Source organism: Mytilus galloprovincialis, chromosome 7 (genome assembly GCF_965363235.1).
Source record: "Mytilus galloprovincialis chromosome 7, xbMytGall1.hap1.1, whole genome shotgun sequence".
In the NCBI taxonomy this organism is placed as follows: Eukaryota; Metazoa; Mollusca; class Bivalvia; order Mytilida; family Mytilidae; genus Mytilus; species Mytilus galloprovincialis.
The window spans coordinates 46,758,147-46,830,235 of record NC_134844.1 but is presented as its reverse complement, the minus strand read 5'-3'; the positions used below and the strand labels follow the sequence as shown (position 1 = coordinate 46,830,235).

The window sequence follows — 72,089 nt, the reverse complement described above, 5'->3', positions numbered from 1 at the left end:
CATACATTTGTATTATATAAATCGTGATAAGACGTTAAAAAGGCTTTCGCTATCAATAATGCAAGTATTGATAAAGAACTACAATTCATGCTTTTTTCATGGAAGTTTGAAATAAAGGAAGCAAACACCATCTGGTGAAACGTGATGAAAATGACCGTATATACTTACACTAAGATCAGACATTTCCTGGCTGGACAGCCATCCCTTTCCCATTTGTCAGAACTTGAACTGCTAATCATTTGTTTTCTTCAATTATAATCGGGGATAGATTAAACCATTTGAAGACAAAAACATTAGCGTTGTTATAAGCACAATTATAATAAATAGACATGGTGCCATTTTATTTGACCTGTCCCATGAAGTACGGTTTTAGTTTCTATTTTATTTCTGTGTCTGCCTATGATAATATTGTTTTGTCCTATAATTGGACTAAACAATTATGAACTATCCTCTTCAGAATAAACATAGGAAGATAGGATATGATTGCCAATGAGACAACTCGCCAACCAAGACCTTGACGTTAAGTTAACAACTACAGTTCATCGTAAAGTTGTCCAAGCGACTTAGAGCTTGACATACAATAATGCTAAGTAATGTATCGACACATGCCTTTTGTTAAAGACCGTAAGACCATCTCTACACATCTATTCTGATTATATTGAGTTGCTCTCAAAGTTACGTGCATCCCAAATGTTTTAATCAAATCTATTTCCACATAATTCCAACATTACCATCAGTCTATTTTTTTTTTATAGAATTTCGAAAATATTTCTCAAAAATCAAGTAAACTCTTTTGCATGCTTTCCATGTAACAAATCTAAATATTTTCTTGAATGTAAACAATCACAAAATGCTTAGTCGGAATCACCATAAAAGTGTCTTCAAAACGGATTAATTGTCTGGACAATAGTTGCAGAGTTTAACACAGACTTCTCGGTTAAAAGAAATTAAAAACATAGACAACGAATGACTGTGATCAGTGACAACCAAAGGGCATCATTTGGTTTATATAGTGTTCTGAATAATGCCAAATCGCATATTGAGATACGTTGATTACTTTGGGAAAATGTTGGATGACACACAGCAGGCTTACTATCCGTTTAGAGTGTAACATTAGAACATGACACTGACATCTTCATGATTTGACCCAGGGACCTCTGATCATGATGCTAGCCGATTCAGCTTAAAAATAGTTCCCTAGCTCAACCGATTACGACTGGCTTGTATATACTACTCAATGGCAGGTTTTGTTACACGTCTACATTAATAGTATTATGACTCACTACAGCACACACACTGGCTAGATATCATATCATATAACTGCCGTGGGTTTTTAGTTTATATGGGGGACAAATGAGACGGGAGATTTTGGTTCTAAAGAGAAAATTACAATGTCTCTCAAGGATACGGAGTCGACCCAGTATCACCTAGTTTGGAGTCTGCGTTATAACTGACTGTGCCAAGGCTGTACTTCCCGAGTTTCAGCGATAACGACTGGCTAAGTAGCCACTGCACAAAATAATTAATCCTTTATAAATAAAAGCAACTGTAGTATACCGCTGTTAAAAAGTTATAAATCGACCGAAAGAAAACAAATCTGGGTTACAAACTAAAACCGAGGGAAACACATGAACTACATACATGTATTATAATCCATTGATAAAGAGCAAGAAAGAAAAATCCAAAACTTAATGTAGATTTTCTTTATTTCTCATATTCTGATAACAGTGCGTTTCTAAGAATACCAAATAAGCGTATTTAACTGTGATTGTTATATTTCACTAAAAATGTGAGATTGTTAAATAAAATTAAAAGGTGACAAGGGACCACTTGAAATCTTCACAAAAGTATATTGTTTTACGATCTGAGAAGAAAAATGCTGCAATTAATGCTAAAATATAATAGGCATTAGAGAGACATAAATGTGCAATAGAATAGATTAATTTTCTGATGAGCAAAAACTCAAACTGTAACACAGTGTCACAAAGCATCGAACAAACTGTCGATCGTTCAGTAGGTCAAAGGACACATTGAAGGTGTCTATTACAGAAGAGATTTTATTTGCAATTATATGGGCCCTAAAGGGCATACACATTACAAAGTTACGTCAATAATTTTCATAATACAATACAAACAATGAGATAAAAAAAAAAAAAGATTAATGAGAAATATCTAGGTTCTTAAAGAATATGTAGATAAAGAATCTAAAATACATTTTAGTTATCTAATGAAATTACAATTAACTGCTCTCAATTTTGACAACAATATTTTTTGTATCACCTACGAGTTTTAATTCTTGAATAATCTTCTCTCATTACTATCATTATTATAGTTCTTATATTTAAGTGTATGGATTATGATAGTTGATTCAAACATTGCAAGAGCTGTTACTAATATACAAATCTATGCTCACCAAACGTTTTGTTGAATTGTTTGTAAACTTTGTAAGATGTTTGCTAAAACGTTGTGATATAGATTGACATCTAAAGATAATGGAGTACCAGACTGTTCACAATATTCAACGATTTGATTTGACATTGTATATCAGATGTATCATGATGGGTCAAGTCAGGAACTTTGGCCTTGAAACAAGATACAACACATCCTATAAAACCGTAGGCTTACGATTATTGTACTGAATACGAAGAAGTGAAAGGTTGTGGAAATCAGACAATACAATAGTTTTTTTTAAATCTAAGATAATTTTGAAAAGTATGGAAAAGCCTATTTATTTGCAGTTTGGCATGTTCGTTCAGATGTTAGTTCGCTCAAAGAAATTAATTATAGAATCACATTTAAAGTATCAAACATAAGCCCTAAACAACTTTTTTTCTACAGACTTAAATCAATGGTTTATTCATAGACTAAAGGAAAGTAAAATGTCAAAGCTTAGTTTAAAATCTACTGATGGATATATTATTTGATTTCTTGTAAAAGAGGGACGAAAGATACCAGAGGGACAGTCAAACTTATTATCGAGAATAAACTGACAACGTCATGGCTAAAAATGAAAACGACAAACAGACAAACAATAGTACATATGACACAACATAGAAAACTAAAGAATAAGTAAAACGAACCCCACCAAAAACTAGGGGTGATATCAGGTGCTCCGGAAGGGTAAGCAGATCCTGCTTCACATGTGGCACCCGTCGTGTTGCTCATATTATTACAAATCCGGTAAATATTCTTATTCGGTAGGTCACATTCATGAAAGGGAAGGGGATTGTAGTTACGACGTAAGGAACATATCCGATATCATTTGTGAAACGGTTATTCCATAACGGTAAATTGTTTCTTTGTTATTCGTTCAGTTATAGCTATTATTTTAAGTGTTTGGGTTGTAATATTTAATTTCGACAACACCTGTTACTTCTATACAAATCCATGCTAACGAAAAGTTTGGTCGAATTGTTTATAAACTTTGTAGAATGTTTGCTCAAACTTTGCGGTAAAGATTGACATCTAAAGACAATAGACAGTGATAGAGTATCAAACTGTTAACAATATACAATGATTTGATTGGACATGTATCATGATGTGTCCAGTCAGAAACTTGACTTTGAAACCAGATATTTTTATAAATCCGTTCAAACTGTAGGCCTACCATCATTGTGGAGTAAACGATGAAGTATAAAGTTGTGTATATCAGACAATTAAATAGTGTGTTTAAAAATCTAAACCAACTTTGAACTTTTAATAAAAGTTATGTATATGCAGTTCGGCATGTTCGTTCACATGTGTGTTCGCTCAAAGAAATTAATTATAAAATCACATTTGGAATATCAATCATAAGCCCTTAACAACTTTTTTTACAGACTTAAATGGTTTATTAATAGATTAAAAGGAAATAAATGTCATAGTTTAAAACCTACTGATCAATATATTATTTGATTTCTTATAAACTGATTGTGTGAAATATTGCACTTTCAACAGCATGTGTTCTATAAGATATAATATTAACCACGAATTCTTCCTTGGAAACTGTTTGAGTTTTTATTATTTTAAAACAAGTAGCTCGCAATATTTTATGGCAATGAAGTATTTAGTTACAACTATTGTTTGCCTTATTTTGATATGTATGCAACTAAGAATGAAGATCATATCCGGCAAAATCATTATATATGCAACATCCCCCTTCTGAAAATCAAAACAAGATTCATAATTCCAATTTTATATGTTCTCAAGGATATACATCATTAAATATGTTGGTAACAAATGAAAGAGCTATTAGTGAAACGCGTTATAATGTCCAAATTTAACTTGTGTTTCGTCATTTTAGACAAAAATCTGCACAACACCTTGACAACCATTTTGCAATAATGTATGTGTTGCTTGTTAGTTAGTTTGTATATGAGAGTTTTATTTTATCTATTCAATTTAAAATTCATTTACTCATTCCTTCTCAGATGCTTGAGAGAATTAGATTATTCGTTTCTAAATCAGGATTTTTAAAATATATTAACAAATCACATTAGGACCAAAGCACTGACTACTGAGGTGACGACAGCCTCGGGAACTAACAATACACCAGGGGTGTTATCAATCTTGTGCCAGTAAATACAAATAACACTTTATATACTCCGTATGCAGGCGCTGCTGGAATGTTGCTGCATAGAAATGGAAAGTTCATATTTTGGAAGCTGACCTCATCTTTTTTGTCGTAAAGTTTTGTTTTTGACCGACCCTCATTGTCGCCTTTAATACTCGTCTGTTCGTTGCCTCCATGTGCTTATTTTGTACAAACGTCCTTACATAGACTGCAAGTGCTGGTGCTTTTATCTTTTGTAGACGAAATGCGCGTCTGGCGTAAATACAAAATTTGATACTTGTATCAATAATGAGTTTATTTATATGCTTAATTATTTGGCTTCAAAACCAAATTTGTTGAATTTTATGCCAGAAACACACCTTGTTAAGGGGTATAATGTTATACAGATGGATTTTTAATTTTTATACAGGTGATTTTGAGTTACTTTCTAATTTACTAGACTAAGCATACTTTTTGACTTAATGGCAGTTCCAAGCTTGTATATATACAAAACTTTTTATCAGTCTTTATACACTAGTTTTTGATACGTTGCTATCATGACTATAGATCAACAACCTGTCTTTTATAATCGAGGGATTTTATTGTGGGCGGTTCATGGATTTGAGTTCTCACGACATATGTACTTTAAGTTAAATATAGTTTTCAGTTTCCACTTTTACTTCATATGATAATTATATCTGCAAATTTATAAAGAATTTTGATAAATTGATTTTCGAAGAAAATAACACATTTTGCATAAAACTATTACCGAAAGATTACAAAAATCAAGTTAAAAAATTTAATTTGCTATGGTTTTACAATAAGTTAAGTATACAAATTTACTACTAGTATTAAAAATTGCCTATTCTAAGTATAGGTGAAAAAGTACATCGTTACGGAGAGATCATTCTGATATATATTGACAACGATTACACGAAACTTGCATTTACAAATACTCTTTAAAAAGAACAATTTCGTTAACATCATTGTATGTAAAAGAAAACTTTCATTGTTCAATAAATAAAACATAAAAATGCATGTCACGAACCGCTAGTTCCGTTTACAATTTTGTTCGATAGCAAAATTTATTGAATTCATAAGAAACTCATATTGATATACGGGAATTGAAATATAGAATTTAATACAATAAACATGGTTTTATTATATTAAGTAAGACTTGTGAACGGGATCACGAAACGTACATACTGAAAAACAAAAACTGTATAAATGTATTTTGATTTTTAAATCAAAAGGTATAACCTTAAAATAACCAATATCAAAACGTTTATGAAATTATGTTTACAGCAATATCAATTACAAAAATGTCAGGCTAAAGTGATTTCATATAATTCAAGTTCCAGGGAACTCTCGTTTTTAAGTAAAAAAGTGTGTCCATAATACGCTTTCATAGTGACAAGAAAGGGTTAAGGTTAAATCTTATTTGATTAAATGAAGCTGAACTGGGAAAAAAATACAATTGAGAAACTAGTTCACCCCGTTAACGACATTAAAGGTGTCTATCCTACATAGATATTTGCATCTATCCTATCGAACTTGAGATAATGGATACAAAAAAATGACAATTAATTCTGCCTCATATCTTGACTTACATCATTTTGAAAATCAGGGTCGGTTGAAAACAAAACTTAACAACAAAAAATATGAACTAGCAACATTCCAGCAGCGCCTGCATATGGAGTATATATTTCCCAGTTGAAACGATATTTCAGGGCTTGTCTTGTATATCATGATTTCCTGGATAGAAAGTTACTGCTCAAAAGGAAGCTTATTTACCAATATTTCCATGTGGTGGTGAAGTTGGTATGATCTCTGCGTACAGTTTACGGACGACATCACGAGTTTGATTACGGATATGTTCCAATTGTCGTAATTCCAATCCAATCTTCTTTTCCCCGAATACGACAAACCGAATAAGTCTTATCACGGGGTTTGTATACTAACATGAGCAACACGACAGTTGCCACATTGGGTACAAGATCTGCTTACCATTCCGATAGACACCTGAGATCAACACTAGTTTTGGAGGGGTTCATGTTGCTGTCTTTCGTTATCTATGAGGTGGTTTGTGAACTGTTGTTTGTCTGTTTGTCTGTTTTCGTTTTAGTCATTGTGTTGTCAGTTTATTTTCGACTAATACGTTTGAATGTTCCTTTAGTATCTTTCGCTTCTCTTTTTTAAACCCATACACTATTTAAACATGTGTTTGAGTGTACTAGCTTTTAGCATAAGCTGTATTCCTTCTAATGAGAAGAATAGTATACTGATGTACGGTAGTTGTCGTTTGTTTATGTAATTTATGCGTGTTTCTCGTTTCTCGTTTTTTTTTATTTTATATAGATTAGACCGTTGGTTTTCCCGTTTGAATGGTTTTACACTAGTAATTTTGGGGCCCTTTATAGCTTGTTGTTCGGTGTGAGCCAAGGCTCCGTGTTGAAGGCCGTACATTGACCTATAATGGTTTACATTTTTTAAATTGTTATTTGGTTGGAGAGTTGGCACTCACGTCACATCTTCCTATATTTAAGTTCTACTTTATTGTATTTCTCCGAGTGTCATCCTTAAAAAATAATGATATGTGATAGAAAAATATTTAGATACAATTTGTTTAAACCGGGTATTCAAAGCGGAGTCTAATGCTTTCATTTCCGTCTAGGATACATATCATAAATTTTGAGTATAAGATCCGGCATCGACTCGTGTATAATTGCAAAAAAACGTCAAATTAGTTTTGTATTTGCTCACATCACTGAACTAGCTAAAATGCCTAAAATTCAATTTTATCAAAACTAGCAATCTTTGAGTAGAATTCTCTTCACATTGACCAATTCTCAGTTTGACATTTGTAATATACTTTGGGTTTAAAAAGAAATAACGTTGACGGTCTTGTCTATTGGGACATCAAGGCACTTGCTTTGGAGGTAGCACTTATATAATTTTACATCGATTTTTTCTTTGAAGATGGAATAAGCATAATCGTTTACAACATCTTTGTCATGAAGATTTTACTTATAGGATAAAGCATTCTACGGTATCTTTGTTATATCATTTGAACTGAAGATAAACCGTTCTACAGCCTCTTTTTAAAAGAAGAATGAATCAGGATAAACTGTTTCTCGGCAACTTTGTCGTAGATTAGGAACTGGTGATAACTAAAGGCAACAGTAGTATACCGCTGTTCAAAAGTCATAAATGGATTGACAGAAACCAAATATTACTAACTTGAATATTCTCCACGATCATCTTTGTAATACAGATGAACTGAGGATAACACTTTCTATAAAATCTTCATAATGCAAGATGAACTGAGTATAGTCCGGGTTACACCCTCTCTGTAATAGAAGATGAACTGGGGTAAAACAAGCATACAGCCGGCATCTTTTTCATAGAAGATGAAGTGATGCTGAAGCTATCTACAGCATCTTTCTTATAGAAGATTGGTTGAGAGTGAAGCATTCTATAATAGCAATCTTTAACCGGATTTTTGTGACAAAAATGTCGGTTATTGATTTGGGAATGTACGGCGGGCGGTCGGGCGGGCGGGCGGGCGGGCAATCAAATGTTGTCCGTGCATTAACTCATGAACCGTTCAACTAAAGCTTTTAAAATCTTAATATGTTATTACTGACAACTATACGAAGGTCAAGTTCAATAATGGCGATTTTGACTTTTACCGTTCAGGAGTTATGGTTCTTGAAAGATTGAAAAATGGAGTTTCCAGTCGTGTCCGTGCATTTACGCATGAAATGTTCTACCAAAGCTTCCAAATTTTAATATGTTGTTACTGATGACAGAATGGAGGTCAAGTTCAATAATGATGATTTTGACTTTTACCGTTCAGGAGTCATGGTTCTTGAAAGATTGAAAAATGGAGTTTCCAGTCGTGTCCGTGCATTTATGCATGAACTGTTCTACCAAAGCTTCCGAAATTTTAATATGCTGTTACTGATGACAAAATGGAGGTCAAGTTCAATAATGACGATTTTGACCTTTACCGTTCAGGAGTTATGGTTCTTGAAAGATTGAAAAATGGTGTTTCCCGTCGTGTCCGTGCATTTTCTCATGAACCATTCAACCAAAGCTTTTGAAATTTTAATATGTTGTTACTGATGACAAAATAGAGGTCAAGTTCAATAATGACGATTTTGACTTTTACCGTTCAGGAGTTATGGTTCTTGAAAGATCGTAAAATGGCGTTTCCATTCACGTTGTTGCATTTACTCATGAACCATTCAAACTAATCTTTTCAAATTTTTATATGTTGATACTGATGACAAAATGGAGGTCAAATTTGATATTGACGATTTTCACTTTCACCATTCATCAGTAATGGTTCTTGTGATATTGCCAGGACACAAATAAATGTTAATAAATCCGGTTTGCTGTCGTTGTGACAGCCTCTTGTTTTTTTTTTATATAACAGAGTATACAAGTATATCTATCCTACCGTAGTCTAAAATCGTTCATCTTGTCAGTTCGTTAGGTATTTGTGTTTGAACTTAACACACGGGGAAACTCCGCATTGACGTCACTACGCTACTTCCGGCGTAGAAAAACAATGTATAATACGTTTTTTCTGCACTTTTGAATAAAAACACATTTCTGAAGGTAAGTTTTCATTGTTGTTCTCAATTATTGCTAAAAAAATGCCAAATTTCTAATGCACGTTTCAATCCCGACTTCCGAATGTCTAAAAACATTCTAGAACTTCACAAAATCCCACTTCCGGCCTCCATTGCTTTGTGTACATTCCATTCAGCGTCATCAATCTTGTGGCAGGCAATACAGGTCAAGCAAATCGTATTTTTAGGAATTTTAAAATGACATGCTCCTTACGTCTTTCGCGATTTTCCCGCGAAAAAAGCCCAACCAAAATGAAAGGAAAACTAATTGAAAAAACGATGCCCATGCCATAATTTTGTACAGGAATATAGAGTAGAATATTGAAAAATAATTTACATTTATTTTTCATAGAATTTTCTTTTTATTCATCATAAAAAGATCGATATTCTGACCATCATGACTGTAGATAAATATTCATACAGAATTCCACTGATGTCAAAAGGGATGGCAAAAAAAGAGTTTTCCTGTTGAATAAAACCCAAAATTATTGCAAACTATTTTGAAGCAATATCCCACAAAGAAATAATGTAATTGCCGTAGACTGGAAAATCCCCTAATTGACAGTAGAGCAATTTGATTGGGTAGAACGAATTGACACCACGTGATTTTGACGCCATTGAAATTTAAATGTAAACAAACAAGGTCAGAAGGTTCAGTATGGGACAGCATCGTACATTTAGTTACTGACAATTAATTATGAGTTACCAAGCTTGACAATGCATGGTAATAAAAAATGAAAGCTAAGTGTACAGAAAAAATAAGAAACAAATAGCCTTAGGATAACGACTTATCATTACACCTGGATACTGCAAATTATTATTGAAGATAATTTTAAGTTCAAAATTATCATTTGACCAATCAAGTAACTACACACAGTAAGTATACGTGGTCTGTAATGTTGCTGCCATTTTTGGTTTTAAATGGATGAGTGATTTAAGAAAAGATTGTTCTTCATATTTAATAGACTCTAAGGAAAAATAATGTAAACTATTAGAATTTATTTCGGTTACCCAAACAATATCAAAGTAATCATACACATTCTGCAAGTAGGCTGACAGGGTTTTAGTATGAACTTTACCAGGAAAAGAACAATTTTATCAGGTTGGGTTGATTGGTTCTCAAGACACAGTCATAATGGATTGTCGATTAACAACAGCATAATAACATGCAGTATGTTGCACACAAGGAATATTTCATCACGTTAACTGGTTCAAGGTTTTTTTTCTAAATGAAGATCTATATCAAATCAATATACATTGTTATACTAATCTCGCCAATGACTATACTAGTTGACCGATCAGGAGACCAAAATAACAATACTCATTCTTTGAAAATAACAATAAACCGTCCTGCATATTTGTTCCAATCGATCCAGCTTCATTCAACTCATGCAAATATTTTTCTATGTATTTCACTAACACTGAGTCCCTTAGCGATAACAATAGTATTTGACTAATCGTCACCAAAGTACAAAGTAACAAAACTCACTAAGTGTCATACAAGAACATTTACAGATGTATTTTTGTTTTCAATGTCGGCGTTTTACATTAAAACTTTCGTTGTTGATATCAATTACTTAAGTTCCTTACTTTTGTGCTGAGCATCACCTTCTTGATGGAAGTATTGGTTGGTAAATAAATACAAAATCGTATGATGAAATTTCTTGTAAATTTGATATCAAATTGACAATCAACTGTTTCAGCGATTCTCAAGATCAAGATTAAGATTTACCAGAAGTTTAACAACAAAAACAAAAAAGAGATCATCGAAGGCGACCTTATTTGTCGGCAGTTTGACATAATGTTAAACCAAATAGTAACTACCATACTTTCTAACATACTGGATTCAATTTCGGTTGTTCATAACGAAACTTCTATGATAGTATTGTGCTAGCAACGAGTTGGGAGGTCGAATAAAACAAAAACCTTTAAAATATGGCATTCTAAACACGAGGCATTTAGAATAATTTAGGAGTAAGAGTACGAGCAAAGACTGGTAGTTAAGCACGTTAAAGATCCAAAACTCCAAAAGCACTGTTTCTCGTCATATCACATTAGCATGATCTCGTCTTTTCAAGCTTGTAACATTTATTTTTGCACATGAGACACCAATTCGACATTTTCGTCATCATGTTTATATAACAGGCAAACGACATACTCCAAGGTAAGGCAAAAATGCCTATATATACGGTCTTTGGCCAATTGATCAAAATGGTCCCAGATTGCCTTGTGTTGGTTTTAAATAAGATTGGCACATAATTAAGTCAAGAGAATATTTGTTTGCAAAGTGAATTGTGTTTCATTCGTCTGAATGAATGATTCGTTATAACAAATAATGAATGGTTATTGTAAACAGAAATTAAGATCTTTTCATACATTAGGATTGTAAATTAAATCTAGAATGATTTATAATGTAATTAAACTTTTTTATATCCAAACAACACAAATGTGTTGGCTTGTTAACAGAATTCTGCGTTTCATTCTATTCACAACAAAAAAGTTTGTGAAGAGTTACAATTTACACTGAGAATGCATTGCATGTTGACATTATTTGTGTTAGTAACTTTGATTATTACGTGATGTTGATGTATTTTCACTTAAAAAATGGAATTTGAAAAGATTTTAAAGGCAGCATTTAATGTAGTATCGAGAAAAATGCTGAAATTTGAGTACACAAATATGTACTCCCCCCCCCCCCCCCCCCCCCCCCAAAGCAATTCTTTTCAATAGTGATTCTCATAATTCTTTGACATCAAACATTAAATTTCTGTTTTGTTTGGGCTGGATTTTCCACCACTTAAATTTATTTGCTTTTCTATGGAAGGATTGTGTTAGACAGTGAAACTGTTTGAAGATACCATGTGAGTCTATCAAACGCTGCTATACGGAGGTACAAAGTTACTGAATCCAGAGTAAAAAGAAATAAAGACTGATCAAAATCCAATTCTCACTAAGAAGGTGGCCTGAAATAAGTCCCTGCTCCTCATTTACAATGGTAATCCGTCATTTTTTAGTATATTATATATATATATATATATAACATCTCTCTTCGCCACATGGGGAGCAGGATCTGCTTACCCTTCCGAACACCTGAGAGCACCCCCAGTTTTTGGTGGGGTTCGTGTTGCTTAGTCTTTAGTTTTCTATGTTTTGTCTTCTGTATTATTATTTGTCTGTTTGTCTTTTTATTTTTAGCCATGCATGGTGTTGTCAGTTTATTTTCGATCTATGAGTTTGACTGTCCCTCTGGTATCTTTCGTCCCTCTTCAAACTGATCGCCGGTTGTAGCATATCACATTGTTGAAAAATTACTAATGTAATAAGACCTAAGGTTTTAATTTAAGTTAAAAGGAACATTTCTGGTACATGTCAGTGAGACAGCAACTAATAAAACACAAAACAAACAAAGGAAATTCCAATGTCCAAATAAAGCCGGTATTCTTCAATAGACCGGTGTATTCCGGACGAAATCATAAGAAAAAGGCAAACTGAATAACAGAAAGTAAGTTTGAATATTAATGATAATCATTATTTTCAAAAAATTAAAACATAAAAACAAATTCGGCATACCATTCCCCCAAACACCTGTTACATGAACAGGAAAACACAATTTTATAAGTGTTTTTTTTTTTTTTTTTTTTAAATTAAGGAATGTTTAACTGAAAATTTACTGAAATGTATCTTCGATAAAAACAGCAACAACAAAGGACATAAAAAAATAACGGATGAACACGGATTAACTTCTTCTTCTTCGGAAGTCCACCCTATTTGCAGGGTCACCGCATTAAAAATATCCTACATTTAGAAAAAAATTGAAAAATGTGTATTTTTTTTTAATAAAATATAAACAAATTGTTAGGTTTAAATATGTAACTTTGTTTTAGTAAAACAAAAATAATAAGGATAAAAGGATAAAAGGTAAAACTTGTATTTACACTGTACAGATCATACTGCCATAAGCTAAAATACTAATTTGATTTTAAAATTCAAAAAAATGGATAAAACTTAAAATTGATAAGTTTAAAGAAGTTCACTTGTTAAAAGATAAAAATATGTGATAAGAGTTATTTATGTCAGTGATGATAAAAAGTTAACATCAAACGAGGTTTTTCTTTAGATGTTTCATTAAAATCTAAAAAAAACTCTTAACTCAAGTTGTTTATTTATTTTAACATGTACTATTATTTATGTTAAAAGTAGAGGGTCATTTTAGATATTATTTATCCTCCAGCAACAGGTTTAATTCTCTATTTTAATGGAGTATTTAAGGGTGGAATGACAAATAAAATTATCATTAATGATCATGATGATATGTTCTTATTTATATCAATTCTCATGATCGACACTAGCTAGAATTTTAGATGATGGGATATTCACCAGCAAGGAGTCAAGTACAATTGTTCATTATCCTTCACTGAATTTCTGTTCTCTTACAGTTGGTATGCAGAGTATAAATGTTATGTATATTTCACTGTAATTCTGCTCTCTTGGTATGTAATGCATATACCCAGTCTTTGCAGACTCTTTCTATAGCTACCAGTTGATATTTTGGTATCCGACGGTTGGTGGAACTGTCAATTAATAATTGGAGTAGATCATTTTCAGATTCAATGATGTAGTCGTAGTTGATCTGATTTTCAATCATCAAATGCTTGAGTCTGATATGGTGATTTTTTTCAGGCAGGATTAAAACTTTTGCAGTTCATCAGAAAATGTTTACAGTCTTCTGTTTCTTCCATACATAGTATGCACTCTGCAGATTTTGTTGAATCAAAGCGGTTGTTTATGCTTTGAGTTTTGTACGTTCCAGTAAGTATTCTGGATTTAATTATGCCTTTAGCAACATCTCTCTTGTTGTCTCTGACACTGCTCCAACAAGTATTAGGACTTCGGAAATTCCATTTGCTTATTTCAATACGCTTTAATGTTGATTTTGTTTCAGCTATCCCAGACCATTTTGTGTTCCATGTTGAATCTATCATATCATGGGTCAATCTTTTCCAGTTTTTCTTTAGATTTAAGACTATCTCGTGCGCACAAGGCAATTCATATGACTTGAGAATATTATCCACTTTTATATACCAGCTGTTGGAGTTCTCACCTTTTGTCGCTAATTGTCTGATTCCTATTTTGTACTCTATTGAATGTCTATCTTTTGAAATTCTAAGGAATAGAGAAATCATTGCCTTCTGGATGAGTTGTTCAATGGATTCTGCTCCAAGCAAAATATATATTGCAGCATCTGCAGTTCGCTGTGGTAGAGATATCAGATGTTTAAATGTCTTTTTCTGGAAATTCTCCAATTTTAAAATACCAGTCTTAGTAAAATCAAGAATTTCAAAGCCGTATAGCATTCTTGGTGTGACAAATGTTCTCCACAGTTTATATGAAATCAATGGATTTACTCCATTTATTCCATGTAAGCCTGTTCCCATGAGAGAATACATGGTAGCTCTAGCAGTGGATATTCTGTTGACTACATTTGGGGTATTTCGGTGTTGTATTTCAATACCCAGATGCCTTATGATCTGTTTTTCGCTAATCTTCTCGTTCAAAAGTTCAAGGTTTGATTCTTTTTTCTTTTTATTGATCGATAATATTTCGGTCTTTTTACTATTGATTTTAACTCTATCATTGTTTTTACCTCTTCGCTAGGCAATAAATAAAGGCAACAGTAGTATACCGCTGTTACGATCCACTCCCGTTCTCTTCACCCTTGGCGAATTGAGATAACATTTTGTAGACACAAGGTAAGGATTTTTATTGGTTGCAGTAGAAACTCGCTGCATCCAATCAAAAAACGCCTATAACATGATCACGTGTACAACCTAAGTAATCGGTTCCGATCTTAAATCCAATATTTGTTGCTTCAGGAGTATCTAGGATATTCTGATTGTATGCTTTGTAGAAGTTGGCAGATAAAATACCTCCCTGTTTTACTCCTTGCTCGTTTGTGAAAGCTTGCGAGATACATCCTTGAGATTTTACTTGAGTTGATGTATTTTTATAAAACTCCCTGATCAGTAACCAGGTTGGGCCTGTAATTCCGTGGTGATAAAGTTTCCAAAATAGATGTATGTGATCTACCACATTTTTTTCTGCATCTAGGGTGATTAAGATTAATTTTTCATTATTATTCTTTGCTTCGTTTATTGCTTCAGTGACTAAAAGAGCAATGTTTATTGAAGAAGCACCTTTTGTGAAACCTTTCTGTAGTCTATTTTGTTGCTTATTTAAGGTACCTTCAATTCTAGCTCGTAAGCAGAGTTCTAAGACTTTGCATATGATAGAGATGACAGTTATTCCTCTATAATTTGATGGAATTGTTGGATCCTTGTCTTTTTTTTATGAACTGGAGTTAAAAGTCCCTTTTTTATAGCAGCAGGTACATGTTTTGTGTAAAATATGTTATTGATCAGAGTTGTCAGGTAGTCAATTAGAGCTATACCTCCGTATATAAGAAGCTCTGGTGTTAGACCGTCTACATCTCCAGATTTCCGCCTTTTTAATTGTGAGATAAGTTTTGTAATTTCAGAGGAGGTAACAGGTTTAACAGTTATGTCTTTATTTTCACATAATTTTACAATTGTTTCTGCTTCTAATTTGACCAAATTGTCATATTCTTTATTGAAAATGGATTCTCATTTGTTTTCGCTAAGTTTGCAAAATGTTCTTTTAAGAGTTCATTAATATCATCCGGCGTAGAAGCTTCTTTATCTGGAGTCTGCAGCGTATGAGTGAATTGGGAGGAAGAGGATCTTTGGGTTTTTATTAACCTAAAGAATAGTTCATTGTCTCTATCAGATGCTTTCATAATTTCTTCTTGTAGCTGATTTCTTTTGTCAGCACTTTGTTGTTTTGTATTGATCTTATTATCCGTTTAGAATCAAGCCTATGAATGTTATAGATGTTAACTTTAGAAAGAGGAGGTCCTGCTTTTTTCCAGAGGAAGAATGCTTTTTTTTATTTACTAACAGCATTGGCAAGTTTTTTTTTATCTTTTTCCTTCTATTAAATTTTGATTTTCTTCGAGGATAGCATGTATCGAAAGCGTTATTTAAACCAGTTAGTAATTGATTTGTAGCTTGATCAATTCCATATGGTGTTCTAATGTTAAGGTATTTTCTATCCTTTAGTACTGCCTGTACTTTTAGAGCATAGTTATCCTTATTCACTTTTCCCAGTTAATTTTGGTACGGATGTTTTTTTCTGTACTGTTTCTGACATGCACTTAGTTTTATACAGAGATCGGCAGACACAGGATAATGGTCAGAGGTGTTGTGACCTTCACGTAGGATTTTAACCTGAATAAGTTCTTTTAATCTCATATTGTTCTCTATAAATTTTACCCAATATGTAGTCAATCTGTGATTTAGATGTTCCTTGAAAATATGTGTGATCAGTTGGGTATTTTGCTGGAAATTCTATTCCATTCTCTTTACAAACTTGTTTGGAGAGTTCATCTTGGGAATCCTTGTAATGTCTAAGTGTGTTTCTTGATACTTGAGGATACTTTCTTTAAGAGTGTCTAAGGCTGCTCTATAAGCATCGTGTCCACTATCAGTACCTCTAGAAGGAAGATATACGTTAATAAGGCAAGTAGGATTTCCAGCTGTAGATATTTCAATAGCTTGAACTCTGTTGTTTCCGTCTGGAAGTTGAGAAAACATTGAAGACATGGATTTTCTGTATAAGATTGCGATACCACCATGTCCTCTCGGTCGACCAATTGGGACATTGGTTCTTCATCATCAATATGTCTTAAGAAGGTGAGAAAGTCTCAATGGTGTTGTTTCAGTTGTTCTTTTTCATAATTAAAAAGCCAATGTTCTTTCAAAAGTATGATGTCGTGTTTATCTAGGAGTTCATTAAAGTAATTTTTGTTGGAGTTGAAGCCTTTAATGTTGAAGGAGTCGATACGTAGTGGACTTGCTTTTTCCAAGGTTACATCATTTGATTCGCAGGAGGCGCTATATCTGTATCTAGGAAAATGATTTGTCCTTTGTCTGAAAAAGAAGTTCCATTTTTAGCTTACTGTGAACAGGATGATTTGGATTGCGGTTGAACAGCTTTGGGATAATTGTCTGAATTTTTTATTTCCTTCATATGTTTAACAGCAAAACAGTTTTTACTATTAGTAGTAGCAGATGAGATGAACTTTATGTTTTGATGAGAATCGTGCGGTAAGTTTGAAACTGTAGAATGACGATCCTGTATAGAACTATTTGGCGCTTTCTCCATAACATTTTCTATGCGGACAGCAAAACTGTTTTTACTATCTTTGTCCAATGTGTTATATTTATCTTCATGAACTTTAATTTTCCAGTCTTTTCTGACAGCAAAACTGTTTTTTTACTATCATTGCTCAGTGATTTACTTACATCTTCAGTAACTTTAAATTTCATATTTGATTCAACATTGCCTTTTCCTTGATTTCTGTATGATTGGTTAACCAAAATTTGTTGAGACGATGTTTGGTCGACAGCAATACAGTTATTACTACCAGAGGTCGGTAACTTAGTAACAAGTTCACTTGATAGACGATCGAACATTTGAGCCTGTTGAACTTGCTGATTTATATTTGGTCTCTGAGCTAATTTCATGTTTGATTCAACATTGCCTTGTCCTTGATTCCTGTATGATTGGTTAAATAAAAATTGTTGAGACGATATTTGGTCGACAGCAATACAGTTATTACTATCAGAGGTCGGTATCTGAGTTACAAGTTCACTTGGTAGAGGATTGAACATTTGAGCCTGTTGAACTTGATGATTAATATTAGGTCTCTGAGCTTGTCTTGAAGCTTCTGGTATTCTATCTGATTGTCTATACATATACGGTGGAGGAGCAGGTACACCATGATGGAAAAATGGGTGAGGTTGTGCTTGTTGCATCCATTGATTTGGTGGTATTGTCTTGGTAGCATGAAAAATAGGTTGTGGTGGTACCAAATGTACAGGAGCTTGTGAGTGGAAATTATTTTGACTTTGATTCCTGAGCGTGAACATTTGGTTTTCCAAGTTTATTAATCTGAGATTGGTAATTTCTCGTTCTAACCCTTTTATCCAGATGTGTACAATGGCAGTTTTGATAAGTAGAATTTGCTGTCAACACATTAGGGTTTGAGCTGAGATAGTCTACTCTATTCTGACTACTATCATTATGACCTAACTGGGCAAGTTTCAAGTTCCTTATTGTGTTATTGTTATCTAGAACGTTGTTTTCTAGAGCTGCAATGTGAGCTTCAGCCACAGCAAGCTTAGACTTTAGATCTTCTTGCTTTACGTTCTTCTGGTTCTTTGGTACCGCTTGTTTAGTATGCTTGTTGGTGGTGTCTGCTTGATCTATATGGGTCTGAGAGCTTGGTGTTATATTTTCAGGAGCTCTTGCATTTGTAGGCTGTTTGATACTATGCATATTTAAATGCAAGTGGTCTTGAGGATTGGAACTAAAGATGTGATCAGATGTACCAGTTTCAAGTGATAATTTAACAGGTTCATTGTTGTTAAGAACTGTTTTTACTATAGTATCAGGTGAGTTCAGAGAGTAAGCACTTTGTTCAGTGATTTGATTGATTGATTCCAGTTCACAAATTGATAGGTCTTTTAACGAGGCGTTACACTGCATACATTGAAAACGTTCTAATGTTTCGAAGCTCGTTGATTTGCAAAAGTCTGATGTGATGTTTTGGCATTAAAAATGAAATTTTTCGTCGCATACAACACAGATAATGAAATCATAGTCGACTATGTTTCCGGAACATGAAGCACAAGATTGAAAATTCTGAGAGAGGGTTGTTGTTGCTGTAGCGTCATCTGTAGCAGGATTCGAGATTGTGCTGAGTGCAACATCCATTTGCTCAGTAGCATCCACCATTTTTTGGGCAGCTTTAGTTGTATTGAGAGTGTACTTGGTAAAATTTGTCTTCCCTTGTTGTGTTCTATTTGGTGTGACGTTACTAGAGGGTTGTGCTAGTTCATTGCTCTTCAGTCGTGCCTTGTGTTTTGCAACGGCTAGATTTGGTTTATATCTGTATGGTGTTATCTTGTCTCTATGCGACCTCCTTAGTGAGGCCATAATGTTTATTCTAAGGACAGCAAAACAGTTTTTACTATCAACAGAATATTAAATGTTATTTTTTTTTTTACCTTGATGTTGATTCAATTTGGACAGCAAAACAGTATTTACTATCCTGAACCCTTTAAAAGATCAGTTGAAAAAAAAATAAAAATCTTCAAGACTATATCCTTATGAAGTATGTTGAAATTAAACCTATAAGCTGTAGATATTCCCTAGTGTTGTTCTCTAGACAGCAAAACTGTTTTTACTATCATATATTCAGGAGCAGTGTCAGAGATACTTATTTAGTGATATTTGAAGAACTTTGCATGTGATATGAATCCCTAATTCCTTATAACGTCTGGTGAATCAAATCCTATAAGCTGTAGATATTCCCTAGTGGAGTTCTCCAGACAGCAAAACTGTTTTACTATCATAAATACTGGAGCAGTGTCAAGAGATATTTTTATTTTTTTTATTTTTTAAGTTTCTATTTTGAAGTTGCATGTGATGTGAGACCCTAAATCCTTTAATATGATGTCTGGTCAAATTAACCCTATAAGTTGTAGAAATTCTCTAGTGTTGTTCTCTAGACAGCAAAACTGTTTTTACTATCATATATACTGGAGCAGTGTCAGAGTTATTGATTTGTTGCTATTTGAAATTGCATGTGATGTGACCCCTTAAATCCTTTTGTCGTCTGTTAAAATTAAACCTATAAGATGTAGATGTTCCCTAGTGGTGTTCTTTAGACAGCAAAAATGTTTTTACTGTCATAAATACTGTGTCAGAGATATTTATTTGTTGTTATTTTACAAACTCTGCATGTGATGTATAACATAAATTTGATGATCTTTAATATATATTCTACTATATTTTTTTGATTAATGATGGTTGAATTATTATATATTATAGTATACTTGTACTTGACAGCAAAAGTTTTTACTATCGTAACTATAAGATAAACTTTGTTGTTTTTTATATAAGATAATAAACTTGTGATCGAGTCCTAGACTTTAGCACATGGAGATCATTGGTCGATTTGACTTGGCAATTGACGAATTAAGAGTCAATAGATAGGCGTAACTAAATAGGCAGCAAAACTGTTTTTACTACGAATTTTCAGTTTCTTGATTTTTTTAGTAACGTCTATGTCTATGTCTGTGACGATTCTTCTTTGATTTTGTAAAGCAGTCAAATACAATTTGCCTACCATTACGCTGGTACCATAACTTGGCTAAAAGGGAGTTTGGGTGTTCCCCGTCCAGGTATACTCGTTTGTAGTTGTAGTGACTGTGCGCCTTTGCTTTGGTACCTTTGTGGCCTTTGTTGGTTGTGTCAAATCAAGTGAGAATCTGGGAGATCTGGCCTGTTCTGTATTATTTATTTGACGTATCAGGTTATTTATCGTGTCAATTTGTTTAGCTAACTTTAAATCGTCCTCGTAGAAGGAGTGAGGGTCTGGGTGACTTCTAGACGCGTTAAATTCAACAATTGTCAGAGTAATGAGGAATTTCAAGAAGGGTTACTCTAGGAGTATTCTTTTTTCGGGATACCTTTATTGCTAGGGTTAGATCTTCAAATTTATCCTTGATGTATTTCAGAATACTAGATGTGTTTTGAAATCTGAGCTTCAGGTACATGTATTTCCCTTCTTTGGTTTTAGCGTCACATATACCTAACCAAACATAAACGTGTATAAGTTTGAACCTTTTGGTGCGTTTATGTAGGTTGTTCCTTACCAATAAAATGGAATCCCTTAGTCTGGAACTAGACTGGTTTACAAATTGTATATTAAGTGCATCCAAATTTGTGACCTCTCTTTTGATGTAAGTCCCCTTACTGTCAGACAGAAGAACAGGAGTGTATTTCTGCTGCAGACCTGTAGTGTTGACTTTGATTTGTCTCTGACTTCTTATATAGCTATCGGTCATGAGAACAGACTTGCTTGGCAAGGAGTAATAATTTTATATATAAAAGGGGGTTGGGGTATTACAGTTATTAGGCGGAATAAAAATAAACGAATAAAATAAAAAAGGCAGTAAAAATGGAGGTCACCTACGATGTCCTGTGTGCCTACATGATGGATCTATAGTCAGCAGAGAAGAAATAAGGCAGCAACCATTTGATTTTCGGGGGGGGGGGGGGGGGGCTATGGTTTTTTTTGGAAAAAAAAGTTTGTTTCCAGTTTTTGGAGAAAAAAATAATTTGTTTTTGATTCTGGGAAAAAAAATTTGTTTGTTTCACCCTCAGCTGCCACTATATGTAATGCTAAAATTAAAAGAAAAAAATTGTTTTCGACTTGTCGCGAAAAAAATAGATTGTTTTTCGCCACAGGCGAAAAAAAAATTTGTCCAGAAAATCAAATGGTTGCTGCCTAAATTGTAATTATAATTAACTTGATTTTAAATTTGCAACTGGGTATTACAGTATTAATAAAGAGTTGTTTTTATTTTCAATATATTAATGAATAATAAAATACAATTAAGCAATTTACATGTTCACCTTTATTTAATGGCGGGAAATTCAAGCTCGTTCTGCACGGGCAGAATTCTAATTTTAAGTTTTTATTTTAAATTATTATTTGGCTGAACTTTGTGTAATCTATTACTAAATGTACATGAAATGTATTTTAAATGTTTTAGGAGATGCAAATAGGGGGTGTCAGTGTGGAATTCCTGAAAACTTTCAAAATTCTTCTCCGTGAAAAAATCCAACCAGTCTTTTACTCTTTTCAACAACCTCGCTTGGGATCGTTTGGGATCCTTCACTGTATATCCGGAATTATGACATTCCCGAAATTGTTTTCAATTTAGATAATCTGACAACAGAAAATTTTGCTAATAGGCCGGTTAGCTAGGAAGAACATTATGGCACTTGCACGAGGTAAAGCAAACACCTTCAACTTTTCAATATACTTTGAACAAGAAACTGTTTAGAATATAACACATTTGCATCCCTGTACTTATCAGTTACATACAAGAAAATTAATAAGTTTTAAAATTGGACTTTGCACTTTTTGAACATACCTGGCTGATCATGATGTTGCAATATTTTAATACCTTTTATATTTTTAATGAAAACATATATATCTTAAAAGAAAAGTATATACAGCATGTTCCATAAGCCTATAGTATGTCATCAAGGGGGTTGATACATGATACTTGTATTGGTCAACTGTTTAGAATTTTCAAAGGATATAGAATTGCCAATTGGATCTTGCCACTTGTTCTACTGTTCAAAATAATATGAACTACTGAAATAGACTTATCACCTGGATTTTACATACATTAGCTTCTGGACAATTGCCACACTTGGAGCATTATCAGCTCACCCATCAGAACCACATGAGATCAATACCCTTGGGCATATCTGCTAACTTTTCCAAAATTTCTATTGCAATTTTAAGCTCCTTTTATATTGTCATACCAAGTGTTTTAATTGACTTCTATATTGTTAGAATATAGGTTTTGAGGTCAATTTAGTTTATAATAAGCATTACTGAATTTTAAAATGCAGGTCAACTGGGATAGTTGGCAGGTTTGCCACTCCCCCTCCCTCCCCGTCCCTTGTTGTTGTGAGGTTCATGTTGCTCCAAGTTTTTGGTTTTCTGTGGTGTGTTTAGTATACTGTATATTGTTTATCTTTTGGTTGTTTTTCCTTTTTGCCTTTTGAAGTACAATAAAGATTTTTAAGTTTTAAAACAACCTAGATATTTGTAAAGTTTTTGGTTATCTCCCCTTATAGCAGGTGTGTGAATTAATCAAATGTATTTAATTCAAGTGTATTACAAAAAGAAAATGTAAAAAGAAATCTTTATACTAAGATAAAATGTTACAACTGTATCCATATCTTACTATTACAAATGATAGTGTTGATAATTCTTGTTGATTCATTCAATACAGAAAACCATACAATTGTTTATAGCGATATGTGATAAGAGGACAGATTTACAATTTACATTGATTAATATTAACCTATATATATATATAAATAATTTTTCAGTTAGCTCTTCACTTTAAAGTGAAGTTTATAAGTACATTGTACCTCTGTATTGTGCCCTTCAAGTAGCCTTCACCATGTTCACCATCCTAAGTAATAGCTCCAATTGCAACTTTCTCTATACAAAGATTTGAGATGTGAGAAGCCATAATTATAAGTTGAGAAAAAAAAAGATAATGCATAGGCTTTGTGTTATCATATTTGTTTTTTCAACTACAAACAAATGTAATATTAAAGTTTGAAGGTGCATTTGGTATCATTTGCCTTTCTTTTCAATTATTACATGTATAATGACTATATGTACAGATTCATATTATTTATACAAATGGTCTTGTCTATAGAAGTGACTTAGTAAATAGTATAAACTTGTCTGTTTTAAATGTTGATAAGGCATCAGAATAAACTGTAAGGTGTCATTGTGATTATTCTAAAGGTTCAATATTGGGGGTATCATGATCTACATGTATGACCAAAGACAATACTGTAAGTTACAGGGTTGCAGTGTTCTCCCCAGGCCGTTTTAGCGTCGCGGTACCGCGACGCTATATTTTTTCCCGTGACGCTATAAAAATTACCGCGACGCTATAATTATTTTCAGGATGTTATTTTTCTCGTTCCTAAATTTTGAACTTTCATCTAATTACCACTTATGATCATAAAAAAAAATAGATCACTTTTAATTGTAATCCCTTCAAGTCGGACAATAGAGGCAATTTAGAGTGGTTAAATAGGTGTTAATTGCCCTTTGGGTGATAACTGTTTGGATACGAATACCCCAAGCTGTCACTTTGACATGATTAATACCACGTGGTTTGCAATCGGCAAATTTCGACAAGGAGAAAACGTAATCAGAAAATCATAAAAAAAATCGAAATATATGTTTGCTAAATGAAATTTCAAAGAAACAAACAATTTTTCTCTTTTAAAATGAGGTTGAGTCTTAGCTTTTTACGACTTTTGATATATTAGTAGTACTTTCTTTCTCTTCCTATTAAGGAGGTAGACCTAAGTTAAGGGAAATAACTCTTAAAATCATCAGTACGTTTGTGTCAACCATTTTCAAAAACATATTCTAAGCTTCTAGGCTTCATAGATTATTTTCAATCTGTTTCAGGTAAATGCTTAAAAAACATTGATGAACTTGACTTTTACAAACGTTTAACTGATTTAAAGAGTTATCTCCCTGAACCAAGGTCTACCCCCTTAAATCGAGAGTGAAAATTTTGATTTTGGGCAAAATAATTTTTGTACTTTCTTTAGAAAGTGATCAAAATTTGCTTGTGCTTATGTTTCATCCATTTAATGCATTAAAAATGCCATATTCATTCCAAATCTCTTGTCAAACATTGTTTATTTTCGTATTTTTCATTGCTTTCGGCGGCCATTTAATATTTTAGTGTAAACTACTGATCGGAATCGGACCAGATATGACAAAAATCCGCATTTTACAATAATAACTACATATGCACAAATGGCACAGTAGACAGAAAACAATGATACATAAAAAGAAAACTAAGCATTAACAGACTACTTGTAGATAACTTTGTTAAAAATATATCATTTTGTAAAAGGAAACAACTGGGACCATGAACCAATATGTTTCAAAGACATGATAAAGAATTTTTTCTATTCAAATTTTTTATTAAGAACCCATGTTTTTTCCTACATATTTAGTGCAATTGTATCTATACAGGTTGCACTATAATAAACCATTCATTCATTTAGCTGGGTATAGGTAGGGTAACTGGAACCACACATATATTTTTATTTAGACTAAGAGGAAAAAAATAATTCTGGAACTATAAATGAATATAGAAAACATAAACTGAAAATACTGTTATCATGGTTATAGTTTAATTGTATTCTCAGTTATGAATTCAACAATATAAAAACAAAGAATAGGGTGGAATAGAATATTTTATTTACCAAATAAGGGCCTATAGCATACAAACAATATAATACATTTTGTAATAAACAATAATGTATATAACATAAAGGAAATTATAAAAGCGTTGCCACGACACGATAAATTACATTGAAAAAAAATACAATTTATTTTTTTACGCCAAATGTGATGCTATCCAAAATTTCTGGGGAGAACACTGGGTTGGCAAAGTATTGTCCAGCGTGGACTATTCATATTTGTGTGTATTTGCAAAATGATTTGTTGCTGAACCAATTTTTTCTCTAAATTTATATATACATTACATTGTAACTTAAAGATTAGAATTTAGAGTCTCAAACAAGTGAACTTATTAATATGGTATTAACTATGATAACATCTATTTGTCATTTTTACATAACATTTATGTTTTAGAAGATGGTTTTGATAACTGTTCTTAGAGTAGTACAAGTACTATTCAAAGACACTGGTGTTTACTTTACCAATTGTGCATTCACGTTTATTGCTGGAATTTTTTTATTAAGGAGCAAGTTCATTGAGAAAAAGAGTGAGAAAAATTTAAAACTAATTGAGCATTTATTATTAACTTTACAATAAATTTCAGCTGTAAAAGATGTGTTTATTGTATCTGCCAAGAGAACAGCCTTTGGTACATATGGCGGGAAGTTAACAGGAAAGACAGCCACCGATCTGATGGAAGTAGCTGCTAAGAGTGCATTAGCAGAAGGGAATGTTAATCCTGCAGCTGTTGGTGGTGTTGTTATAGGAAATGTGTTACATGTATGTTGACTTTTACAAATTTGTTGTTCGCTTTGTTATAACTTCACCCCAAATGTGAATGTGGTATATAGAAGTATTGGGACTTTGGTCTTCTTCCTAATGGTAGAAAAACCCTTGCTAAAGTAGGGCACTTCTTCAGCTGTGCTGGATGTATAAACTTGCAGTCATGTCAAATCGAAATTGGGACAATGAATCATATTCCTTGTATACAGAGAGTGTTATGTTCTTTGAGTGTAAAATTAATATTCTAATATGACGTGCTTCTTTCGCTTTGCGAATAAACCCATGCTCTAAATCCAATAAAATTTGTTTGCACATGCGTATATAGACTACTGAAGAATAATGAATTTTATCAAATTGGCATGCATTTGATATATTTCAAAAGTCAATTGTGAAGACTGATAATACAACAACTCTTTGAGGGGTCCAAAGATGGCCTGTTAAGATGGCCTGTTATGAGGCAAAATTTTGACCCCTATCCACCCTTCCTTCTTGTCATCCAACCTTGCATGATCAACTTATTGTATTAATTGACATTTTTTGTCAATAGTTCTTTGCTCTGAATATATATAAGATAATTGCAACTGGATGTTAAGAAAGCAACAATCAATGAATCGTTATAAGTCATGGTAGATGTAATACACTACATTTTGATCATTTTGTAGTAAACTTTAAATAGGATGGTATTGGCTGATAATAGATTTTACCAGGCCAATATTTCAGTTTGATTTTGTCACCAACAGCCACCAGAGAAGTTTTAATATAAATTGCCTGGTAGTTGTTCATATAGGTGTTGCATAACATGTTTACACATGATCTCATCTGAACTTCAGACAGGATAAAAATAGAAGATGTGGTATGATTGCCAATGAGACAACTATCCACAAAAGACCAAAATGACACACTAGACATTAACAACTATAGGTCACCGTACGGCCTTCAACAATGAGCAAAGCCCATACCGCATAGTCAGGGTATGGATATTGATACTCATATATGATTATTTTATTTTTGAAATCTTAAAAGTTCTATTTAAGCTATAATTTTACCTCTTTCATTCTTTGTTCCAGTCTGCAGTAGATACCATTTACATTGCTCGTCATGTTGGATTGAGATGTGGTGTGCCTGTTGGTGTACCTGCCTTAACAGTCAACAGATTATGTGGATCAGGTTTCCAAGCAATAGTTAATGGAGCTCAGGTAAGAATATATAAATATATTTAGAAATGCCTCTTTTGTTGAAGTCACCTCTATATTGCAACTTAAAATTTGAGAAAAGTTCAGGATAAACTCATTTCCTTTTATAATAATAAATTTGTATTCACTGAAATTTTTATATCCCTATTTTATGCAGTGCTTAAACACTTAACACACTGACATTTCTGATATTTCTCATATGTGGTATACAATTGTTTTGGTAGTATTTATTTTGTCTGTCCAATCAACTGCTTATTAATTAGTAGCTGGATTTCAATGAAACTTTATCATCTTATAGTATATTGACCTCGAATTATGTTTTGTTTCCCGCTGTTATCATAGTAAAGCGTGGGCTTTGTCCTATATATATACAAGTAGGGATAAGGAATGAATAAGAAAACTGTTCAGGGTTTAATTTATTTGAATTTGTTAAATGTTAAATGTTTAATTCAGTGTAAGTAATTGTCCTGTTACATATTTAGGGTTTATTTTTACAAGTTTTATATTTATCTCTTTACCTTATTAAAAGTTTCTACTATTTTAGGAAATCATGCTAGGAGATTGTAACATTGTATTAGTTGGAGGATCAGATAACATGAGCCAGTCCCCATTCGCTGTCAGGAATATCAGATTCGGTACAAAGCTTGGACAGGATCTTAAGGTAAACAAACTTAATTCAAAGGGAAGTAATTGATAAAAGGTGGAAAAACTTTCACCAGTTGAAATTACAGATACACTGTTAAAATTATGTGATGTGGGCATTCATGTGGTATGATTGCATATGATACAACTATCCTTCAAAAACCAAAGGATGTGGATATATATACAACTATAGGTTACTGTTCAGCCTTCAATAAAGAGCAAAACCTATATCTTACACAACATGTATATCCTATTAAAGACATGACAAAATTTAGAAATATTTAAAAAAAAAAAAGGTGATAAAATTTGGAAAAATAAAAAAAAAGAAAGAAGAAAATCAATGGGATGACTATTTTACCAACCTGGCAATAGTACTTACAATGTATACAAGTCCTGACTATAATTAATTGTAGAGTTGAAATTTGAGACATTTTAGAATTATAATGAATCACTGTAAACTGGAACCCTTGACACTGTTTACTTTTACAATATAATTACCTGGCGGGGATCTGACGCAAATTGCCATCCATTACATCAATATGAAGTCTTGTTTACATCAATCTAGTTAAAATTAAATCTCCTCACTCGCTCATTTTTTATGCTTGGTCGCCACGCAGCGACCAAGCATAAAAAAATGAGCAAGTGAGGAGATTTACTTTTAATTCGATTGTGCTTACATGATAAACAATGATTGATAGAATTGAAATAATACTTTACTGTTTTCAATTTATCTTATATTAGTTAGAAGACCTAATGTGGGCTGCTCTAACAGATTCACACACAGGCCTTCCTATGGCCATCACAGCAGAAAACTTAGCAGAACAATATAATATATCTAGAGAGGACTGTGATAAATATGCCCTCCAAACACAGCAAAGGTGGAAACAAGGTACATAACTCTGTAAGGTTGAAAAAGTACACCACCAATAGAATGGCTTCAAAACTAAGTCAAGATATAAACAAGGTATATTACTCTTTAAGGTTAGAACAGTATACCACCACTAAAGTGGCTCCAAAATTCAGTCAAGGTGTAAACAAGGTACATAACTTTTTAATGTCAGAACAGTATACCACCACTAGAGTGGCTTCAAAAATTAGTCAATGTGGAAACAAGGTCAAAACTCTGTAATAAGGTCAGACAGAACAATATAGCACCACTGGAGTGGATTGAAAAATTAGTCAATGTGGAAACAAGGTACATAACTCTTTAATAAGGTCAGACAGAACATTATAGCATCACTAGAGTTGATTCAAAAATTAGTCAATGTGGAAACAAGGTACATAACTCTTTAATTAGGTCAGACAGAACATTATAGCACCACTAGAGTGGATTCAAAAATAAGTCAATGTGGAAACAAGGTACATAACTCTTTAAATAGGTCAGACAGAACATTATAGCACCACTAGAGTGGATTCCAAAATTAGTCAAGGTGGAAACAAGGTCAAAACTCTATAATAAGGTCAGACAGAACAATATAGCACCACTGGAGTGGATTGAAAAATTAGTCAATGTGGAAACAAGGTACATAACTCTTTAATTAGGTCAGACAGAACATTATAGCACCACTAGAGTGGCTTCAAAAATTAGTCAATGTGGAAACAAGGTCAAAACTCTATAATAAGGTCAGATAGAACAATATAGCACCACTGGAGTGGATTGAAAAATTAGTCAATGTGGAAACAAGGTACATAACTCTTTAATAAGGTCAGACAGAACATTATAGCATCACTAGAGTTGATTCAAAAATTAGTCAATGTGGAAACAAGGTACATAACTCTTTAATTAGGTCAGACAGAACATTATAGCACCACTAGAGTGGATTCAAAAATAAGTCAATGTGGAAACAAGGTACATAACTCTTTAATTAGGTCAGACAGAACATTATAGCACCACTAGAGTGGATTCCAAAATTAGTCAAGGTGGAAACAAGGTACATAACTTTTTAATAAGGTCAGACAGAACATTATATCACCACTAGAGTGGATTCAAAAATTAGTCAATGTGGAAACAAGGTACATAACTCTTTAATAAGGTCAGACAGAACATTATAGCACCACAAGAGTGGATTCAAAAATTAGTCAATGTGGAAACAAGGTACATAACTCTTTGATAAGGTCAGACAGAACATTATAGCACCACTAGAGTGGATTCAAAAAATTAGTCAATGTGGAAACAAGGTACATAACTCTTTAATAAGGTCAGACAGAACATTATAGCACCACTAGAGTGGATTCAAAAATAAGTCAATGTGGAAACAAGGTACATAACTCTTTAAGATCAGAACAGTATACCACCACTAGAGTGGCTTCCGAGCTCAGTCAAGGTGGGAGCAAGGTCAAAACTCTGCAAGTTCAGTTAAATATTACAACATTAAATGTTTATTTCTTATTCAAATTATATTCTGCCAGTAAGGGAAATATCAAGCATACTGTAGGCGGGATGAATTTTTAATTTCACATACATATGTTTTTTGCATTGATTAACAATTAATTGTTTTGCTTTCAATATAAGGTGATTTAACTGAAATATAAACATTATAAAACATGCTAAATTACTCAACAAAGACTCCACATGTATAGTGATTTTTGTGTATTTTATACTTCAGCACAAGACAGTGGTGTTTTTAAAGCAGAAATTACACCAATGACTCTAAAGGGCAGAAAAGGTAGGTTGATATGTTAAGAGTTTTTGTCTAACTGTAGTTCTGGAATCAAGAGAAATGTTAACTTAAAACAGCCATTTAACAGTAGAGACTTGTAAAGTAGAAAGTTATATCTCCCCCAGCAAAAAATAGAACTGTTGATGTATGAGTCTTAAACTTTTTTATTTTATTTCTGGGTTTTTTAAGTGCACACACTACCAAAAAAAACGGTCCCGAAATGTTTTCAATCTACTAAAGTAAGAAATATTTTCTGAAATTTCCTCTGTACCAATATAAGAAAGAAAACAATTAAAGAAGAAATTCTATACTCTATGAAAATATAGAAAGATGTGGTATTATTGCCAATGAGACAACTATCCATTTAAGTTAAAATGAAGAGGATGTAAGCAATAATAGGCAACCGTACAGCATTTAATAATGAGAAAAATACATAATGTATGGTCCGCTATAAAAGGCCCAGACATGAAAAATATCTAACAATTGAGAAAAATGTTTTCTTTCACTATTGTATTTCTCTGATTTTAAATAATTGTTATTATACCAAGAATATACTGTTCAATTATTGGTCAAGAATTTTAGGCTATTTTCTCCTTACTTGAGGAAGGTTGTAGTATAAATTTGAAACTATATTGTGTCGAACTTTTATGAGTTAAAAGAGGCTTTTTTCAAGAACCATAACTGCTTCATGTATTTTAGGACCAGAGGTATTTGAGGTTGATGAACACCCCAGACCTCAGACTACAATGGAAACACTTGGAAAACTTCCTACTGTATTCAAGAAAAATGGCACCGTCACAGCAGGAAATGCTTCAGTGAGTACACATGAAATACATATTGTGGTTTCATTGAGGTTCAAATGTTGTATTAGCATACAGACTGAGGAAAGTTGGTAGATAACTCTTTATGAAATATACTAAATATGTTGGGAAGTTTCCTTTTAAATTTGTTTACCAGCTAAACATATACAAGTATTGGTATCTTATATAAATGTAAGATATTTAATTTTAATTTGGACATCCACTTAGGAAATGTTTCCCACAAAATTAACCTTTCTTTCAATAACTGACAACATAAGAACATGAAGACAGATGAATGTATGCGTCACACAAATAGATAATTATGTTGTAGTCAATTATTTTAACAAAATTTGTATCAAAATGAGTATGTTTTGTAGGGTGTGTGTGATGGAGCAGCAGCATTAGTATTGGCCAACGAACAAGCAATCAAAGACCACAATCTTAAACCCCTAGCCAGACTAGTATCTTATGGTATTGCAGGTAATATACATACAGACATCTTCAATTTAAAAGTGCACCAGTGTCCGTCAAATATCTAAATGGGCTGTAATCAACTAATTACAGTTCAAAAAACCTTCCCGGAATGTTGGGGGATTTGTTTGTGAAATATTTAACAATGAAAAATAACTTTAGAAAAAATATGAGTTATTATTTGCCATTTATTAGATAAAATTATGTTGCATTCGCAACAAATTTGACGGACTTGCACTACTGTAATTTATGAGGTTGTATTTGAGGTCTACAACTGTACATAACCTATTGGAATTATGACTATTAACAGTTACAGTATATTTCTTCACATGTCAACCAATCAATAGCTTATGTATGATGATTTGTTATATAGGTTATCTATAGAAGAAAAAAAGAACTTCATTCAACTTTAAGCAAAACTATCAGATTTGTATGGCATTCAAATACTTATTTATATATGTTGCTAATGTCATAAATTCCATCAAAATGTTTGTTAAAAAATTACATTAGGAACCATTTTTTTAAATTTGTTTAATAAATGATTATTATTAGGGGAATTCATTTTCTTTTTGCATATTTCGATTGTATACTTTATTTTTTATCAATTTGCTAAAAAAGCTATTAGAAAAGAGTTAACAGAAAGAAAAAATTCAAGGTAGTTGTTGGTGCACTTTTAAATGGAAGATGTCAACAGTTACTAATTACAATCTATACACATACATTAGATTTCTAAAGTAGCATAATTATTGTGTTGATTTCCTTAAATAGTTTATCTGACTGGTTTGAACAAAAAATATTTGCTGATTCTTCTGTAAGCAATTAATATAACAACAGATGAATGACTCCAATGTCTTGGCTGTGTCTGAGTGTCAATAAAGAATTGAATTGACTCCAACGAAATATTACTCGATTGAGTTACTCATCGTTGAGGTCAATAAGGGCTATCTATATAGCATGGATTATTTACATATACAAATGTTGTGAGTTCATTCTCTTCTTTATTAAAAATAGGGGTTGAAAAACAGGATGGGCAAAATATGGATCTTTTAAACTCTGAAAAATCCAAATCTATGAACTTTGAAATTTTGTTGGGGCTATTCCATTAAAATGTTTGTTGGAGGGTAGGAAGGGACTTTCAAAATATCCCTACAACCAGGAACAATTTTTTTAGATAATTTTGCATAATGGTAATAGATGCATACTTACACAAAGTAAATGAGTTAAAAATTATCTTTGTTTTAGGTTGTGATCCCAAGATAATGGGTATAGGACCAGCACCTGCATCAAGGGCAGCCCTTAAAGCTATTGGTAAAGAAGTTAAAGATATGGATATAGTTGATGTAAGTCTGTCTCTTGCAAGCTTTGTAACAATATTCACAGACAATTTTTGAGTTCAAGACAGGATTAGAGTTGATTAATTATGATAGTATTTTCTTTTAACATTTATGGATCTATATAAAAGAAAGTTCTTAGATCGTTACGAAATTTTTTTTTTAGCTAGTTCACATGGACATTATAATATTTTTAGTACTGTTAATTGAGTAACTTCTATTAAACTTTACAAATAGATTTTGGCAGAATTGTTAAACAAATAAACTAGAATCACTTATTTCAAAGAAATCATGCTTTTATTTCTCTCTTCTTCAGAAATGGTCATCATCACCAAGACTAAAATAATCCAATCAAATTTAAATGACCACTTATTTTACTATGTCAACATAGAACATGTTTGAAAAACATAACATACAAAAATTGCATAGCAAAATGTATTGTTAATACTGTACTTCTTATTCTTATTTTTACAGGTTAATGAAGCCTTTGCACCACAATTTCTAGCTGTTGCTAAAGAATTAGGTCTGAATAATGACATTACCAACATGGCAGGAGGAGCCATAGCTTTAGGTCATCCACTGGCTGCATCAGGTGCTAGAATTACAGGTCATTTAGTCCATGAATTACAGTAAGTATGTTTTAAATCTTGGGTGGTGTCTAAATTTACCAACATAAAAAACTAGGTTTTTAACTCTTTCAAATATCTGCTTGACTAGCTCTGGTAAACTAAATTTACAACACTTAAACCCAAGTTGATCATGTTAATGTAGAGCAAGAGTAAAAACAAAAAAAATATCTTCATGAAAGTGTGCCATGTTGCAGTTCAATAGATAAAGATTTTCTGATTTCTCTGGAGGCTAGTCTTTCACCACTTGAAATTAAAACCCATCAGAGGTTGCATTTAGATTTTATCTATAATTGTTTAAAAAGTCAGTATAAAATCAGAGATTAAGACTAATATAAACACTTCAACTCATTTATTTTTCTTTTGAAATTAGGCTATTGATTATGAACATTAGAAACTATAAAACTTGATAAATGTCAATGGTATTCTTAAACTTAGTGTAAAGTCACCACAACTTTTAGAAGTCACTTCTATGTCTAAACCTTAAGGATGTATTCTGCTGACTTTTCAGTCTCGTTGAAATGTGGTTCTTGAATTATTTGAAAAACATGTGATACAAGTGGAAATTATCAATGAATTTTAAAAATATTATAATCAAACATAACTCTGTGAAAAAAAATGTGTATTTACAATAAATGGTTTTTGAGTAATCCAGTTTTCAAATTCTACGACCAATCAAGTTAGTATTATTAGCCATAATTTTGAGAAAATGGGTTAGGGATACAAAAAATGATTATACAAGAATCATCTACATCCCATATCATTTTGGTCTTTTTAAATTTCTTTGATACGTATTTTTTCAATCATTTATAACAAAAAAGTTGAATCAATATGCATTTCGTTCTAAAACTGAGAAAAATCACAAATTTAAAATACAAAATTGACAGCATGGTAAATTTTACACAAAAAAACGTCAAAATATGATAAAACTTTCTTATATTAACACCTACCTATAGTTTTTTTAAGTAAAATTTATTCAGATTGGTCAACTTCATCTTTATAGAAAGTATGAAAAAAAGTTTAATTGTGGAAGTGATTTTTTTCCCGATAATAGCCCAAAAATAGGTAAAAATCGATGAAAAATGATAAAATCATCAAAATAGGGCATTTTCAAAGGGCCGTAGCAAAAAAAGAAGTGTACCACCATATGATTTTTTCTTCACCAATTATTTTGTTACAGTCTTATAAACCCAAAAATCAGGTTAAGAAAAAAAAGTTTAATTCTAGAAATTTTTGGCTCCTCAGAGGTGTACATCCTTAATAAAAACAAATTTAAAAGTCAAACTTTCTTCTGCTTGGTATATATTATCACTCCAGATGGGATGGTGCTTATAGAATGCAATGTATAAATAGATTAAACAACTAATTCTTTTTTTTTAGGTATTGTACAATTAACTTTTGACAAAATCAATATCATATACCTGTTTATTTTTCAGTCGACAGAACAAAAACATAGCCTTGGGTTCAGCATGTATAGGTGGAGGACAGGGAATGACAGTCATCGTAGAAAAGTGTTAACCAATCAAAAACTCTCATCTTCATGTGATCAAATATCTATTTATAGTAAATAATGTTATATTTATTCAAATTATGTGATTGACCAATTCAATCATTTGATGACATCAAGAAAGGTGGAGCTTTTTTATTCTTTGTGATACATGATGTTTTCAACAATGGGGACTCTCAATTCATTCACCGCTGCAGAAACTTTGTGCCAAACAAAACCTTTCAAACTGAGAATTCATGCACACAAGGTGGAAATATGCCCATTTAAATAAAACAGCATTTCATGTGATCAATTTATTATTAATTTAATTCTTTTGCCATTTTTATCAAAATAGTTGGCTGTTTTGGTGCAGAGAAGAATATACTATGATTTGTAAATATGCAAATAAATAGTGTTAACCAGTTGTTATATTTCATGTTATTTTTGTTGTAAGATCAGATGTTTCATAAATTCAAAACAAGTGTGATCAAAGGAAACAGTAAAAAAAAAAAAGGTTCCATACTTTGTTGTATTTATTGAAAATTAAGTTATAAATTGAGCAGATATTCAATTTGATTACTGTATCATAGACATAGTAAATGTATAGGTCAATATGCTGTCTTCAGGAATAGATATCTGTACTTGTAATTTAGAAAGCTATTAATTTCCCAATATTGTTTGCATGTTGGCTAAGCTTAATAAGAAGTTTTATAGTTATTGATGGAGTGTGTGTTCATTCCATTCATACTGAGGAGTCATTATTTTTCATTGGATGCCTACTTCCGTCAATCTTGAGGGTAAAGGTGTCACCATGAACCAAGAAATTAAATGTTCCATCAAAATCATATTTTCTAAAGGGTTTAATGCAGACCATGAAAAACCCATGGAATCTAATATCAATGAAAATACAAGTTTTTCACAATTAACGACAATTGGTACCCATTTACACAAATGAATTAGCAATATTTAATGTTAAAGTTGTGATGGCTATCTTGTCTGTTCTATTGCTTGAAGGCTCAAAACATAGCAGGTTGAATGGATAGTCATAGTAATTAACCTATGAATGTGTAGATCCTATACCCGAGGAGATGCGTAAAGGAATACAACCTATATCTTGCATTAAAGGGAGATAATCATACTTTAATATTTCAATGTGGTTATAGTCTGAAGGCTACACTGATATTAACAAGAGTGCACACACTAAAATGTCTCGCCTTCTTTAATAATCATTGATATTATGTTGATAGTCCTAAATATAAAGCTTTATTATAACTCACATAAACTCAACATTAACCAAGAAAACTAAAACACCAATCAATGAACCATGAAAATGAGGTCAAGGTCATATGAACCATGTCAGGCAGGCATGCACAGCTAACAATTCTTCCATACAACAAAGGTAGTTGACCTATTGCTTATAGTTTAAGAAAAACAGACCAAAACACAAAAACTTTACACTAATCAATGAACCGTGAAATGAGGTCACGGTCAAATAAATCCTGCACGACTGACATTAAGTTCATAAAATATTTCCATACACCAATTATAGTTGACCTATTGCATATAATGTTAGAAAAATAGACCAAAACTAAAAAACTTAACGTTGACCAATGAACCATGAAAATGAGGGCAAGGTCAGATGACACCTGTCAGCTAGACATGTACACCTTACAATCATTCCAAAAACCAAATATAGTAGACCTATTGCATAGAGTATAAGAAAAACAGATCAAAACACAAAAACTTAACTATAACCACTGAACCACGAAAAGGAGGTCAAGGTCAAATGACACCTGCCAGTTGGACATGAACAGTCCTTCCATACACCGAATGTACTAGACCTATTGCTTATAGTATCTGAAATATGTACTTGACCACCAAAACTTAACCTTGTTCACTGATCCATGCAATGAAGTAAAGGTCAAGTGAAAACTGTCTGACGGGCATGAGGACCTCGCAAGGTACACACACACCAAATATAGTTATCCTTTTATTAATAATAAGAGAGAATTTAACAGTACAAAAACCTAACTTTTTTTCAAGTAGTCACTGAACCATGAAAATGAGGTCAAGGACATTGGACATGTAACTGACGGAAAGTTCATATCATAAGGGATCTATATACAAGGTATGAAGCATCCAGGTCTTCCACCTTCTAAAATATAAAGCTTTTAAGAAGTTAGCTAATGCCGCCGCCACCGCCACCGTAGCCACCGGATCACTATCCCAATGTCGAGCTTTCTTCAACAACAATAAAACTACACAACTAAACAAAAATGTTTTTCCTGTTGCTACATGATAAAGGGGGAGATAATCAAATTTACCTTCTTTAAATTGCAACATTTCACAATGTTCTCTTATATGCTATATTCTTCCTAAACAACTAGACAGATATTGATGAAACTTAACACTACTTTAGAACAAAACATAAGTCTCTTACTTTGAAAAGATTTTTGACTGGAAAATTAAATGATTTTATTTTCAAAATATCATACTTTTCAAATTTGTTTTATGCTGTTTAATTCCTCTATCAGTTATTGGTTTATTTTCATGACAAATGGTTTTATTTGGCAAGGAATCTACATTTACAAGGTGATTCACGAACTATTACAAGTAGAATAGGTGAACTCTTCATAGTCAACTTTGCTCTTTTATCAGTAGTTTTGTTAATGACTACAGAGATATAGCAGTTTGCTTATCTTCCAGGGGGAAATACTTCATGCATATTTACAAGTGAACAAGAACATGAGTATAAGTTAATTGATCTGATAGGCTGAGTCAATGCAATGAAGACTCCTACTGTAGAAATATTTCCTTACAACAGGCCTTCTACAGAACCAATTGTGATCTATTACTCCTGTTTCGACCAGAGTACAGCTGATATTTAAAGACACAAAACAGTAATTGCCTTTATCCTGCAAATAACTTTGTACATTTTTTTGACATCCCAAGCATTGAATTGGGTTTTAAATGAAATCAGCAAAGCTTAAATGAGATCCACAATGAGGACCCTTAATTGAACAGTGATGTAAACTGTAATCTGACAGATCTGTTTGCTCACAATAGGAGCAGGATATTAGGAGACTAAAGATGTCTAGTATACGAATATGGCTTTGTGTTATCTTAACGCCTGTATTAGTATAGAAACGTTGATTGGAGGATAAATATACATAAAATCAAACAACTACAAATCAAAACAGACTTGTTGTAAAAAGCTAAAAACTCTCTGTATAAAAATATTTATTATGAAAAAAAATGGTTTGATACAAATGATTAATACATATATAATTTACATTTATTACACTCTGGAATGCTAGAAGTATGTATTGCCTTCCAGTCACCTTAACTGAATGAAATAAACCATTCACTCATGGAATGAAAAAGCTAAATGTTTCCTGTTTAAATTTCTAAAACAAATGTATTGTTTACTATATATTTTACTAAAGAAGGCTGATCAGGGTGGTTGCTCCTTTTTAGAATGTTGTGTTCTATCCATTCAGTGTCTCCTTTTTCAAATATTTGTGGTCTCAACACTTAAATGGGAGATAATTTTTCCATTTATTTTTGTTTATTTTCAAAATAACTACTTCATGGTCAACTACCAGTACCAAAACCAAAAACTTTCCTTGATACAAGATGAAAGGGAATACATATAGATCTGAAAACATAATACCCCCTCAGTACCACCTGCTATCTTAGGCATACAAAATGAAGATGACCAAACATTGCATAGTTAATTATATCAAGCATAAAACTATTGGGAATTTTTTAACAAATTTTTTAAACTTTTACCCAAAATAATTAATAAAATTTCTTGAAATCAATAATTTTCAAATATATATGAAGTCATGGGAACCGTCAGTAGAGTATATATACAATGAAATAATAAATTTAATGATTGCTGATACAGTGCTAGAAAATTCAATCTCTATTCAATTCAAAATATCTACAAATTTACAATAATGATATGTATTTTTTTAAATTGTGCAAAATATTTAAAATGCATAAAGTTTGAACTTTGTCACAGAAATTCAAGGAAAATTTAATTGAAAAAAATATGGCACAACTAATAACTAGAAAAGATCAAAATTTCAAAATTAGAAAAAAAATAATTTAAAGGTTTTTGTTTTTTTCCACTGGTTTCTAGGTTAATTTCTACTTTTAAAGATCAAATCAAATGATTATATACTTAACTTTTTAATTGATCAGAAAATGACAAATTAAATTTTACAGAATACTGAAAAGGTGAATCTATAAAAGCCAATTAAAAAAACTCTGTTACATGTGTGCTCTAAAATTATAATAGTACATGTTGATATAATTGCTCTTATTTTTTGCACAGTTTCATTTATAAGCACTTTCAATCTTTTTTAATTCTCCTGATACAGTTTTGAGTAAAGACAAAATTGTGACACAGTATGACATTCTCTCAAAAGTTTACAGCAGTTTTTTAAAGATAAATGTTAGTGCTATGCACACGATCGTCATTGGTAAGGCTTTCTGTGTCATTTTATTTGCAGAGTTGCATCCGTTCCAATCATTACAGAAACAATATTTTATCTTTGGGTTCGTCAGAGATCCTGGATTCCAAAAGTCGTTGTTTCTTGCTGGTAAACAGTAACCATGACGACGCAAGTTTGGCATCCTCAGTCTGTGTCTTGTTGATTTCATCAGTACATTTTCACATTCTCTGGTAATATAGGTTTCACCTTAAAAAAATATGTTATTCATGTATATTAGCTTATCCTTTAAAGTAATAGTCAAGTGTATACCATATTATTCATACCAGTTCTTATATCTAAACTGTTCCAGTACTCAACATACTTCAAAATAACACAGCAACAAATGACAATCACTGAATTACAGGCTCCTGACTGGGGACAGGCACAAACATTCAGAATATTGAACATTGTGCAAGAATTGCATCAGGTGAATTAAATGTTATTAAGATCAACCCTGTGCCTTATCTACTTTTTTTTATTAAACAAATGATGTGCTGAGAACTTTACTGGCACATGTACCATGATACTACTTTCAATTTCTAGCTAGAGGTCTTTACAGTATTACACAGTATTTGAAATGTTTCATTTGTATCATACATTTTAACTGAAAAAGTTCTAATCTAGTTTTCTATTTCCCTATTTTCTAAATATGTGAAGTTGAAGAACATGCATCAAATCTATCATTAGGTTATCCACAGTATACATTTGTACACTTTATCTTTATCCTTGTTTAGCTGACTATGTGGTATGGGCTTTGCTCATTGTTGAAGGCCGTACGGTGATCTATAGTTGTTAATGTCTGTGTCATTTTGGTCTTTTGTGGATAGTTGTCTCATTGGCAATCATACCACATCTTCTTTTTTATATTACCACATTAACCAAAGTCTAACAGTAAATTAAACTTAAAGTGGAAAAGATTCCTAAAATACTTACTACCAACTTGCTCTGTGATTTTGACACAGAATTGTGAATCACCACAGTCTTTCCATGGGAACATCCACCAAACTAAATCATCTCCACAGCCACCCATAGCACTGAAACAACGGTGGCACATAATAGCTGAGCCTAAAATATCAATTTAAAAATAAATTAACAAATGCATCCATAGAAACTAGAGTTATACAAAAAAATGGGTGTTGCTGTTTAAGATATAGTCCAGAAGAAGAAAATATGATAACGATATAAACAAGAGTGCACACACTGAAATGTCTCGCCATCTTTACTAATCATTGATATTATGTTGATACTCCTAAATATAAATCTTTATTACGACCGTCACATAAACTTAACATGAACCATGAAAATGAGGTCAAGGTCAGTTGAACCATATATATATGCCAGGCAGACATGTACATCTAACAATGCTTCCATACAACAAATATAGTTGACCTATTGCTTACAGTTTAAGAAAATAGACCAAAGCACAAAAACTTAACACTAAGCAATGAACCGTGAAAACCAGGTCAAGGTCAAATAAAACCTGCACGACTGACATATAGATCATAAAATATTTCCATACACCAAATATAGTTGACCTATGACATATAGTATTAGATAAAAAGACCAAAACTCAAAAACTTAACTTTGACCACTGAACCATGAAAATGAGGTCAAGGTCAGATGACATCTGCCCGCTAGACATGTACACCATACAATCATTCCATACAACAAATATAGTAAACCTATTGCATAAAGTATGAGAAAAACAGACCTAAACACAAAAACTTAACTAAAACCACTGAACCATGAAAATGAAGTCAAGGTCAGATGACATCTGCCTGCTAGACATGTACACCTTACAATCATTCCATACAACAAATATAGTAAACCTATTGCATAAAGTATGAGAAAAACAGACCAAAACACAAAAACTTAACTATAACCACTGAACCATGACAATGAGGTCAAGGTCAGATGACATCTGCCAGTTGGAGTTGGACATGTACACCTTACAGTCCTTCCATACACCGAATATACTAGACCTATTGCTTATAGTATCTGAGATATGGACTTGACCACCAAAACTTAACCTTGTTCACTGATCCATGAAATGAGGTCGAGGTCAAGTGAAAACTGTCTGACAGGCATGACGACCTTCCAAGGTACGCACATACTAAATATAGTTATCCTATTACTTACAGTAAGAGAGAATTTAACATTACAAAAAATCTGAACTTTTTTTTCAAGTGGTCACTGAACCATGAAAATGAGGTCAAGGACAATGGACATGTGACTGATGGAAACTTCGTAACATGAGGCATCTATATACAAAATATGAAGCATCCAGGTCTTCCACCTTCTAAAATATATAGCTTTTAAGAAGTGAGCTAACACCGCCGCCGCCGCCGGATCACTATCCCTATGTCGAGCTTTCTGCAACAAAAGTTGCAGGCTCGACAATAAAATTGAGAATGGAAATGGGGAATGTGTCAAAAGACAACAACCTGACCAAAGAGCAGATAACAGCCAAAGGCCACCAATGGGTCTTCAATGCAGCGAGAAAACCCAGCACCAGGAAAGGTGCTTCAATGTATTAGAATTTATACAGGAATTCTTTTTTATTGATTTATTTTGAGCTATGTACATGTATATATGAGGAAGGCCTAATATTTTGTTACAATAAACTTCCAATACATCAGAAAACACTTTTTGGTAGAAAGTGAAACCCTTAACACAAGTATTTTGCATTATATCCTGCATGCTGTAAATAGTTTAATTAGTAAATTCTATATGTGTTCCTCCTTTCAGACATTAATTTCTCTGGAAATTTTTGTTACAAATATTACCATATAATATCTGAATCCTAGTGAAAAACCAATCTTCATTTCACAAAGAACAAATACTCTTATATTTCATCTATTTGAAACTTGTATCATAAAGGAACTTATATTGCATCACAGTCAGTGTCACCTTTGAAAAACAGGTTTACTTAAACATTACAGCTGTTACCCTACTGGTAGCAAGTCAAAGATTTGGTGGACTTGCTTGCTTTGATTGTATTAAAGTTTGCTCAAGCATTGTAATTAAGATTGACATCTGCAAACAATATAAGTAGGCAGAGTTAAACCTGCATACATGTATATACGTAAATTTGATTATTTGATAACCTCTGCTCAATTTTAAGTATAATATACACAAGTCAAATTGCATTTTTTATAATGTTTTCAGATGTCAATCTGAATAACAATGCTTGGGCAAACATTAATACAAACAAAGCAAGAAAGCAAGCAACCCAAACCTTTAACTTGCTAGCATATTGATAACAGCTGTAATTAAATCATAATTGTAATTTGAATGGTTTCTATTGACAGTGACTCTATGGATTTATAAAATAACAAAAACTTAGCTTGACAAACATATAATTCTCCTTATCAATAACTGAAAAAATTTAATAATTTAAAATTGCTAAATCTACATGTATATCAGAGATGGGTTCGATAACTTTCAATGTAATTGATTAAATTACAATTACTTTGTCAATTGTAAGATTAAATTAAATTAATGATTACATCAATTCTGAAAGTATCTGATTAAATTAATGATTACATTGGCAATGTAATCATGATTACATCTGATTACAATGAGTTTAAAAAAAAAAACACATTTTAAATGATGTGAATAAATTTACGTTTCATATTACAATAGCATATTTAAGAAAGGATTTTATTTGATACCTTTTAAAATAATAACTTTCAAACTTCATTTATTTAATAAACCACATAAATTCACAACATATATACATGTATATGAACATAATGTCACTGGTTATGACCCATAACACTTTATCATCAATTATTTTGGAATTATTTTGAATTCAATTGAATAAAGGTTCAGTGTTCTCCCCAGGATTTTTGGATAGCGCTGTGGTAATTGCGTAATTTTCGACAATGCTCAGTAACTTTATCGCGGCGCGCGGTTTGTTTGCAATTGTTTTGTTATGTGTTTTTATTATATTATGCTGTTGATGTTTTCTTGTTATGATGTCCTCATCATGCTCATGGAAGTTACAGTGTACCCCTTAATGAGGCTTTGTTTGTCAATGTTATTGTCTGGATAAAGAAGAAGAGTATTTTTTTCTCAATTGTAAATTCATATATTAAATCCTCATACTATCTATGTATAAAACTGGAGAAGTCTTTTTCCATGATGGGTCTACACCAGACATACCTGTGTGAAATTTTCTTAGCACTATCAGGTATACTGTTGCAGAACATGTAAGGACCAACAATAAAGTCATTGTCAGCTTCTGTTTCAGTATTTGGTTTTGTAACCAACTGTAGCAGTGTACTGTTAACCTTACGACGTTTGACAGGAATTAACATTTTTTTTGCATAAAGATTTCTCATTTTTATGACCTTAACGTTTTATAATATTTAAATGGCCTCATCCAAGCTTGACATTGAGACAGTAAAATTTCTCAAGTCGTATCAGCTTGGGTTTGTTTTTCTAATCATATGCTCTCAAATTGCTATCAAATGGTAGAATTTCTGACTAAACAATTATAAGTTCGAATAGGGGATAATGAATACTTAAAAGACTTGCTCATTTTCAGGGTTTGTATGGATAGTAAACCCGGCAAATAATTTGTAACAGACCCCTGTGTTTGATCGTTTTTAAAGTCCTCGTTTGTTCAAAGTTCGTAAAACAAGTTTGTGAGTGACGTCGGGAAATGCGGTCATTTCATTTCATCTCATTTCATTCATATATGCCTCTATATATTCTTTAAATTAAAAAAATAGATGTCAATGTTGAAATTTTTGTTTATTTCAAATGATCTTTCAAAAACACCATTTTGTAAAATTTATTAGACTGGTCCCGCGGAGTTACTTTAATACAACGGAAATAATTCTTTCAAAAATCGTAAACCAGTCGATCACGTGATCCGAAGTGAAAAATAAGCGGGAATTTGAAAAAATACGAAAAAAATATAGCGACGCGTTTGCGTGGGATAGAGCTGCGGTCAGTGCAATAGGACAGCGGGGAATTGCAATAGCGCTAAAAAACGCTGTGCTAAAACGGCCTGGGGAGAACACTGAGGTTTATAACGAATTTGGTGTGTCTTATGACCTCTTCCAGACTTTATATACATGTACATCTTTAAATTATGAGTATATATGCACAATATCTTTTATAATAGGCTAGTGATGACTTTTAAGTACTGTATCAGTGTATTTTTCACTGAAGTATATAAATCATTTAACATGCTAAAAGTAAACACAAATATTTCAACATGTTAAATATTTGTCAAATATGAATAACAAAAGGGTTTATTTATTGACCATAAACACTGTTTTACATTTATTTCATTGTAAACAGAATGTAATCAAAACGAAATCAGGATTACAGGGTATTTAAAAAAGTTATTGATTAAATTGAATTACATGTAATCAGATTTTTGGCTGATTAATGATTACAGTGATTTCTTGAAAAAATGTAATCGATCACAGCTGATTAATGATTACAATTACCCCAAGTCTGATGTATATGCATAACATAACATATACAACAATTATCTGAAGAACAACAAAAACACAGAAAACATTCTTGATTTTGTAGTAATTTTAAAATCAAGACTTACTATCAGCCGGACAGCAAATCTCATAATGGCGTCGATTTTATTATTCTGGTCACGTGATTTTCAGTTCAAAAAATGGCATTTTTTAGCAACGGCAATGACGCCACGAAATCGACGGCGTAAAGCTATTTTGTGTATTTAGCATGCTTAACTAAATACATCATTAAATACGGCAGGTTTCAAACTTTAACTACGTTATTCATTTAAGAATGAAAAAATAGAATTTCCTTGATTATTTGATTGGGAAAGATGAAAAAACGTGCCGCGGCCGTGACACTTCTCGGTAAATAAATGTAAATTGAAATGACACACGGAATGGTAACGTATTTGACTTTATAGGGATGATACCTCCTGATATTATGAACATGAAATGCCTATTGATACAAAAACTCGCCAGGTAAAACGGCATTGTGTCAATTCAACAGGCCCAAAACTAGCGACCGGCCAAAGGGAGATAACTCGAATGAAAAGTCGTTGAAGGGACGGCTGATCAGAAACGAGAGAAAATAACCATTTCGCTCAATTTTAGTAAGTGAAAGAGTTCATTCTGGGGTAAAATATCCAATAATTTATCAGTGTGCGAAGGAAAATGTGTAAATATGAAAAATACCTTGGATATTACAATTAATCATTGGAATGAGGGCACCTGTCAGGTATCAAGACCCAAACAGTAAGAGAAAGTATAATAGAATGTATGTCTGCTTTGGTAAATCACTATTTAATTACATATTGCATAAAAATATCTGATAATCATCTAGAAATCGGGGAAATTGCAAATATTATTACATATTCAGTTTAAAAAATATATTACTACAGCTTCAGAAGAAATATAAAAAAAAGTTTTCTATATGTTTTTTTTTTTACATAAAGTGAGGGGTTTTGAACCAGTAAATTGTTAGAAAAAAAAAATACTTGCCCAAAGCTTTGGTGTTAAAATTCCATCATTAAAGGGGGGAATGTTGCAGAATATTCCCTGATTGCATGTGTATACCTCTATTTTGTCATATATATATATACTTTGATGGAAATAATTATTTCATGGCATACTTTTTAGAAGAATCATAAATTATTATTCTTGAATACACATAAATTCTTCATTTTGATTCAGCATTCAGTGATGCAGAAACATATTGTTTCTTAGTAGATCTACATAAAAATATATTTTATAAAGATTATGGGTATAAAATGTACAATTTTGCTGTTATATATTCTATTCTAGAATAATGTTTTTAGAGAATTTCTGTTAAGTTAAGACCCAATGTCAGTTATATCTGTGAACTTATTAAATGTTTATTTTCATTCTAAATATGTTTATCTATGCAAGTAATTATTAAATGTAACAATTTCTGGTCACTGGCGATAGGATATCATATATACCCTTGACAATTTTGATTAAAAATTGAATTAATCAAAGTACTCTATAAGAAGGCTTTACCAAAAATGTAATTTCTATGTGTTTGTAAGTAGCAATATTACAAAGTAATAAAAATTTAGAAAAAATAATAAATAATAAAAACAAAATCAGGGCTTTATTTCATTTTGTATTGAGAGACTGATTAAAAAAGTAAAATCTATTCCTGAAAAAATAGATGTCATAAAAATATTGCATTTTATATTGAACTTTGTTCTCTGCAGTGGTTTTTCATTCTAACTATATATTTAGATTTGGCCTGATAGTGACACTGTCATGTGTTTTGTTGTGTGCTGTCTCATTTTAGAAAAGGGGTTATATTGTAAAATATAAATTCTGAAATGTAGTAGTTTAAACTTTCTGTTTTTTTTTTTAAATCATTTGGCTTAGGAGATATTATATAAATCTAAGCATAGAATATGGATACCCATACAGTCCTCTTGAGTCATGTCTGTTTAACATTTAAGATAAAGTAAATTTTATATTTTTCTAGAATAAAGTAAAACTGAAAATAGCTTTCTCGCTAATTATATGTAATTCAGTGGGATAGTAATGCATGTACTCAAATTGAAAAAAAACAATCACAACATTCAACAGCTTGAGCCATGGAGTGTGAAAAATAATTATATAATGAATATAACCTTTTTATATAATTCATATACTATATATAGTATAATATATATTGACATAATGTTCTCAAATAATATATACCATATGAGACACATGATATATAACCATTTCTGGTAACATATATATAGACTGAAATATGTGTAATAATGAAGAATTAAAAAAAAATACCATGTTGACCTGATACATAAATCCTCAATCATCAAATGCAGGTGCATGCAGCTTAACAATTGTAAAAAAAGAATGAACTAGACTAAGTATTCATTAATAGAGATTAATTTACTAATAGGTAAACTGGATGCAGATTGAACAATCATCTATGGAACAATTATTGAATGACTGCTAGAACCTGGAATATGAATAGGGAACAAGCACAAGCAATATTATATTATGAAGTGATATCATCTTCATTCATTTGAAATTACATCTGAAAGCTACAAAATAAGGATCCGACTCTCTTCAAACTGTTTTCCTCTGTTATTTATCTATGATATATCTGATCTCAGAATGTTTACACTGGACATGTCATTCTTTCACTGATTCAGGACAAAACCTGACAAGTGTCACAATAATTTACATCTGGACTTCCCAAAAAATAATGCACTGCTAAAGGGATGTTATTGGGAGGTTTGTGTACATTTTATTACATGTTTAATGTGCTGAATTCATAACATTTGTGTGATTTATATGAAAGTAAAACAAATTTTGTTCATTTTTAGTATTTTTGTGTACTGGGGCATGAAAAAGGGAAATAAATTACACAAAAAATAACAGATTTTGTTCATTTCAAATGACATGTTGACTGTCTTTTCATTAGTGGCAAGTCTGTCATATTTCGGAGCTGTTTTAGTCAAGAGCAGAGCAGTTTCATCAAAAAGAGAAGGGAGTCCCCGCAGGGCCTTACCAATTTGTGATGTGTACTGGAATTGTGCTCGTGTGTAAACAAGGAAGGGTAACGTCATGTGACTACCCCAGTTCTGTTCTCCATGCTCCAGTTTATCAATATAAACTTATCATATTTATTTTTCCTAAGTAAAACGGGTTTGTGTCAATTCGTCCAGAGTTGAATATTTGTCAATGACAGTCGATGTTGAAAAATGGCGGTTCCGAAGGCTGAAAATAAATGACTTGAATTTCTCATTCAACGATGAAATTATTTGACTTCTCATATCTTTTAAATACTTGTTAAAATTATCATATCATGCATACCGCTCGTGATACGTTTAGTTTCTTATAATTTAACAAATTCACGATTTCCTGCCGGGTCGTCTTCCGCGGGGAATTATTTTTCTACGCAGCGACATCTGTTGACGACGTTCTCTTAAATTATCTCCACTTGATTCTCGAATAATAAATCCGGGTTTTTAACAGACAAATCAGGGATTTGCTGTCCGGCTGTATACAAATCATTTTTGAAACCAACACAATTTGCTTAGTGAAGATATTACACCCGATCAGAGACATATAATACATTATATGTATTATATGTCTCTGACCCGATAAAAAACAGTATCTAGCAAATGTTTTTTTAAAACTTTCAAAATATTAAAACTTTAAGTGTTCAAAATATTAAAACTTTAAGTGGATTAGAAATGTTTTCAATGATCTACGTTTGGCGCTTAAACGGTAAATAATTTAATATTCGACTGGATATTGATCTAAAAATGACATTGATGTAGAAAGGCAAAGGAAACAGAACTTTTATTACTGAGAATTTCAGACTGAATTATTAGACTTTCGATCTTATAAAACAAAATACCGGAAGACACAATTGTCGAATGTTTATTGTGTTTTTGTCGCGAGTGGTTTATCCTTTTCCGTCAAAGGACTAAGTTATATAATAGGCTTGTTATAAACTTATAGGCTTGTTCATTTACCTTCATAGCAAAGGCTCAGTATTATGGTTATTAACAATAAAATATTTGTCTTCATTTTGTCAATATTGTCCTACATAGCGGAAGTGTCTTCAAATGATTCACCTTTGTTAGTTACCTGCGCAGGTGCAAATTTAAAGGGAGATAATTTATACAGGTATTTTTTTTTTTTTCAAATTAGTGTCAACGCAATGAAAGATTTGCCCTAACCTGACAACTCAAACAAGAGAAAAATAATTAAAACATTGTATAAATTATTCTTATTCAGATTTATAGCAGGGGCGGATGCAGGAATTTTCGAAAAAGGGGGGGGGGGGTGCTAACCCAGGGCACCCAGGGCAAAGGGGGGGGGGTGCAAAACATATGTCCCGATACAAATGCATTGATCGGCAAAAATAAAGGGGGGTGCGCACCCCCGGAACCCCCCCCCCCCCCCCCCTGGATCCGCCACTGTATAGTGGTTATTTGAGAACAACCTTTAAAAAAGGGGGGCTTTAAAAACACAAGAGTGCACACGCTGAAATGTCTCGCCTTCTATACTAATCACTGATATTATGTTGATAGTCCTTAATATAAAGCTAAGCTTTATAACAACTGTCACATAAACTTAACATTAACCAAGATAACTAAACATAGACCAATGAACCTTGAAAATGAGGTCAAGGTCAGATGAACCATGCCAGGCAGACATGTACAGCTAACAATGCTTCTATACAACATATATAGTTGACTATTACTTATATAGTTTAAGAAAAATAGACTAAAACACAAAAACTTAACACTGTGCAATGAACCGTGAAAATGAGGTCACGATCAAATAAAACCTGTGCGACTGACATAAAGATCATAAAATATTTCCATACACCAAATATAGTTGACCTATGGCATATAGTATTAGATAAAAACTTTGACCACTGAACCATGAAAATGAGGTCAAGGTCACATGACATCTGCCCGCTAGACATGTACACCTTACAATAGTTCCATACAACAAATATAGTAGACCTATTGCATATAGTATGAGAAAAACAGACCAAAACACAAAAATTTAACTTTGACCACTGAACCATGAAAATGAGGTCAAGGTCACATGACATCTGGCCGCTAGACATGTACACCTTACAATCGTTCCATACAACAAATATAGTAGACCTATTGCATATAGTATGAGAAAAACAGACCAAAACACAAAAATTTAACTTTGACCACTGAACCATGAAAATGAGGTCAAGGTCACATGACATCTGCCCGCTAGACATGTACACCTTACAATCGTTCCATACAACAAATATAGTAGACCTATTGCATATAGTATGAGAAAAACAGACCAAAACACAAAAATTTAACTTTGACCACTGAACCATGAAAATGAGGTCAAGGTCACATGACATCTGGCCGCTAGACATGTACACCTTACAATCGTTCCATACAACAAATATAGTAGACCTATTGCATATAGTATGAGAAAAACAGACCAAAACACAAAAATTTAACTTTGACCACTGAACCATGAAAATGAGGTCAAGGTCACATGACATCTGCCCGCTAGACATGTACACCTTACAATCGTTCCATACAACAAATATAGTAGACCTATTGCATATAGTATGAGAAAAACAGACCAAAACACAAAAATTTAACTTTGACCACTGAACCATGAAAATGAGGTCAAGGTCACATGACATCTGGCCGCTAGACATGTACACCTTACAATCGTTCCATACAACAAATATAGTAGACCTATTGCATATAGTATGAGAAAAACAGACCAAAACACAAAAATTTAACTATAACCACTGAACCATGAAAATGAGGTCAAGGTCAGATGACACCTGCCAGTTGGACATGTACACCTTACAGTCCTTCCATACACTGAATATACTAGCCCTATTGCTTATAGTATCTGAGATATGGACTTGACCACCAAAACTTAATCTTGTAACGTTCACTGATCCATGAAATGAGGTCGAGGTCAAGTGAAAACTGTCTGACAGACATGAGAACCTTGCAAGGTACGCACATATCAAATATAGTTATCCTATTACTTATAATAAGAGAGAATTCAACATTCTGACAAAAAATCTGAACTTTTTTTTCAAGTGGTCACTGAACCATGAAAATGAGGTCAAGGACATTGGACATGTGACTGACGGAAACTTCGTAACATGAGGCATCTATATACAAAGTATGAAGCATCCAGGTCTTCCACCTTCTAAAATATAAAGCTTTTAAGAAGTTAGCTAACGCCGCCGCCGCCGCCGGATCACTATCCCTATGTCGAGCTTTCTGCAACAAAAGTTGCAGGCTCGACAAAAATTGGGAACGTTTAGTGTTTTCAGCAAATTGGTTTAGTATACTTTTAAAAATTAAAATTAAAGCCAATTTGCCGAAAACAATACATCACTTATGATAGCAGATATACAGATTTTTAGAAGGTTTCTAACACTTGATTCAGATGTCATTTCTTTTTCTATTGACTCCTTAGTTTTTGCTATTATATACCTCAAAACCATATTTCAATATTAGTTCCATTTAAGTCAATAGCTAAATCTTCTATTTGTTTAGCCACAATAAATATTAAAGGACGACAATATCAGAGAATCAGTGGCGGATCAAGGAGAGGGTGGGGTTCCGAGAAAAAGATGTTTACTAGTCTATTTTTTTACAGTCAAAGTTTAAGAAAAGATTCTAATTCAACATAAAGTCAGGGGAACCTCTGAAGTATGTTTAATCCACAGGGTTCCATATGAAAATTGTCAATTCTGGTCAATTTAGCTTGGAGCCTGAGTCGAGCACACCTCGGAGTGGGATTCGAACTCGCAGGATAGTGGAACAGTAGATCGACTACTAAGACCACTCAGCCACCGAACCCCATGGCCGATTCCCGTCCACAGACTATTATTGGAACCCGGTGCACTATCAGTACAGTTCCGATTGCGAATGCCTATGTTACATTACCGAAAGCACTCATCTCAGAAAAAAAAAATCCTATATACCTTTATGTGTTATATAAAGGTATATATATAAAAAAAAATCTGAGACGAGTGCCTGTGCCCCAGCCCCGCATAATGTGGAGTTTGAAGCCCTACGCCGGATAAAATCATGATTGAGTCGGAAGCCCATGCAGAGCTCGTATTATCCCGCAAATATATACAACTGTATCTAAAACAGGGTCAATATTTTCTATTTCAGTCAGTTTTAAAGTTGTTTGATATTTGTTATTTTGCTTTAGTATGCAAATGTGAGCCAAAATTTGTTCCTGTGAAAAAAGTTCCTGTAGAACTAATATCACAGGAAATATGTTCTGGGAGAACTTTTTTCATAGATAATTTCAATATTATTTGTTCCATCTCTATGAAATAAGTTCCACACTTTACCTGGTGAAATAAGTACCGGGTTTGTGAAATTTGTTCCTTACCTAGTGAAATAGATTCCAGGTTTATGAGATTTGTTCCTTACCTGGTGAAATAAGTTCTGGATTTGTGAAATTTGTTCCTCACTTGGTAAAATAAGTTCCTAGTCTGTGAAATATGTTCCACTGGTTAAACAGGTTATCTTACATACTGAACATTTGTCATCGATGAGTTTAAAGTTATCATTCAAGTTCATTATAAAAATAAGTATAATATATTGATAATATAACAAATGAAATATGTAAATCATCCAATAAGAATCTTGTGGACTATAGCAAATGTTTAATTATAAACGTAAAAAATATCAAAATGACAGTCCCACTTTGAGCCAGAAAAGAGTAGGATAAGAAAAATATTTCAGAAAAAATTAAAGTCAAAGATGAACATGAACATAATGAACTAATTTGAAAAGGACAAAATAACTGATAAATGATTTCAAAAGACATGAAGAAACAAAAGACACACTCTTTTGAAACTGTTCCATGACAAGTACATGTATGACTAGAAACAGGGCCATTACAGTTAACAGGAACCAAGGAGGAATACCACATATAACATAGATACAAATTATGATAAATTACCATCGCTTTATCCTGTAGAACTTTACAGTCATGCCTACAATTGCACATGTATCCCATGCCAGCACACTCAGTACAGCATTTAGCTTGCTTTAAAATTTAAGTGTAACAAGAAAATGTTTCGCTGTGCAATATGTTGCAAAGGTACTTATTTCAGTGAAAATAGGTTAGAGAAGAACTTATTCATTGATTTCTTTGAAATATGTACATATTGGTCTTAAATTCATATCACAGGAACTTATTTAAAACTTTTAATATTAACTCGAACAAAATTCATGGAGCTATGGTATTTGTTCCGGAACTTATTTCATATTTGGTCAAAAGATTAGTTCCGGAACAAATTTTACAGTGCTGGAACATATTTTCTGTGAAATAAGTTCCGGCGGAACATATTTCCTATGAAATTTGTTCCAGCGGAACAAATGTCACGCCGGAACATATTTTTTGTTACACTAACACCTTTTTTTTTAAACTGTATTGATTCAACCTAGAATTAAGCACCAGAATGAGCTCGAGGTCAAAGTTATTCGCTGTTGGAAATGAGTGCTAGTAAGTTCAAGCCTTTTTCCTTGTAACCTTAGTCTTGTCAGCTATAGACTCATCAAGTATAGTTTGCGTCAGAAAATATTTAATAAGTTCAAATCCGGATGCCGTATTGAAATATCGATACCAGGTGCGCGTTCGTGAAAGGCAAAGTTTGCCGGCTAGTTCGTTTGTATGACATATTTAATTGGTATACAAATATTAGTCATTTAACGTACTTGAAATGTTTTCTGCTTTTTGGGTCAGGACTGAGGTTGTCGTCTTTTTGACACAATCCCCTTTTTCTCTCTCAATTTTAATTATTTAATTTACATACTTATTCACGGAGACGATCGATCTTCAAAGAGTGCAGATGCAAACATGATGAACTAGATAATATTGTTGGCCCAGACATAGGCTGGTTTTGAACGCAATAATGAGACAAACACAGTCATCTGGTGACGATAAAGTCTTTAAGTGGAGGTCCAACAATAAATCCATGTACTGTATATTTTAACAGTGATTCCGAGTGGAAATAAGGAGTCTAGACAACATATCATACGGACTCAAATCAATTCAACTATTTAAGTTTGCTTGAAAGAACGATAGTTCATGTGAATCATTTGGGATTAAAAGAAAACTACGAAACGCAAACAAGACAGCAATATATCGACATAAGATAATTTTGACTTCATTTCTGGCTTTGTCAAATGCTAAGGTGATGTTTTCTGACTGGACGAATTCCATCTTTTTAACTCTTCTATGCATTCGATATTGCCAACATTGTCACTTCTATGTATGCAGATGCAATGGTATTTGGTGGGAAAATTTTATGCGTGCAAAGGAGTTGAGTTGGGTACCGACCGTTCAGATCCAAATATGGTTGCCACCTTGTTGTTTTAACTAACAGCCAGTGCTATAAAAATAATGCATGATTTTAACCAATCTTTTCTTTTCCGTGTTTTTTTTTCTCTCCATTTATTATTTTTTTTTGTCAGCCCGCAATAGGAGGCAACTGCCTACATACCTCTAAGTAATTTACGGCCCTGGCTTCCCAGTTGTGAATGAATGTTACAGACTATCAAGGATCTGTCATTGACACCGAATTTCGAAAATGAGAAATATTTAGAAAAACTGAAACAGTTGGCTTCTTGGCTTTGTCTTGGGTTACAAATGTACCGGGTAATTAAAATCATGAAACGATGTGAAACGAAATTTGGACCTATAGCCTCCAATTTTATTTAATGAGAACTGACGAAGATGTTGGTTATATATATAGATAAGACGCAAACAAATAACCAGAGACGTCTATGGTTCAACAACTTTTTTTTTGCAGAAAGCTTTAAAGACATTCGTGTTGAAACGTGCATGTAAGTGAATTTTAGATATTCCCCACAGACTCTTCCAATTTGAACATTCTTTGAATATTTATATGCCCACTAAACATGGAATGTTCGTTTTAAAACATGCTAGTATTGGCCAGGTTCTAAATAAAGGAATAATTTTATGTTCAACTTTGAACTTTATTGTGTTATGGCATGTATGGTGAATAACTGCATTTGTGTGCCATTAACAGATATGCAAGGCATTACTTTTTGTTTAACAGTACTTTACAATTATACCCTCTCCTCTGAGCATGGAATTTATTGTCACATACGTCTGCACCTAGGTAAAATTTAAAAAAAAAAAAAAAATGGCCAGCAACTTAATGATGTTAAGGTCTGATGTATCAGGGGTTAAGCTTGCATATCAGATGAACGTCTTGTTATTTCAAGTATTGGAGAAATATTTACGAAAAATTTAAATGATCGATGAACCATGAAAATGAGGATAGATACCTTTTTGTGTTAACCTGTTATGGCCCTTTTCAAGGTGTTGTTAACTGTTATCCGAGATCAATTTAAGCTTTTAACTGTTTTCAACCCACTTTGTTAAATGTAATCAGCATTTTTGAATTTTTTGTTAACTGTTTTTGCCAAAATCGAGGTGTTGTTAACATGTTAACGGCCCCCTATTGCCCCCCTCTTTATAGAGACCGAGAAATAAATTGCATGGTCAATATCAAATAGTGAAAACAGATGGTAAAATAACAAGGTGCATGGCTTCAATATAGGATATTTTTTTTTATTTCTAGAAATATCCACATCAAACTGTTCAATAAGACACTTAGACAAAAGCATTTAGAAAAGATAATTGTGGACAAATTCGAATCTTTTTATTTGACTGATTTGAGAGATGACCTTTAAATGAATTTTTCCATACAGCTTTACATGTTTATTTGTTCAGCAGTTACAGTCATCTTTGATTTTGGACAGTGACACCCTCATAGGGTATAAATTTGTCAGGGAACCATCTTATAAAGTCAATTACTACAGCAACTAGGATAAATTGGTGCAACCAATTATTATACTATAAAAATTTTGAAAGCACGTCATCCATTTTAGTTCTAGTAATGAATGTCATTTCAATTGGCCAGCAGAGGACCTCTGATCTTCATTTGATTTGAAAAAAATAAAGATAGGCCAAAATTAAATAACATTTGTTCCAGGTACGAGTGTCCAAAAGTTAGCATGCACTTTGCAACTTGTTTTTTTGCTTTTCATTACATTATTTGCATTTAGTTATCTTAGGAATAAGTGGAAAAGACAATGATTTCCAAATGTCTAGCTGCAGAACCATAGCTCTTAGGTCTTCGTGATATATTTTGACAATTTGCGGACCACAGATGTACAGTATGGTCCCGCAAATTGTCAAAAACATATAAACGGTTCCGCAGCTACAAAATGTCCTGAACAAAACCAGATTCATATTTATGTGAATACTTCCATTTCGCAGGTAAGTACTAGATGAAGATATGACCCCAATCAATAAACAGATCTTAAAAACACAACAAACTAATACTAGAAATGGTCCACAACATAACCAAGAGTATCAAACAACAAAGCACCACAATATTCTGCAAGAGTGCACACGCTGAAATGTCTCGCCATCTTTACTATCATTGATATTATGTTGATAGTCCTAGATGTTAAGCTTTATTACACTGTCATGTAAACTTAACATTAATCAAGAAAACTAAACATTGACCAATGAACCATAAAAATGAGGTAAGGGCAGATGAACCATGCCAGGCAGACATGTACAGCTAACAATTCTTCCATACAACAAATATAGTTGACTTGTTGCTTATAGTTTAAGAAAAACAGACCAAAACACAAAAACTAAACACTGTTCAATGAACCATGAAAATGAGTTCAAGGTCAAATAAAACCTGCACGACTGACATAAAGATCATAAAATATTTCAATACACCAAATATAATTGACCTATGGCATATAGTATTAGAAAAAAAAGACCAAAACTCAAAAACTTAACTTTGACCACTGAACCATGAAAATGAGGTTAAGGTCAGATGACACCTGCCAACTAGACATGTACACCTTAAAATCATTCCATATACCAAATATAGTAGACGTATTGCATACAGGATAAGAAAAACAGACCAAAACGCAAAAACTTAACTTTGACCACTGAACCATGAAAATGAGGTTAAGGTCAGATGACACCTGCCAACTAGACATGTACACCTTCAATCATTCCATATACCAAATATAGTAGACGTATTGCATACAGGATAAGAAAAACAGACAAAAACGCAAAAACTTAACACGGATCAATGAACCGTGAAAATGAGGTCAAGGTAAAAAAAAACCTGCGCGACTGATATATAGATCATAAAATATTTCCATACATCAAATATAGTTGACCTATTACATATAGTATTAGAAAAAAAGACCAAAACTCAAAAACTTGCAAGTTGGACATGTACACCTTACAGTCCTTCCATACACCGAATATACTAGACCTATTGCTTATAGTATCCAAGATATGGACTTGACCACCAAAACTTAACCTTGTTCACTGATCCATGAAATGAGGTCGAGGTCAAGTGAAAACTGTCTGACGGGCAAGAGGACCTTGCAAGGTACGCACATACCAAATATAGTAATCCTATTACTTGTAATACGAGAGAATTTAACATTACAAAAAATCTTAACTTTTTTTTCAAGTAGTCACTGAACCATGAAAATGAGGTCAAGGACATTGGACATGTAACTGATGGAAACTTCATAACATGAGGCATCTATATACAAAGTATGAAGCATCCAGATCTTCCACCTTCTAAAATATAAAGCTTTTAAGAAGTTAGCTAACGCCGCCGCCGCCGGATCACTATCCCTATGTCGAGCTTTCTGCGACAAAAGTCGCAGGCTCGACAAAAATGAAATAAATTTGTTAAAGATTGGCAAAATTGAGTCTATGACAAATGAAATACAGCAGTTGTACTTGACACACAAAAAATCCTATTTCTTCTTATTACTTTACTTTTGGTACTTTACCAGTTGACAACATGAATTGTAAAACTAAACAATCTATTGACAAGCCAGTGATTTGGTAAAAATCATCTATTAAGGGCAATAACTCTTTTACATAAGGGTTATTCGACTTATTTGTACGTCTCACTGTGCTGAACATTTCAGTCTTTTACAAATTCTATCAATCATATTTTCTGTAAAAAAAATAATGTGGTAAAAACTATTCATCGAGGGCAATCCCTCCTATAAGGAATCAATTGACTATTTCGGTCATGTTGACGTATATGCAAATCATACTTTGCTGAACATTTTGCAGTTTGAAGTTACTATCTATCATAGTTTCGGTAAAAAACTTAAAATTCAATAACAACCATCTTTCAAGGGCAACAAGTCCTATAAGGGCTCAATTGACGAATTAGGTTCTTGAGACTCATTGGTAGATGCAAGACAAAAAAAGCATTTTCCCTTAAAGTTCTATTTTTAGTCATGGTGGCCATGTTTCTTGACTGACCAGAATAAAAAAAAAACATTCCATACTAGATACCAAGTTTGGTTGAAATTGAATCAGTAGTTTCAAAGTAGATTTTTTGTAAAAGTTTATGACAAAGACTGAGAAATGCCAGAGATGGCAATACCTCACCTGGGCCTCGGGGTTGGGAAAGCTAAAAATGGTTAATAATGCACCTCATTCATTGAAAATGTTGTAACAAAAAAGATGGTTAATTGATAATAAAGTCTTCATTGAAAATATTGTAACAAAAAAGATGGTTTTATTGATAATGAACAACACACGGCTATGTAACGAATGTGATGATTGGTCTTTTAACAGCAGCATAAAATGTTTTATAAGAACTTTGAACTTCAGCTAGTGTCCATTGTATCACCGGTGACACCTACAAAACAAAGGTATATATTAGTGAATAGAAAAGTCATTATCCACATAAAATATTTCTTTAATTTATTATAGATTAATTGGACAGCTGCAGACTGAATTTCCAATGACGTTATATTTCCCAACAGAAGTCGGAGACTAATTATCCTCTGTAATGTAATCCTGTGCCTGTTCCAACTCTGGGTCTGGTTAATAGTTGTCTTATGTCATATCTTATAGTTTTTTGGTAATTAGGAAAATTTTGTGCTTTTAATCACACCACTTTTTTTTTTTTAACTTGGGGAAATTAATTAAAACTTGATATAAATTGTACTAAAAGAACCTGTCTATTTTTTATGACTGTATGTTGTCCTCTTGATGCCATTTGGTTATTAGTTATACTTGGTTACTATCTCATTGACAACAATTCTCCTTTTACTCATTAGCTAAATATAAATCTTCATTCTACGTGTACAACTGCATTTCATTATCTACATTTATTCATTTTTTTTTTAAATCTCATACACAAAATAAAGTCCCAAGTAGAAATGTTTACAAAATAGCATATACATGGCAATAATGGATATAGTTAGCAATCAAAGCACTGTTGATGCTGTGAACCAGCCAATATTACTTGATCATAAAATGCAGCATATCTATGTAAAACTATTACATTACGTTAAACAATTTCTCTGTAAACGTTTTATTCTAACTGGTTGTTGAAAGCTCCTTTCCAAGCATTGAAAGAAATTTGTTAAAATTTTCCATCTAACTTCAAAGGTTAGGTTGAAAGTGTTCTAGCTAGTTTTGAAAAGGGCTGGGTGCTTGATTGAAAAAATAACAGACAGTAGGTAAGTAAACTGTTGATGTTTGACATTTTGCATGTATGCCACAAATTACACACACACATGGAATTATTTATTCTAATACCTACATAATATGTACAAAACAAACATCATGATTAAACTTTAAAAAAAGATAGTCTTCTCAATCTAAAATTGAAAATAATAAACAGTTGGAATTGACATATGTATTTAGCAATAGTGGCTTTTTTAAAGTTTTGTCAAGCATTCCTGATGAAGTTTTTCTATTAAATTGTATCTGCCTTTTAAACCTGGGACTTCCTTTGTAGTGTTACATCAGTGCATACATACTCTTTTAGGACTTAGCTGAGCTGTTTTTTTTTTTTTTGGTCATTAGATAAGCTTACATCAAATAAAACCATTCTTTTCTTATTCAAAATAAACAAATTGAATAATCATTCTTTTTTTTAAAAAACTACAAAAATACAAAATTCGATGAATTGTCATCTAGTCTTTGTCACAATAAATGTTTGTCATTACATTTTAACATTTTTATAAATCTTGCATGCTTCAAAATCAATTTGATACACCAGAAAATCAGTATCCAAATAATACAATCAAAAATTAAAATGTAAGTTTTTATTTTACTGAAATATCCAGTTTTAATTTTTGCAATATTATAAACATCTCAAAACTTTCAGAATTTAAAGTACACAAAATCTGACATAAACAAAATGATCATAATTGATCGACACCGAATTTAACAAAACAGATAAAATGAAAAAAAAAAAAAAAAATTCACTCCATTTCCACCGCTGTCTTATACATACCAAGTTCATTAAACATAAATGCTTGTTGATATTCCTTTAAGAACTGTGTTGATCTGGACTCATCCAAGAACAATGAATATACTCTCTTTATATCATCAACCTCTACCTCTGTACCCTATAACGTAAAGTCTTTCTGTTAATATCCATATTATTATTATTACAAATTGCAAAAACATAGTAAAAATGAACGTTACAACATCAATTAACATTTGTTTCTATTTTGTGTGTGTTCAAATAAGTATGGTACCTTAAAATGTATCTAGTTTTAAACTTCAATCAGAAATGTTGAAGAAAAGTCTGATATTGTATATTCGTATTCATGTGTAGAATCAGGCAACATTGAATAAAATTATCTTCATTCACTAAAAGAAATGACAAAAGTGCTTTTAGATTTTTTTAATTTATTTTGGAATTTAAAGTTTTTTATATGGAGTTGAGTTTTTTTTTGTTTTCCTCAAAAAAGGAAAAATGTATAAAAAAATATAATTCAAACTTTCGATTTCTAAAATAAATTGGTTGTTCATAAGTTACAGTTCCACATAATGATAACAATAAAAGAAAATAACCTACTTTTCTTTTCCGTGATACTAGATTTGCAGCTGTAATTAACTGTATTGAATATCGTAATGATGTTTCCATTCCGATCCTGGTTAATACGGTCAAAGCATCATCGGTCATTTCAACGTCTTCTTCTTCACACCTATAACAAATGTTTAAAATATAGGCTGTACCATTAAACCTATTTAACCAACCCATAGAAACCATTTGACCATTTTGTCCTGCATTAGTTACGATATATAATTTAAGCATTTATTCAGATGAATTTCTGAAATTATATACTTGGCTTCCTTCTATATTTACATCCATAGCAATAATGAACACTTGATTTTAAAAAGTGCTGTCAAAGTTAATGTTGGCATTACTTTATCCTGTTTCAGCTTAAATTATGACAAATTTAAAGTACAATAATAAAAGTCATAAAAGGTTTTGTAAATACAATAAGTTTACCTATTACTGTGAATTCAGAAATTATTGCAATGTTTATTATTGTGAAAAATGCAACAGGGTTATAATCGCAATAATTAAAACTCGCATTTTGAAATTTGTTATATGAATAAAAAAAGGATTTTCCTTAAAATTGCAATTTAATCTAAAATGAATATTCACATTTATTTCTGAATTTACACTACATGTCAATCAATTCAATGCCTTGTTTTACATCTTTCCACTGTATAGCATAGGAGGACAAAACTGATAATTCTAACCCAATATCTTGTGTTAATACTTTCCACTGTAAAGTGTGAGATATTAAATTGACAACAATCCTTACCTAATATTTAATATCTGTTTTATTTCTTTTTCACTGTATGGTGTGGTTGATATAATCAACAATCTATCTAACAGATCTATAGGTATACCATGAGGACTTTGGTATTGAGTACCACGTATCCTGAAAATAAATAAATTCTTATTAGTTTCTTAACATAACAAGAAGAAGATGCAATACAATATACTGTGGATTCATTATTATTCGTTGGATACCAATTTTCTAGGGTATAGATGAACCATGAAATTAAATGTCTAAAGGATGACGACAATTTCCCTATAGGCTTATTTCAATCATCTGCAAAACCATGAAATTAAATACCCATGAAAATGTAAGTTTGCCTTAATCCATGAAAATAGCTATATAGGTCTCCATGAAAATAAGTGAATCCACCGTAGATTAAGTTCTGTTCTAACACTGCTTGTGAAAAAAGGAGTTTTTATCAACTCAACATCTTTTTCTGGTTCTCTTACAAACTTATCTAGTCTAAAACTTTACTTTCTAACATTGACATATACTAGCTTTAAGGTGTATTACAATAAGAGTGTTTGGCATATAATCATACACTTTATATGACCTTAACCTTTGACCTCAAGATCAAAAGGGGAGAAATTAATTTTTAGTGTATAAAATATGTTAGTGTGTCTGTGCAATGATATCAAGTCTGCAAGTAACTTTCACTGTTTTTCACATTATATCTGGCATATTTGTTTAAAGTTTTGAAATCTTCGTTTTTCCTCAATCAAAATGTCAGAAAATAACATTATCCCTTATTTCTTTGAGAAGAACACTTTGGAGATATCTTAATCACAACTCACCGTGTAATTCCTCTGTTTGTTGCCATAATTAAAATTGGTGACATATCACTTTCTAATGCTCTATTCAGGAACGAAAAACACTCAATATCTAACATATGCACTTCATCAATAAATAACACCTGAAATTAGAATGTTGCACATGTATTTTTTGTCAAGATCTCTTCCCCAAGTCACTTCATGTTCTTGATTGAAATAAATTGTAGTCAAATACATTCAACAGAACATCAAAAAAATATGTCACCCAAAACTTTTGTTCATATTTTAATATTAAGTTTCATTTTTTAATACAGTAACAACAGCAATTATGGAGGTATAAGTTTTGTTTTTCTACCACCAAATTCTATTGATTTTTTTCAAAGTTTGCTTTTCTTTGGAAACCATCCACTTATATCATTTCACAGGGTAATAAAAGAGGCATAATTAAACCTACACCAGGTACAATCTCTGCTTTGCCCTCTTCCCGCCATTCTGCCACTTTTGAATTGATTTGTTCTCTTACTTCACTTTTAATTTCACCAGTGTCACCTGTAAATACATAAAATATGATGAGTTCTACACTTCTTAAAAGTAATTAATTTTGAAATTAGAAAATGTGTACACTAATCATGTAATTCAAGGACCCAGTAAAATGTGTTTTTTTTTTAATTTTGAAATTACTAAGACCCACTGGGATTTTTTTATCGAGTTTTTTTTTTTATAGTCTTAGGTCAAATGACATACAAATATAGCATGTTAATTTCTTATTGAAATGAGCAGTTTCTGCTTATAATTGATTTTTTTTGTCAAAAGAAGATTAATATTGGACGGGGTATAAAACCATGAGTCAGAACAAAACATTTTGATCAATTTTAGTGTGACTGTAAAATCAATACCAAATCTGTCTGGTTAAATAAATGTCATTAGTTGCTGTTCAAGCTTTGTCAAATTTTACCTGAAAATAATGCCAAGAATCCCTGTGTTCGACTGTTGATGACATCTATTTCATGTAAAGTTACTGTATGAACAACCTCTTTCCTCTTCTGTAATTCACCCTCAGGACACTGTACAAACTTTGTCTGTAAAAAATTACAAAATTTGCATTTTCAAATAAGTAGTATCATAAAAATTGAGGGAAGATTTATGCAATATGATGAAAATGGAATAATCAAAACAAAGCAAAAATTATGAACAAGTATATAGCTTATAAGTGTTTACTTAATGTGAATAAAAAATAAAACTGATGGTTTGATTGTTTTACTTTTATCTTTTTTTTCCAAATCCTTACAATATTCTACAGGTGCTAATTCAGACAAATAAAATTTCATAGATGAAGAGTTTGACAAATTGGAGTATGCAATTTCTTAAAACTATGATTTTTCAAACTAGTTTTTCATGTCCAATAAATTATCAAATTTTCTTCAGTTCTGAAAATTTGTTGATCTTTTTTACCAGTATTTACTGCTATAATTTTAGGCCTATTTTTTTTTTTTTTTTTAACATTTCCAGCAAACCTTGTCATTTCCTTGGCAACACGAAACCATTCACAGCGCTAGATTATTATGCAAAGCATATTATTTTCATAACTTATACTGTTGTATTAATATAAAATATTGGGATTCTTTATGCTGGTAAATAATAAATATCAATCATCCTCCTTGTTACTACCCCATCTAGAAAAGTAAATTTCAAATTGTATACCAACCTGTGCTCCCATAGCATCATAATCTCTGGCTCTCGTAAATGAACGTCCAAGTTTTGTGATTTTTCCTGAAGCTTTATCTATTGTGATGATGTCCCTAAAAAATAAGACAAAATTGTTCTTCAATATTATATAAAAAAAAAAAAAAAGAAAAATATCTTCAAGGTTACCATGGTTACAGTAACATATAGTTTCTTACATCCACACCATTTGGTTTCTGGTCAATAGTTATCTCATCAGTAATTTTACCTCATATTCTTATTCCAATGTTAACAAATAAAAAAATGTTGATCATGTTATTTTATATTCTAATGGGCATAATTTTGTTATGTGACAGTTACGTGCAGTTGATTAGATTCCTATACATTTTGTAGAACAATCATTCAAAATTATCAATAATACTTACCCAGCTGACACTTTTTCTTTTGTGAGAGATTCAATCATTTTCTGTCCAAGATCATATATTGTTTCCATTTCTGTTGTTTTCAAAGTTAACTTTCCAACTTTTGCTCCCTAAAAATAAAAATAAACATCATTTTGAAAGAAAAAGAATCTATCAGAGTCTATACACCTCAACAACATGAACCTTGCTATATCACTGTATATTTTCAACTTGAATTATCATAATTATTGAATTCAAATTGATCCATGGAGTCCTATGAACAGAGATATTTAAACAATGTTATGTACTTCGTCTAATGATCACCTGAACATGTTCATACATGTCAAGTGACATGATATTCGCGTGTAATACACGCTTTTTCAACGGTTTACACGCGAGGATTTTGTCACATGGCGTGTACACGCTTTTCACCACTTTACACGCAATTACACGCTTTTTCGTTCTTTTCATTTTTTGGTCGTTAGTGATATCGCTATTCTCGGGTTTTTTCCTTATTCTGCGATAAATACCGAAAAATTCGAAGTAATTGTTTGGCTGCCACATTGTTTATTTTTCTATATGACAAACAGTAAAAGGTAAGTAGTTTGTGATTAGTTTTAACGATTTTGTGACTTTCTTTCAAATTCACTTTTATATAGGGGAAATGTGCACAGAAAGAGGTCACTTTCAGGGCCTGTACCGTCGTCTAAAGTGCCGATTGTTAAGCCAAAATGATGTGTACGGCAAGATTCAAGATTTATAAATTATATTTTTGAGTTCGAGTTTAAATGATCAAGTGACAAGTAACGCATAATTTGTGCATTCTATGTTGCAATGATAAAAAAACAATACAGTGAGAGATATACAATGTAGCTATTTGAATAAGCATTTAACATGTTTATCTAATGGAAATCAAATTTATAAAACATTTTTCTTTTTCAATTTCAGTTTCAAATCTAGCCAAAACGGCAACAGATTTCTACAGGCCATGGGGATAAAAATATCACAGAACTGTTGGATCAGCTCTCATAGTACCAGTTTTCTTCTGATGAACTACTCAGTTTTAACCAGGCAATAGCAGTGGGAGCAATGGCAGATGACATTTTACATTGCCAAAAAAAACCCAACCAGTGTTCTCCCCAGGCCGTTTTAGCGTGGCGGTACCGCGACGCTATATTTTTTCACCGTGATGCTATAATAATTCCCGCGACGCTATAATTATTCCCGCGACGCTATAATTATTTTGAAGATGCTATTTTACTTGTCCTCAATTTTGAACTTTCATCTATTATCGATTATGATCATAAAAATTATATCACCTTTAATTGTAATCCCTTTAAGTCGGACACTAAAGGCAATTAAGAGATTAAATAGCTAGGTGTTAATTGCCCTCAGGGTGATAACTGTTTGGATGCGAATATCCCAAGCTGACACATGACTAATACCACGTGTCTGCAATCACCAATATCGACATGAAAAAATGCAATCCCAAAACAATTCGAAATCTACGTTTTGTATCACGAAATTTCAAAGATTGAAACGATTTTTATTTTTTTTAGAAAGGTTGTTTATTTGTGCAACTCTCCAAAAATTACTTTCTTTCTCTTCCGGTAATACGAGAGCGAGAATTTTGGTTTAGAGCTAAAATAAGTTTAATACTTCTTTAAAAAGTTATCATCATTGGTTTCAGTTTATGTTTAATCCATTTAATGCATTAAAAGCGTCTTATTCATTCACAATCTCTTGTCAAACAATGTTTATTCTGGGACTCTTTTTCGTAAATTTTACTACGGCCGCCATTGCACATTTTTGTGTAAACTACGGATCGGAACCGGACCAGATATGACAAAAATCCGCATTTTCAGGATAATGACAACAGATGGACAGTAGACAGAAAAATTAAACCAAGAGAGAAAACTACGCATTACCAGACTATTTGTTAGATAACTTTGTTAAAAATACATATGATTTTGATGTAAAGATAAGAAACAACTGGGACTAATTCATTGAGTGGCATGAAACAATGAATTTCATAAACATGATAAAAAAAAGTTTTTAAATTGAAAAAAATAATTCTGTAACTATAAATGAATAAAGAAGACATAAACTGAAACAACTGTTTTGTGGTTATAGTTTAATTGTATTCTCAGTTATGAATTGAACAATATAAACTAAAACGTATAAAGGAAATAGAGCATCAACGAGACGCGACAAACGACATTAAAAAAATACAGTTATTTTTTTTACCCAAAATGTGATGCTATCCAAAATTTCTGGGGAGAACACTGCCAACATTATGACATTCTTTCAAATCTTGATGAAGCTAATTCAGTCAAATATCAATTCCTACTGTGGGAGAGCCTTTTCAATTATAAAGAAATTGACACTGAATTCTGATCAGAACTTGACTATGTTACATTTGTATTGTGTGCTGTTATCAAATAAATGCAACTAAACTTGAAACTGGCAGTTGTTTTGAATATGTGCCTATTGGTGGTGCTTTAAAAGCAACATAACAGACCACTGTTTAATACAATAAAAGTTCACAGTAGAATATATATTGTTTTTTATATTCACAACATTACGTACCACATTCATATTAACAAGTCCGCATCTACGTCACGCGTTTTCACACGCTTCTTGACATATCATGTCATGTCATGACATGATTTCCCATTGTCAGAGGTTGACATGTATGACATGTTTCATTTGGAAATGTATGGTATAATTGTGTTACTGTGATGTCCACACTTACATATTATATACAGATATATAGAGGCATAACTGATTAACGATAAAAGTGATGCTACCCAAAGTTAAACTTGATCTGAGTTTTGTGGTAATAAGCATTGTGTATAAGTTTCATAACATTTGGTTGAGGTAAACTTAAGATGGAGAACAGCAATTTTACCATTTGTAAATAGGCAAAATTCTAGAACAGTAAAAGTGATGCCACCAAAATCCATACTTATATCTGTAAAATATCTGTATTTCATTGTAATATGCATTGCTTGTAAGGTTATATCATTTGGTAAAGGCAAATGTAAGGTAGAGAACATAAACAACTCAGTATGTACAGATGTACCGACAAGGGTAAAACTTAATGCCCCTTCACTATGACAGGGGCATAATAATAACAAAATTTGTATGCAGCTTTACAAACAGAACAGTATATTTAGATACTAACCGTTCCTGTAGCAGGTCTGTCTATTTGTATTTCAACAACTTCTCCTTCAATTATTTCTGTTTCTTCCCTGAAAACAAAACACACTATAGGTTAATAAGCAGTTTAAAAATTGCTTGTAAAATAACTGAATACTAATTCATGTTTCCCCCTTTTAAAATTATCTCCCCTTAGTTCTAAACTTTTCATTTTAACTTTTAAAAGTCATGATTAAAGCCTTTCTTTTATTTACTTACTGTTAGATTGCTTTCACAAAATTATCTGTTTTTTTATTTATTAGGTGTAATACCACCATTGATTTTCCCCTATTAGTCTTTGTTAAATTTGCACTTTTCAAAAAAATGTGCAGAATTTATCTTTGTTTCAAATAAAGAAATACTTGGCATGAGTCAAGTTTTATCCTGTCCAGTTCTATAGAAAAAAATTCACATAACATTTCATTGCATATAAGAAAATAACCATCATTGGAAGTTAACCAATCGAATTTCTCCCCTTATTTTATCTGTGTACAAGGTTTAGTCACCTTGTAACCTCAAGATTACAAAATTTTCTATAGAAATCCCAAATAAAAAATAATGGTATTTTGAGATACCCAAGACATATGTTTATGACACAGAAATGGTTTTACTGCAATAAAATGTAGGATTAATTACCTAAAACTGTCAAATTCAAGGGAATATTTTTTTCGACCTACTTTCGTATACAACCGGATGTGACGTACCATGATTTGGTGGTATTACACCTAGAACGATTTGAATAATTCTCATCAGATTGTTTTATTATGGAAAAATATATGCAGCAACTAAAAGGTGGTCACCATCTTTGATTGTAAAATAAATGGTAATTATATGAGTATTGAAATTTGAAAAAAAAGTGTGATATTTTTATTATCTTTTTACCTTAGGTTCTAAAAATGATCTTCTAGGGGAGACAACTCAAATAAATTTATAAAAGAATTTACTTTTCATAATTTCATTTTTTGCTCCAACAAGAAAAAAATATAGCATCCTTGTTCTTTTCTTCTTCCTAAAGTTTTTAATGCGATCTTTTCATTTTTGTTTCTGAATTTCATGATTTGCATTGGTGATACTAGAAACTGACAACCTAACTCAAATTTATGTATATATATGTTGTGAACATGTCTTATTCAGAAAAATCAATTTAAGGGATATTCTATCTCTACATAATATTTACTTGATTCTGACTCCAATAGACTTTCTGAAAGCCTGTGTTAGAGCTTCTGTTTTACTCATTTCAAGGGAGAATATTTCACTACCAGCAATACTTGTAAATGGAGTATCTGTTCCAAGTGCCTGAGCCATTCCTGAAATAATGGGAATATTAATTTCCATTTAAGCATATTTGGTTCAAGTTTGTAGATGTCTAGTAATTGTCTACATGAGTAGACTTACATTATTTCTATGAACAGTGGTTGTCGTAAGCTGGAAATATAGTTAATAATGAAACATAAAAGTAGAAATCTATAAACATGTATTTTTTATCAAACTTGTTGTTAATTGCTTACATCCATGTCATTTGAACCAATTGCCTTATTGGCAATCATTTCACATCTCCTTAACTTTAATATGAAAAAGTTTTTAGAAATGCTCATTGAAAATCTTCTTTAGTGATTTAATTATACTAACCCATAGCTATGGCTGTCTTGCCTGTACCAGGATGTCCTGCTATTAGTATGGCACGTCCTGCAATTTTTCCTTCCTACAAATATATAAATAATGTTTATTGTGGTATTTCTATTAACATGTTTTCTTGCGAAGACAAACAGAACACTATGGTTATGACAGTCACTAGACTATGAATTACAGGAAATGGTGCTGGCAACTGAAAATCTTTTTGACTGATGTATATTGATTACAAAACCAAATTACATAGCCATATCTAATGCACTGTTCATCACATGCACACTAATGTAAACAGAATTTTATTTCACTTCTGAAGCTTTTTCTAAAATTACCTTGATTATTTCTAAAATAACACCAGCTGCTCTTCTGGCATCCACCTGTCCAACCATTCCCTGGGAAACATTTCTGGCTTCAAGTGCATCATCTAAACCAAGTCCTCTGATGTGAGAATGTGCTCCTAGAAATTATTAAAAAAAGGTTTACATGCTTTAAAAGTGTTTCATATGCAAATATTCTAAGTTGGCCTATATAACCAAGTTCCAAAACCTGGATGGTCCTGCTGATGAGTACTATTATGGTATGTTGTCTGATTTTGTTAAAAAAAAATATAGTTAATTCAAAGAAAAATTGAACAATAAATAAATTCCTTTAATTCTTTTTAAGACTTAACACAAAACAAATACATATTCTAAATTAAGCTGACTGTTGCATGATCTATATGTAAAATTAAAATCTCCATAGAGGAAAGTGTTAACAAAGTTTACCTATTCTTTCAATCCTTGTCACCTCTCTCACTTCTTTAACGGTTTCTGCTGATGGCTGTAACAAACAAAAAATATTATTCACACATATCTTCTTATCTTGCCTTGTGTTATTCAAATTTTCAGAATAAAGTAAAACAAGAGATTCGTTAAGGTTTTTGAGGCAATTTATATCTATCAATCTATCCCTATACAGATTACAGAATCAGTAGAAGTTTAAAGTTTATTAAAAATAAGTTGGAACTAATTTTTTTTTACAAAGCATTTTTTTTTTATTTTGAATTTATTCAATTTAGAGGTACTGTGTCTTTTTCGTTTGTTTGAAATTATGATGCCTACATCTTAATCACTTGGTGATGGAAGTCATATGACAGATTCAACTAACTACCATATCCGAGGACTGGTCTATTATGAGGAAAAGTGTGAATCCGAGTCTGTTCGCCCAGCGTCCATTCGCACCTAATTTTTTTATTTTTTGGGGATTGTTGTTTAATTCATGTAATTAAAAAATTTTCATTATTTGAACAGAGTATGTTAGATTTTAGTTTATTCATAACTATTTTTACAATTCTAATTAGTCACGTTAGTCTAGTCAGTCATAATAAATCAATGAACTTATTAATCCTATTCATGTTTTACAATTTGTACACGATTGGTTTTTTTAATCATTCCATGCTGACTATAGTTTATCAAAACAAATTGTTGTTTTATTATTTTTCCATTAAAGACTTTTATGAGTATTGTCATTATTACAACAATCAATGAGAATTAATATTACCATAAACAATAAATTGCTCCAAAACAAGCCAGTAACTTTAAAATCTTTCTATTTATATTCATGAATTTGAGAATTTATATCAAATAATTATCTGAGTAAACCTATTAAACTTTAATAACCGTTATAAAACATATTTTAATAAAAACATGCAGAACAGATTCAGGGTGAACATGTAATCAGGACAAACGGACCTGATACCTATAAGAGTATTGTTCATGCTGGTAGATATTCAGACTAAATCATTAACACATTTGTGTAAGTGTACCGTCAGACCTGTTTTTGTACAATAATTAATATTAGACAGTTTTACTAATAATGGAATTGGTGCATTTTTAAATTTCTGTCTTCTGAAATTTTATTTTTTTTATATTTTGTTGGAAAATTCATTTGGAATTTAGTTCACAATTTTGGAATGACACATATCCTCTAAGACATTTGTTTTTAGTTATCTTCGAAATTGCCCTTTTCATCAAGTAATAGGTAACTACTCATGCAAAATACTTGTTTTCTTTCACTTTTCGCTTTTTGTTTTTGTTGACAACAAACACGTGGGGTCCGTCACCTCACAGATTGGGAACCCAAATAAACTTTCGAGGTCAATAAATGTCTAGGAGTCTAGCTTTAAAGTTTCAGAATGCTTTCTTTGAATAATCATGTTGTGATTACAGTCTAAAGGAGTTGATTTATCACGAAAAAGAAAAAATGCGACTTACGACTGCCATTGCCGGTGTTTGTAGCGCCCTCTATCTAAGTACAATAATCTTCTGAGTCGACAAGAATATTCTGGAAACGGACATGTAAAAACGTATCAGGTGAAACACAAAACAGTTTAACAATCTCTATGGTTTCCCACAGGCACTTGCCTCTAATTATTGTCAACTTAATATCTGTTATAAAAAGGTATTGAGTGATTTTTCCAGAGACAAGTGTATGTGGTTTGAAATATAATATGATTGATTCTCTTTTAAAATTAAAAATTGTTTTAAAAATTAGAATTTATAAATTTTAT

The 72,089-nt window shown here is 32.1% G+C and overlaps 2 protein-coding genes and 1 long non-coding RNA gene across 4 annotated transcripts; 1 reads left to right on the top strand and 2 right to left on the bottom strand.

Moving 5' to 3' along the window:
* The first annotated feature begins 21,995 nt into the window (after positions 1-21,995).
* On the top strand, positions 21,996-35,552 carry LOC143083120 (3-ketoacyl-CoA thiolase, mitochondrial-like). The gene is made up of 11 exons (XM_076259349.1): positions 21,996-22,116; positions 25,740-25,915; positions 26,986-27,114; positions 27,656-27,772; positions 28,495-28,642; positions 30,360-30,419; positions 31,113-31,228; positions 31,591-31,693; positions 32,927-33,024; positions 33,490-33,644; positions 35,078-35,552. Exons 1-11 carry the CDS (start codon positions 22,101-22,103, stop codon positions 35,157-35,159), a joined length of 1,200 nt encoding a protein of 399 aa, XP_076115464.1. The 5' UTR covers positions 21,996-22,100; the 3' UTR covers positions 35,160-35,552.
* A 12,594-nt stretch (positions 35,553-48,146) lies between these two features.
* Positions 48,147-48,637, bottom strand: LOC143081728 (uncharacterized). Its single transcript, XR_012980055.1, has 2 exons — positions 48,452-48,637; positions 48,147-48,355 (listed from the first exon to the last, which is right to left on the bottom strand). It is a non-coding gene; the product is annotated as an uncharacterized LOC143081728 (long non-coding RNA).
* A 10,069-nt stretch (positions 48,638-58,706) lies between these two features.
* On the bottom strand, positions 58,707-71,863 carry LOC143083119 (ruvB-like 2). Of its 2 annotated transcripts, XR_012980547.1 has the most exons (16): positions 71,794-71,863; positions 70,306-70,360; positions 69,874-69,998; positions 69,545-69,617; positions 69,093-69,222; positions 67,902-67,968; positions 64,739-64,845; positions 64,336-64,429; positions 63,586-63,709; positions 63,085-63,179; positions 62,655-62,773; positions 61,840-61,959; positions 61,080-61,209; positions 60,510-60,624; positions 59,811-59,868; positions 58,707-58,898 (listed from the first exon to the last, which is right to left on the bottom strand). XR_012980547.1 is itself a non-coding variant. In XM_076259348.1 (15 exons), the coding sequence occupies exons 1-15, from the start codon at positions 71,800-71,802 to the stop codon at positions 58,867-58,869; spliced, it is 1,395 nt and encodes a 464-aa protein (XP_076115463.1). In that variant the 5' UTR covers positions 71,803-71,863; the 3' UTR covers positions 58,707-58,866. The 2 variants fall into 2 exon arrangements, 1 of the variants encoding a protein (XP_076115463.1); XM_076259348.1 differs by lacking the exon at positions 59,811-59,868.
* Between the last annotated feature and the right edge of the window lie 226 nt (positions 71,864-72,089).

Bases quoted from the DNA above. Each gene is read 5' to 3' on its own strand.
- LOC143083120 (XM_076259349.1), top strand. The intron at 25,916-26,985 runs GTATGTTGACTT...TCTTTGTTCCAG, and splicing joins TTATAGGAAATGTGTTACAT to TCTGCAGTAGATACCATTTA. The intron at 31,229-31,590 runs GTGAGTACACAT...TATGTTTTGTAG, and splicing joins TCACAGCAGGAAATGCTTCA to GGTGTGTGTGATGGAGCAGC.
- LOC143083119 (XM_076259348.1), bottom strand. The intron at 61,210-61,839 runs GTAAGGATTGTT...CATTTGTTATAG, and splicing joins AAACAGATATTAAATATTAG to GTGTGAAGAAGAAGACGTTG. The intron at 60,625-61,079 runs GTAGGTTATTTT...TTTACGTTATAG, and splicing joins TAGTATCACGGAAAAGAAAA to GGTACAGAGGTAGAGGTTGA.